The sequence below is a fragment of the Rissa tridactyla genome, unplaced genomic scaffold (genome assembly GCF_028500815.1).
Source record: "Rissa tridactyla isolate bRisTri1 unplaced genomic scaffold, bRisTri1.patW.cur.20221130 scaffold_29, whole genome shotgun sequence".
NCBI classification, from domain to species: Eukaryota; Metazoa; Chordata; class Aves; order Charadriiformes; family Laridae; genus Rissa; species Rissa tridactyla.
The window spans coordinates 4,148,326-4,218,714 of NW_026529507.1; the positions used below are offsets into that span (position 1 = coordinate 4,148,326).

The following is a 70,389-nucleotide window of genomic DNA, read 5'->3' on the forward strand; positions in this document are numbered from 1 at the left end:
TTTATACTTTCCAAGCCCCACTTTTAGGTCCAATGACTCATATGAAAGGCCGAGAGCACCATTTTTAAGGCTCAAAGTCTGATTTTGGAGGGCCAAAGCCTCATTTTCAGAATCCAAATTTCATTTCCAGGACCAAATCCTCATTTTTAGCTTCCAATACCTCATTTTCAGGGAGGAAAGCTCCCTTTTTAGGATTCAGTCCACAATTTGGAAGGCCGAAAACCTCATTTTGAGCCTCCCAAGCCCCATTTTTACGGTGTAAAGCCTCAGGTTTTGGCAGAAAAACGTCATTTGAGGGCACAAAACCTGATTTCGGGGTTCAAAGCTTCCATTTCATTTCCAACGCCCCATTTTTAAGGCTGAAATCCTCAGTTTTGGGACTCAAAACCATCTTTTCCGACACAGAACATTTCTTCAGGGCCCACAGTTCCAACCTGAGGGTCTGAACCCAAAGGCGCAGCTTGTCGCCTGGCAACGTCCGCCCTCCCCTCTCTGTCCCGCCTATCTGCCCAAAAGAGCCAATCGCCTTTGAGGAGGCGGGAGCAAGGCACACGATTGATGTGTAAACAACCAATCAATCTTCAAGGCCTGCAGGGAAGGTGGCAGGAGTCAAAAACAACCCTTGGCACCATGTGGGGGCAGGGCATGTGGGCTCCACCAATCACAGCTGGAGTTCGAGCAGCACACAGATGATTGATAAGCGTCTGACCCATCAGTTGATGGGAGGAGCAAGACAGAAGTAGAGCCAATGAAAGAAAAGATCCTGGGCAGAGTGACAGCCCAGGCAGCCAATCAGAGAGTGCATCACCTCAGGTGACCTGCGCCTGGGCAGCCTGACCACCTGGGAGCCAATCAGGAGCCGCCTCCAGGCAGGGCAGGCCCCAACCCAGGGCAGAGTGACAGCCGAGGGGACCAATCGGAGGCAGCATCACCTCAGGGGAAGGGCGGGTGCTGCTGCTGTGCAGCCTGAGCACCCAGGAGGAGGAGGGTGATGCTGGCTGTGGGGCCGCCCGCCATCACCTCACCCACTCCCCTCCCGCCAGCCCAAGTGACGCCTCAGTAGCCTGAAGGCTTGTGAGGAGGGGGGGACACGTCCCCGAGACGGTGCGTTGAGCAGGGGGAGATGGCGGTGCTGGGCCCTCCCCCTCAAAGCCGGGGGTGCCCAGGGTTGATGCTCTCCGCCCCCCTCTCCCCACAGCTGCTGCTCATCATCTCCTTCCTGACGCTGCCCGACCTGCTGAGCCTGGACCCGACGTGCCGCTGCCTCCCCTCCGCACCCCTCTCCCCCGCCAGTGCCTGGCCCTGCAAGAGGGCCGCCATCCTCAACTGGGAGTCGGCCGTTGCCACGGGGGCGTGGGGGTGGTGGCCCTTTGTCCCACAGCCAGTAACAACGTGCCGGCGTCCCCCCCCTCCAGACACCAAGGGGCCGTACCTGCAGAGCCTGGGCCGCGGCTGGCAGCGAGCACTGATGGCCTCCATCCTGTCTCCCCCCTCTCATGGCTACCACAAGCTGGCGCTTGCCCAGCAGCACCTCTTCCTCCTGGGTTACAGCAGGACCCACCTCTTGCTCCGTGACTCTGGCCGTCACGCCTGCTCCTGCCAGGCCCTCTCCCACGGCGTCAGGGATGTATGCCGACCCCTCACTCTCCCTTCCCCCCCTGCCACCGCCATGCTGGCTGACCGTCCCCTCCTCCCCACAGTGACAGTGGATCCCCGTGGGGAGCCCCCCCACGCCTGCATGCTGACGGAGCAGAAGCAGAGCGACACCCTGGAGGTGTTCGACCCAGCCGACGTCCAGCACATCTTCTGCATCAGCTTCCCCTCCTCCATCCGCGTCAGACAGGCGGTCGTCACCAGCACGGAGGTGACGTGGACCCTTCTGCTGCTCACAGGTTTGGGGAGGACACTGAGGAGATGGGGAGAGCACCTTGGGGTGTGGGGACACTGCGGGGAGGGGGACACACGTGCCAGATTCAGCCCCCTGACTTCCCCGTGTGGGAGCGCAGAGGAGGGGCAGGTGTACAACCTGCAGCTGACCCTATCCCTGACCCCAGTGTCATCCCTGTAGGTGCCATGTCCCCATCGCTGTCCCCACAGGTGTCCTGGCCACACCACTGTCCCCAGCCCTCTCTCTGTCCCTCCAGGTCTCTTGTCACCCTCCCTGTCCCCACAGGTGCCCTATGCCCAGGGGTGTGGGGACAGCGGCCGCCTGCTGGGCTGGTTCCATGGCAGCATCAGTTTTCTCCACCTCCGTGTCACAGTGAGACCAGGGGACACTGTCGACCCCACTGGGGGCTGGAGAGGGGCCCCCAGGCTCAGCTGTGTTTTGTAAAGTCTCCTTTCAAGAGCACAAAAACGCATTTTTTGTTTCCAAAGCTTCTTTTTCAGGCTCCAAAGAGGCATTTTTAAGATTAAGCCAGTCAGTTTTAGGGTCCAAGATGCATCTTGGATGTCAAAACCTTAATTTTTATGGTCCAAACTCCTCTTTTAGGGACCAAATTATCATGCATTTGAACCCAAAGCCTCATTTTTAGGTACAAACCCTCATTTACAAGTTCCAACGCCCATTTTAAGATTCAAAGACCCATTGCCAAGTTCTAAACAAGCATTTTTAGGATCCAGCCAGTCATTTTTAGAGTCCAAGCCACATCTTGAGTGTTCCAAGGGAGAGCAAGTGGCCAATTCCATGATTTGTCCAAAAGCTTGTTGCTGCTCAGGGCCCCCTTTAGGCAGATTTGTGTATTCAAAAGACCATTTGATTTACTTTGTCTCTTTGCTTCTCTCTGCGAATCGAGGGAGCTCGTGACGTGAGTGTAAGCCTCACTGCGTGCAAAGAACAATTATGGACAAAGAAAGAAAGTCCAGGACAGGGAATCTTTTGGGAAGTCTTGGGATCTGTGATTTAACAAAAATTATGTTTTCTGTTGGTCTAAGGTTAGCCGCTGTAGGAAGCAGATTTCGGTGGGGGTAATGTGGACTTTACACATAGCTGAGGAATGTCTCATTTTTTTACTGAACTATGCATTCCTTTGTTTCCATTTGTTGGCAAGTGACAAACACCCTTCTGTGTCCGTGTGCTGCTCGTTCTCCAAGTAACCCAGGTGGGAACCGGTGCCAATGGGCTGAACCGCGCAGCTTCAGTGGAGGAAGCTCAGATTGGAACAGGGCTGCTGTAAGTCCCAGGGGGCTGATGAGAGAAATGCTGGGTTGGGGGCAGGATGAAGACTGGCCATAGGTTGTGGAACACAAAGGGTCTTGATTTTCATATCTGTTCAGACTGCATTAGCAGACGCTCAGGATCAGTATCATGTAGAGACTGCTGATTTCCATTCATGTATAAGCAGAAAAATAAAGTAGGAAAAAGAAAAAAGAAACCCTTTCTTCTTGTTGTTTAGTAATCATATTATTTCACTTTGAGTACATTCCTGCAACTTCTCTAATTAAGCACATGAGAATTGAAGACTTTAAGGAAAAATATGCCCAGAGAGACTTGACTTGTTAGGGCGTTTTGCATGTTAATGAGCCCTCTGGTGCCAAGTGCCTGAACTGCAGATCCTGAAAGACTGAACAAGCCTCAAGACAAGTAAAAGTCAGCAGCAAACCTCCAAGAGTTTCCGAGAGTCCTTGGAGGCTGGTGAAGCAGGAAGTCAGAGGTGCTGCTTCGAGGTGGAAAATCAAACGTGGAACGTGGTTGTGAAAGCCCTTGATGTGTGTCACCAAGCAGGACAGCCAAGCCCTGACCCCATCTGCTGGGAAAGGGGATCCGTCAACTCACGGGATGCTCACACCTCAAGCCCTGCTCCCCCGGACACTGCTTCAAGGCTTCTAACAGAGATGCAGACTGCTGCATTGGACATATGTATGTTTATATTTTTTTTAATAGGTACTGATACTCCTTGGGAGATCAAACAAACTCCTGAAGGAGTACTGAAGGATTCTTGATATGGTCAGGGCTGTATAAGGGCACGTGTAAAGCATCCCTGCACCTGATGCGAATTAATTCGGTGGCCATGGAAGCTCTGAAGCACACACAAGATGCCGGTGTGACCAGGAAGGGGAAGACTGGATCTAAACAGCACGTTTCCAAAGCTGAGAGCATGAGCGTCATGGTTTCACTGCAGGAGAGCTCCAGCCTTGGGGCAAAATCACAAAAGTGGTCTAGTACATCAGGGCCAGCAAATGTGTCTGGGACAAGAAGGAAATGATTACTGCAGATGACAGAAATCCCCCCAGCCAAGGTGCAGCTGTCTTCTAGCGACAACCCTTCCAGTTCAGGAGTCTTGCAGAGAGCAGGGGGTGGCACAGAGCCAAGTACTGTTCATAGCATGTGGCCACCAGCAGGAGCCACTCTGTACCTGCCAAAGGTGCAGGAAATAGCCCTAAGAGCGCTGTGAGCAGAGGTGGTGCTGTGCCCAGTGGGAGGACAGTCAGGGTGGCGGAGCTGTAGCAGGTTTCCATGTTTTCCAGCAGCAGCCCCATGCTGAGGCTGTTCCCAACTGCAATTATGGGGCAGGTCATGGGAGGGAGGAGGAAGAGATTTTTCTGAAGGTTGGGGACGTTGCCCATTCCCATTAGGGGAAACTCCACTGATGATGACAAATTGTCCTAATCCCCTTTTTCCATGGAAAATTTTAGGAGAGAGGAAATTCCCCTCTCTCCTTGTGGGTACGCCTTCGAGTGACCACATTTGTTTCTCTGTTAGGTGCCTAAGGACATTGGGAAGGAAGTTCAGAGAGGTGAAACACGGAGGTGCCTGTGCTTCTGAGTGCATCATAGTCCCTAGACGTGCTCTGTTCTGTGTGAAGGGTGAGAAAAGCCATCTTCTGGAGGGCAGTGACACTCCTGCTTGCAGAACGCTTTCGGACTGCGCGGGCGAAATGCTCTGTGGACGTGCTGCTTTCAGACTGTGTGAAACAAGGGATGGGCCATAAGGACAGGGGAGGGTGAGGCAGCACACAGAGGCACTTGCGATGAACCAGAAAAGGCCGGTGAGAGAAATCTCATTGGGCCGGTGGGGTTGTTCCTGAAGTCACACGCAGAATTGTCAGGGCTCTGACAGGGCTGTTCAAAGCCGCGAGCCCTTCCCTTCCACGTGCAGAGGCGTAGGGACTCTCTGGCCTCCTGCTGCCACTCCCAGATGCTGGGAGGCACCTCAGCCCTGTGGTGTGGTGCCCATCTGAGATGCCTCATGGCATGAGGTATGGACATAGGGACCCTGGTTCACGGAAGCACATCCCAGTGCGGCATCCAGGTGGTTTCCCAGAGGACGTTCCTCTCAAAGTCAAGTTACCCGAAGACAGAGTGTGTCCCACAGGCCTTCGTGGACGCTCTGGGAATAGCTGGTGGCACTTGTGCTCAACTCGGGTTCCTCTCCCCACATGCACATGATGTGCATGCTTGAGTCTCCTCCATGCAATGCAAACAAGGACTTCTGACCTAATCAGGTGGCACTTTCTCGGCTCGCTGTGGCTCCATCATAGATGTCCCTGAGGCTCCAGGGGAACCTGCTGTGAAACAAGCTGAAGTCATGACTGATGTTTCCTCCCTCAGCTGTTGGGGGGGGACATTCCTTTCTGGCAGTATCATTTCCCCTATCAGAGGCAGAGTTAGGTCCCAGAATGACCTCTTCTTTTCCACCTATGAGACGGGACACCCAGACAATGAAAGGGAGGAATCTCCTGTACCCCTGCAAACCACAGTGCACATTTGAAGTGCCAGAGGTGGCCCGAGACATGTGCAGGTATCTCTAAACTTTGATGGAGCAGTTCAGAGGGACAGGGCAGCGTCTGGGGCCATCATTTTGGAGGCTCTTGGGGCATTGCTTTGGGCAGCTGAAGTGACAGCAGATGGCCACCTTTAGGACAATGAAGCCTGTTCCTGCTCACTATGTACAGGGCAGCCTATAGAGCTATTCCTCTGAGCAAATGGAGTCATTGCCATCTGAAGAGCTACGTCTCTCTCTCTTCTCCACCAGCCGTCGTTACCAGATCTCCATTGGCAGTTAGGGCTGGGTTCTCACTGGCACCCCTACAATGCCCAACCTAATTCAGGGCAGCTGCCCAATTTCAAGGTTAACTCCATCCTGTGGAGCTGCCTGAGGTGCCAGGGCTCTCCAGCACAACTGCGTGCAGCCGGCAGGGACAGCACAGGACTTGCGCGAACATCATCCCCATTCAGAGCAGCCGTGTAAGAGACCCCAAGAGACCTTCTGAGGCGTTCAGTGCTTTCCTTCAAGCAACTGCAGTGAGGCAAGTGCTGTCCCATCTCAATCCAGTAGATGCAGGGAGTGCTTCTCCCACATCCCTCAGTCATCCCTTTGATGATGCGGTCAAGGAACAGAGCAATGATTTTCACAGTGTTCCTGGATCTCAGGATACCCATAGCCAAGGACACTTGCTAAGCCCCTTGTCCTGCCTGGAGATCAGCTTCACCTGCACCACAGGCCCTCTGGGGCTGCAGAGACCCCGCAGACAGCAAAGCCCTCTCGTGCCGGGGCTGCAGAGTCCAGCCCTGCTTCTCTCTCGTCCTGAGGAGAGCAGGGATTGATCTCCTCCTTTCCCCTTTACATTGCCATCTGCCATCCCCCCCAGCATGCTCTGACGCAAACCTTTTGCCTGCACGGTACTTGGGCACTTGGTAACAGCTGGCTTTGTTGCACGCCTGAGCTTGGTCCTGGTGCCACGACTGAGGTCCAGCACATCTCTGCTCTGACACAAAGAACCTATAATGAAGGAGAGGAAGGGGACCAACTCTTATTTAACCAACCTGAGGAAGTCTTGGGCTCACCAACGACTTAACGTCTTACCGGGGACATCAGTGACCCTGTGTATTGCGTTGACATGGCTAGGTTTTGGTAGGGGTGAGGGGGGCTGCAGAGGTGGCTTAGGAGAAAAGGGATCAAGAGGTGACTCCATGTGAGAGAGAGCCACTTTCAGCTGGCTCCAAAAGGGACATGCCACTGCCCAAACTGAGCCAGTAAGCAATTCTCGTGGCACCTCTGTGATAGCATATTGAAGCAAGGCTAAACAGCAGTGTGCAGTCACTGTAAGAGAGAGGAGTGAGACACATGGAGAGAAACAGCCCTGCAGACAGCAAGGCGAGTGGAGAAGGAGGGGGAGCGGGAGTGAAGCTGGGTGGGCACCTGGCAGCCAAAAGTCCGCCCAGCACCCCCTGACATTCCCAGGAGAGCACGGTGCAAATGCTCCTTTAGGTGTCTGGAGGCTCTTTGCCTCAGCTTTTTAGCACAGCTGCCAGATGGGCCAACCAAGGCGATGCTCACCTGGATCAGAAAACCTGTGTCATCCTTGTCAGCCTTGGCTCTAGTAGCAAAGAAGGACTGGAGTCTCAGCTCCCGAGGGAGTGAGGACGAAGAGCAGAGTGCAGATTCCAGGTCTCAGGGTGGCAGACATTGGCCTGTTCTGGGAACTTTCCGTTCAGGCTGGAAGTGACCTTGCAAGATTTCTATAGACCAACATTCTACGCAAAGCAGGGTCACAGCAGAAAGTGCCTGCAGCATTTGGGTGCTGCCAGTTGTTAGGGAATTCACGCAAACTCCAGATCCTTTCAATGATGATGGAGAGTGGCTTTACTGTGGCATCGTCCTGCCCTCTCAGCTCCCTCGGATGCCACCCCTCCAGTCCCATAGACTGGTAAGGATTGTGTTTGCTCAAGTAACTCCTGACTCTATCCAAATTCACCACGGTTTTTTTTCCCTCCAGAGTCCTGCCTCAAGGCACAAAGGCCTGGGAGAGCTTGCTGGAGGAGACCAAGGCAAGAAGGACACAGAGAATCTCAGATTCATCTACACCTGCTGTTACTAAATTCCAGCAGTGGCCACTCATTCTCTTTGTTTCTTCTTTAACTGTTCCTGAAGCAGCGGCCTCTCCTCTTGGTGCCCTCGAACCCTTGCCTTGCAAGGGTCTACACTTGGGAAGCTCTAGCTTACCTAAAGCCATCCCCATTTCTCCTCTAGAGACCCAGCATCTGTAGTCTGGCTTCCGTCTTTTCTCACTCCCCTTGGGAGCTGAGACCCCACTATTTCATGGTCGCTACAGCCCAGGCTGACATTTTCACACCCCTGATCAGAATTCCCTCTGAATTGACTGGACTCAGCAACACCTTTGTTGGCCTACCTTGCGCCTGTGCAAAGATGTTGTCCCAAGAGACCCAGAAACCTGCTGGACAGTATGCATGCTGCTGTGTTCCCCTTCCAGTGGTGTCAGGGTCATTAATGTCTCCAATAAGACCTGGGGTCATTATTCTGGAGACTTCCTTGTGTTGCTTAAATAGGCAAATGAGTGGAGATCCCAGTGTGATGTGCTTCCTGTTCCTGAACTGCTCTGCATCGACTGGATGGAGGTGGGTCAGACCCTGCCTCATTGCTGTCGTGGGATTCAGTTGCCGGCCAACAGAAACTGAATCTATCAGTCATGGCATCTGGAGTGTGTGTCTCGCACCCACTCTGAAGGCGATGCCTTTCCCGTAGGTCCTGTGCAGTCCCTGCCGGCCACCTGCAGTTGTGCTGGAGAGCCCCGGCACCTCCTGTAGCACAACAGGCCTGTCCATGGCCATTGAGTAGCTGCCCTGAATTAGGTTAGGTGTGATGTGGGGATGTCCATGAGACATCTGCCGTTACAGTATACACGGCTGATGGAGAAGATGGATGATGTCAATGGCAATGAGTACATCTGGTCCCCTGACGACCTCAGAAGGCTGCCCTGGGTTGAAAGAGTAGGGAAAAGTTCAGTTGTCCGAAATGTGGGCACGTGCTGGTGGCCAAAGGAATTCCTCGTGAATCTCAAAAATGGTGGCAGCAGATACTGCCCTGTCTCTATGAACTGCTCCGTTAGATCTTGCAGTTACCGGCATGTATCTTGGACCACGTCTGAGACCTGAAATGTCAGTAGGTGTTTGAGTCTGAAGAGCTCACTGCTGGCCTCCATCTCCAGGAATGACGCTGGGAGCTGAGACCAGCAGCTCCCATGCAGCAGGTGCCTATTTTGTGCCCACCTGAAGAGAGGCAAGAGGAATCCCCCCTCCTGTGGGATTGTGGCAGCCCTAAGTGAGAGCTGAGTCCACTTCACACCCAGGACTACAAACCAAGGAGGAGATGCCTCAATTGACGAAGCCGACTGCCTTCGCTCAGCAGGGGCAAAGGAGATCTGGCACTGTCCAGGTTTCCTGTCTCATACCAGAAGGAACAAGACCTTTCTCGTGCGCAGCTCTCTGACAGGAGAAATTACCCAGCTGGAAAGAAGCGTCTCTCCAGAGGTGCAAGAGAGACCACACAGTATTACTTCAGTCTCTTTCCCAGCAGGTTCCCCTGGAGGCACAGGGACACCTCCAGGGAGCCCCGAGGAGGCAGAGAAAGTGACGTCTCGGGCTGGTCCTCTGCGTCTGAGCTGGGCTGGGCTCCTGGCATGGAGGGAGCTCGTGGCAAGCGGGCAGCGCTGCAGAGAGGCAGCTCTGCCCAGGAGCAGCTCCTCTGCAAAGGGCAGCAGCGCTGAGGGCACTGCCTGCAGGTAACGAGGGGAGACGTGTGAGGCCAGCGGATCTTAAAGGCAGCCTGGGGTGGGAGAGTGCTGAGAGCTCACTGGGAGAAATCCTCACAGCCTTTGCACAGTCTCTGGCTGCAGGGCATTGAATCTGCAGCTGCTGGAGGCATCTCCAGAAGCTGGACCAACCCCCAGCCTACGGGATCTGCAAGTACAACTCTCACAGTTTCTCTAGTTTCGAGGAGAAGGACAACGTGTGGAGCAGGGCTTCCCTGCTGCACCGTCAGAGGGACAGGGCATGCTGTGTCTCTGCTGCAGTATAATGCAGAGAGGCTCCCTGGAGCAGTCTCCTAAAGCTGGCATAGCCCATGGCTAATGTGATCTGTCAGGAAGGCTCTCAAGGCTCCGTCGGTGTTGAGAAGGATGTGCTCGAGAGCAGGGCACCCCTACCACATCACCAAAGGCACAGGGCATGTCGGCTGCCTTCTCCCAGGGACGGCTGCCGGGCTGTGAAGGTGGGTGTGCGTGCAGGGGTGCTCAGGGCTGTCCTTCAGAGCAGGGTCCCCGTGTCCCAGGGAACTGTGTGCTGGGCCAGGGACTCTGCTGCCTGCCAGGGTCAGCTCTCAGCCTGCCCGGGGAGCTCCCCATGGCGCTGCGGGGAGAAGCTGTGGGTGGAAGGAGTGACCCCAGTCGTGTCATGGCAGGGTCCTTGTGCAGTCGTGAGGGTGCTGCATGGGTCGTGTTTCCTCCCAGCTCCAGATCACCCCCAGGACATTTGCAGAGGATCCTTTTGGAGAAGGACTTCAAGGCAGCATTCACCTGAAAGAAATGGAGCCCATGTTTTGAATTTTCCACCTTTAGTGGGATGCATGGGGAGTGGGAGAAAGGAATTTCCTTTTCCATTTAGGATGGCACCTCCCCACCACCACACATACATTCCCTGGAGACACTCCCTCGTCTCCTCTCCCACATCCTGGAGGAGAAATGTTCAAGTGTCTCCCTGTCCTGACCCTTTTTGAAGAATTTTCACCTGTTCCCCTCTCAGCCCTGCTGTCCTTGTTCCTTCCCTTCTTCCACTGTGGTGGGGGCTGAGGATTCAGGTGCAGCTCAGACACTGACGCTGCACGTCCTGTCATGCAGGTGTATCCAGGGAGGAAAAGCATCCAAATGCCTTTAATATTTTGGGCTCTGGGGACTGCAGTGTGTGGGGCCAAGAGTAAGCCACCCCATCTTTAGGCTAGTTGGCTCTTTCCCAGGAGTGTCCTGCTTGGCTGCACGCTGCCCTCCAGAAGGGCTCAGCTCTCCCGTGGCATCCCTGTGTCGTCTAGCAGCCCCACGGAGTAGACATGTCAGTGCCAAGGCCACGTAAATCCAGCTGGAGGGCTGAATGTAGGCAGCTGCAGTGAGCCCCCTGTGTCCCTGGCTGGGAGGGGAGAGCTGAGATCCTCCTCGGGTCCAGTGAGCTCAGGTGAGGGGCTGGGAGAACTGCGCTTGTAAATGGGACTCCTCTGCTCTCAGCAGTGTCCAGGTTCTTCTCAGGGGAATGTCTGCTTGGGATCATCCTCCAGCTCAAAGAGGCAGCAGCACAGGGCAGCTGAGAGCAATTCCGATGGACAAACTCGCTGTCCTCGCTCTGCACTGAGGGACAGTCCCCTTGGCTCGCAGGACCCACAAGGTTTCACTTGCAGCACAGCAGAAATGCCAGGGATTTCTGCCTTAAAAACACTCCTCAGGTGTGGTGGGGAAACTACAACAGAACAACACCAACAACAAGGTGCCCTGAGCTCTGCCCTGCAGTCGGGTGACAATGCTGAAAAGCCCTTTGATGCCAGGAGTGGATTTAATCTGAGATCACCCCGTGTTCCTTTTTACCCATGGCTGTAGGGCAGGACTGAATCCTGCAGAGATCTCAGCTCTCTGGTGGACTATCAGCCAGCACCAACCAGAGTGTACAAAAAGGACCTGCAAAAGGTCTTTCTGAAAGGCGAGAGCCAGTTTGGTGGGTTTCTAAGACCAATTGAATACTTTAGTTTGAGAGAAATCTTCCCTAACTTCTCACTGCTTTTCTTTCCATTCACAGGTCTCCAAGCCCAGGGGAAGAAAATGTCGAATGACAGCTCCATCACCCAGTTCCTCCTCCTGGCATTCGCAGACACGCGGGAGCTGCAGCTCTTGCACTTCTGGACCTTCCTGGGCATCTACCTGGCTGCCCTCCTGGCCAATGGCCTCATCATCACCACCATCACCTGTGACCACCGTCTCCACACCCCCATGTACTTCTTCCTCCTCAACCTCTCCCTCCTTGACCTGGGCTCCATCTCCACCACTCTCCCCAAAGCCATGGCCAATTCCCTCTGGGACACCAGGGACATCTCCTATGCAGGATGTGCTGCACAGCTCTTGTTCTTCGTCTTCTTTCTTGCAGCAGAGTATTGTCTTCTCACCATTATGGCCTATGACCGCTACGTTGCCATCTGCAAACCCCTGCACTACGGGACCCTCCTGGGCAGCAGAGCTTGTGTCCACATGGCAGCAGCTGCCTGGGGCAGTGGGTTTCTCAATGCTCTCCTGCACACGGCCAATATATTTTCCCTGCCCCTCTGCCAGGGCAATGCCCTGGACCAGTTCTTCTGTGAAATCCCCCAGATCCTCAAGCTCTCCTGCTCACACTCCTACCTCAGGGAAGTTAGGCTTCTTGTGGTCAGTGCCTGTTTAACCTTCGGGTGCTTTGTTTTCATCGTGCTGTCCTACGTGCAGATCTTCAGGGCCGTTCTGAGGATCCCCTCTGAGCAGGGATGGCACAAAGCCTTTTCCACGTGCCTCCCTCACCTGGCCGTCGTCTCCCTGCTTGTCAGCACTGCCATGTTTGCCTACCTGAAGCCCCCCTCCATCTCCTCCCCAGTTCTCGACCTGGTGGTGGCTGTGCTGTACTCAGTGTTGCCTCCAGCACTGAACCCCCTCATCTACAGCATGAGGAACCAGGAGCTCAAGGAGGCCATTAGGTATCTGATTTCTTGGATTTTATTCAAGAGGGAGAAATGTTCCACCTCTCTCCACAAATGACTCCCGCACTATTTGATTCCATCTGCTTTTTTGTGTGTTTTGTTATTGGCTTTGTGTTTTTAATGATTACATTTCTCATCATTGCTGTTGATATTGTCATTTATGGTTTTTATGCTCCTACACAAAGGTTTCACTTGTGTCACTACACCTGAGACATTTACGTCTTAGTTTCACCTGGTTCCCTTCTAAAAATATATTTCACAGTGGCTCAGAGCTGGCCTCTTTCACAGAGTCTCTGTTAACAAAGCAAGATCTCCCTGGTGCAGTGCTTTAATGCTGGGGTCTTTCTCCAAACATGCCTGAGGAAATTCACCCCTGAAGGTCTTCTTCCTCCTCCATGTGTCCAGGAATAAAAAGCTGACTGTCCGTTTGTAACATTTTAGAGAGATTGGACTGGATTTAGGAGTCACCAGTCGGTGTCTGGTGAGAGGTAAGATCGTGGGTTTAACTGAGGGACGTACCCCAGCCCTTCACACAGATGACATAAAGGCCACCCATCCTGTGGGAGGGGAATCTGGAGCTGTCTGGAGAGGCTGGTGTTTCTCCAGGGACAGCATGTTCCTGGGGTTGTGCTGGGATGGCAGAGGTCAGAAGGATGGGGTCTGGGGCCTCAAGCAGAGGCCATGTGCAGACCTCCTCTGGGCACTCTCCCGTTCCTCCCCACCTGTCTACAGCAGGAATTCCCACAGAGGGACAGACACGTCCAGGTGTGGCCACACCACGGCTCACTGAAAGGGCATGAAAAGTCAAGCTGTCTGGGTAGCCCTCTCCTCCTAATCCATCCCTGTGTGCAGCTGGCCTCGTTCATGGTCAGCATGCGCCACTGCCTCATGTGGTGTCCCTCATAATGCGTGGGCCCTTCTCCTCAAGGTCACTGCTCATCCTGTCACGTCCCACCTGGCACTGTAATACGGTGTTTTTCTTCCCCCTGATGTAGGACTGGCCACTTCTCTTTGTAAAACTTAAGCAGTTTCTTCTGGCTGACTCCCAGAATTTCCCAAGGTCCCCCTGGACTGAAGATCCATTTTGTTCGTTCTTCATGTTTGCGTGCAGGCAGCTCACCATGGTTGTGGTGATGCATCAGCACAAGATAACAGCACGAGGAGTTGCAGGGCACTACAGGGAATTAAAGGCATTCCTAATTTTGTACTGTCCAGCAGAGGAATTGTCACAACAGCTATGTTAGAAACATCTTTGTGCCCCGTAGAGAGGGCACAAAGCAAGCAAATGTAGGGCCTGTGGGGAAAGAGAAGCTGGGCTGTTTGTAGAGGAATCTACGACAATGGTTAAAGAAAAGAACTTGGGAAGGGGAAAGAGGAAAAAGGAAAACCGAAAGTTCAACTCCAGCACAGAACCACGGAACCCTGGAGGCTGGAAGGCAGCCAGCTTCCACCTTCTCTGTGCTTCCTCTTCAGGCTTGATGTTACTCAGAGCTCTTTTCTCATGCATGCCAGCCTCCTGCCACCTTGGCATGACTTCCTGCATGTTGGCATGGACCATTCTGGATGACGAAGAGGTGATCCTTGACCACCAAAAAGCTCTCTGCAGGACCCACCTGGCCACAGACATCCTCTGATCCAAGGTTATCAAAATCTACCTCCCTAACTCTTATGCCCATCAGTCTTTATCGTATGAGAATGAATTAACTTTCTTAAGATATATAGCTAGCTAGCTCCCATTGTGTACTGATTTATCATGCTTGGGTAAGTGAGTTAAAGGAGGTCAGCTCATCACAAGGAGCAGAAGAACAGCCCTGCCCTCAAAATAAGGACTTCTCAGAATCATTCAGCTGTCCATGAAGGATAAAAGATACCCCTGGAGAACCGAGATAATGCCAGTACCCTCGTCCCTCTTACACACCTTTGAAACTCTCCCAGCGTCCAGCATCACAGACAAGTAATTAGCAATAGACCAACTCCGGGGACGTCTGGATCAATAGACAAGCCACGAGAAGGCTGATGGCTGATGGAGCTGCAGAGATATAGCTACTTTGTGCAGTTTTACTGTGATTAGGAATTGGTACTCCGTGTGTGTGTTAGTTAGTCATTAGTCAAATAATAAGGTACCTGAATGCTTGAATGGCATAAGAACCCTGTGTTTAACCGCATTTGAGGTACCCCAATTGAGCTCGGACGCCTCATGCACATGACTAAATATTTACGCGTGCACCTCTGTACTTTGTGTCCTAGCCTCTCTGCTCGGTCAGCACGGGCCACTTGCAAATTTTCATAACACAAGTGACTGATTGCCACTGCAGTGGGGCAAGGTCTCTCCCTTCTCCATGCAGTACATGTGAGGCAGTTTAGAACACAAGACACGTCGCACCAGGGTCTCCACTCATGTGTTGCACTCTCAAAGTGCTGTGTTTTCTCTTGCCCAACATTTACTCGCCCTCTTCATAATACAGTCAAGGAACAGGCAAAAAAATCTCGTGGGGGACCTGTCAGCAGCACCTTGTCATTCATGGAGATCACCTTCACCTTTGTCAAAGGCCCTTGAGGGCTGCAGAGACACCACTGACAAAAACCCTCTTTCTTGCCAGGGCCGCCCTTCCCAGCCCTGTTTCTCTCTGTTCTTGCAGACAGCAGGCTTTGCTCACCATCAACATCCAATTTCAGCTTTAAGCTTCCAGGTGCCGTCCACTTGACCATGTCTCTGCCGTGAAGCAAAGCCTTTGCACACAGAAGGTCTTCAATGCTTGGTACCAGGTTTCCTTTAAGAGACGTCCGAGCTTGGCCTGGAGCTACACCTGAGGTGCCACAGCCCAGATGTGCACCAAAACTCTCAGCCAGGGGAAGAGACAAGTTGAGAGAGAGCCTGTGCTTTTTGACTTTGACAGAGGAACTGCCAAGGCGTGGTGGGACAAGGCACACAGCTTGGGGTGCTGCAATGGATGGCTACAGGCTTTTCAGGAGAGACAGGCTGGAAGGATCAGGAGTGGGGTTTCCTGAAAGTGAAGCCGTTAACTGGATGTATGGCGCAACTCCTTGGGGCAGGTGAAGAGTTTGGTGAGCCTTTGTGGGGGAGGGTGAGAGGAGAGGCCAGTAGAAGTGTCCTGTCATGGTGGGAGATAAGGAACCCACAGTCAGGATGAGGAAGAGGGTATAGTCTTTCTGAAGGATCCCAGGGAAGCGTCTGGCTGTACGAGCCTGGGTCTCGCTGGGGACTGCCATGATACTGGCAGCTTCTGAAAGAGGAGCACAGCAGCACGTACAGTCCAGGTGGTTTCTGGAGTGTCTTAGGACAACGTCTTAGCACAGCTGCCAGATGGGCCAACAAAAATAATGCCAACCTTGATGTGATACCTGCAATGCAGGAAGAGCTGGTCAGAGACGTGAAGATTGGCTGTCGTGACCCTGAAGTAGTGGGGTCCCAGCACTCCAGGGCAGTGAGGAAGCAGAACAGAAGACTGCAGACGCTGGACCTCAGAGGTCCTTTTGCCTTTGGCCTACGCTGAGGAGTTTTCGTGGGGATCCAATGGTCAGGAGCATTGAAGGTGGCGCAAAGCTCTGTACAGCTGGTCTTCAAGGACAGCATCCTCCAAGAAGAACATTGGCCTGTATCAAAACTCAGTTTGAAACCTGAAAGTAAATTCAGGGGAATCATAACGAGATTTCCAACTTCAGGAATTCTTACAGAAGAAAACAAAGATATTAGTTGGACACTGCTGTATTGAGTTAGAGTAGGGAGAGAGAGTTCCGAGATACTCTATGCCTTTTTTGCCTCAGACTTCCCCAGCAAGGTCTCTCAGGGCTTTGTGCCTCGAGGCAAGACTCTGGACAAGAACAGCCAATGGCGGATAGGAATGAAATCAGGATCTACTGGAGCAAACTCAACCACTACCAGTACATGGGAATGGACGGGGCACATCCAGAGGTGCTGGAAAGTAAGGGAATGTCACAGTGAGGCCACTCTCCATCATCTTGGAAAGGTCCTGGAGGCTGGCGGGACTCCCTGACATCTGGCAAAAAGTAAATGCTGCATGCATCTTTCAAAAGGGTCCAGAGAAGGAGGTGGGGAGCTAAAGGCTGCTTAGCTTCCCTTTAGATGAGGAACATGTCCCAAAGCATGTTCTCTCGCACTGCATTTCTGGGTGCCTGAAGGAGACGGTGCCTGGATGAACTCAGGGAACATGTACACCGGTTACGGTTTGGCACTTGGAGGGCCATGGTGTTATGCCATTGTACGCCCCATAAAGATTTGGCCATCTCAAAAAAAGGGACGATAGGAGGGAAGTGCTAGCAGGTGGGACCATTGCTTGACTGCAAAGAGATAAAGGCAGGATCTATCCAACGTATCCAACCTTCATTGATCCCAGCCTCTTTTAGATAGGAGATATAGATGTGAAATATATTAAAATAAACTTGTCCTCGGAACACAGTCTGGGATCTGTGCTTGACAGGAAAATGTGTTTTCTATTGGTCTAAGGCCATCCAGAATGGAAACTGAACTTCAGGGCAGGGAATGGGGACGTGACATACAGCTGAGGCATGTCTTCTCTGTACTGAACTCTGCCTGCCTTTGATTTCCTTTGTTGGCAATTAGGAAACACCATTCTGTGTCAGCTCGTTTTCAAGGTAAAGCAGGTGGGAACCGGTGCCAAGGAGTGGAAACACGCAGCTACGGACTGGAGTGGAGAAAGCTCAGGTTTGAACAGGCTGCTGTAAGTCCTGGTTGCCAGGTGAGAGACATGGTGAGATTGAGACAAAGCCTGTCCATGGAGTGTTTGCAATAAAGGGTCTTGCCTTAAAGGGTCTTGAGGCTCCATTAGCAGAAATTCAGGACCAATATGAACTGGAGATTGCTGGCATCATTTCATGTGTAAGAAGAAAAAATAAAGAAAAAAATAAGAAGGAAGCAATCCTTTCTTATGGTTGTTTAGTATTGAAATGTATTCATCTGAGAACTCTCTAATTAAGCACAGAAGAACTGAGGAATCCAGGAAGACTATGCACAGAGACTTGGCTGGTTATGGCATTTTGTATGGAAATGAGTCCTCTCCGGCTAAGATCCTGTAGACCCTCAAACACTGGGCAAGCCTCTAGAGAAGTAAAACTCAGCAGCAAACCCCAGGATGGTGAGGGTGTTACCAGGGCCCACTGATGCCCATCACTGGAGACACCATGGAGGGAACGACCGGACAAGATTCCTGTCCCTGGGGACCGGTGAAGCAGAAAGTCAGAAGCACTGGTTATAGGTGGAAAATCAAATGTGGAGGTGGCTCTGAAAACCTTTGATGCACTTCATCAATGGAGATAGCTACGCCCTGTCCCCTGTCCCTTGGGGATTTGCCAGAGCCTGTGAGATTCCAACAGTTCACCCACCTTCTTCCAAAGCCCTGATAATGTTCCCCTCGCACAGAAGATGCCTTAGCCCCCCGACTTGCTTGAACCTTCTGGTGGAAGTTCCAATATGAACTGGTGCCAAAGGCAGCCAAGTGGTGTGCTACATCTGACATTGCCAATGCATTCTTCTTTTTCAATCCCTTTGGCAGCAGGGTGCAGGCCACAGTTTGCTTTCATGTGGTGTCCAATGCACCTGGAATGCCCCCAGTGACAGGACAAGAGGTACTTGAACATAAGAAGTTCCATCCAAACATGAGGAGGAACTTCTTGACTTTGAGGGTGGCAGAGCACTGGAACAGGCTGCTCAGAGACGTGGTGGACTCTCCTTCTCTGGAGACTTTCAAAACCCGCCTGGACGCATTCCTGTGCAACGTGCTCTAGATGAACCTGCTCCGGCAGGGGGGTTGAACTACGTGATCTCCAGAGGTCCCTTCCAACCCCTACCATTCTGTGATTCTGTAATCGACTATCCTACAGTTTGCCATGGGCTAATCCAAACTGCACTGGAACAGCGTGATACTCCTGAACATGTACAATACATCCATGATCTCATCATGTGGGGCAACAAAGCAGAAGTGTTTGAAAAGGGGAAAAGAGCAATTCAGATTCTTCTGAAAGCTGGTTTTGCCATAAAAGAAGCAAGGTCAAGGGACTTGCAGAGAAGATTCAGTTCTTGGGAATAAAATGGCAGGATGGATGCCGTCATGTCCCTACGGATGCGGTCAACAAGATTGCAACCATGTCTCCACCAGCTAAGAAGAAGGAAGCACAAGCTTTCTTAGGCCTTGTGGGATGCTGGAGAATGCATATTCCAGGTTGTAATCAGTTTGTGAGCCCTCTCTATGGAGTAACCTGAAAGAAGATCTATTCTGAGTGTGGCCTTGAGCAACAACAACCCTTTGAGCAGATCAAACAGGAGATAGCTCGTGTGGTAGCTCTTGGGTCTGTCCAGACAGGACCAGCCGTGCGTAATGGTCTCTACAGTGCAGCTGGGGCACGTGGTCTCACCTGGAGCCTCTGGCAGAAATCATCGGGAGAAACCTGAGGTCAACCTCTAGGCTTTGGAGATGAGGGTATTGAGGATCGGAAGCCCTCAGCACCCCAACCGAAAAAGAGATCCTGACAGTGTATGAGGGGGTTTGAGCCACTTCAGAAGTTGTTGATGGGCAAGCACGGCTCCTCCTGGCACAGCAGTTGCCTGTGCTACACTGGATATCCCCTCCACACATCACGCGACTGACGCTACATGGACTAAGCGGGTAGTGCTGATCACACAGTGAGCTCGACCAGGGAAACCAAACCTCCAGGAATCCTTGAAGAGATTACGGACTGTCCAGAGGGCATAGATTTTGGAGCATCTCATGAGGAGGTGGCTCCTGCCCAGGTGGCACCCTCATACAATGAGTTGTCATCTACTGATGAAAGGTGTTATGCTCCGTTCACTGAAGATCCTGTCGTGTTGTAGGAAACCATCGGAAGCTGTGGTGTGGAGTCCCACACAAAAAGTTGCTGAAGCCACGGAAGGAGAAAGGGTGTGAAGGCAGTTTGCAGAAGTGAAAGCCATCCAACTGGCCCTAGAGACTGCTGAACAAGAAGAGTGGCCAGTACTGTCTACTCTGGGGGTGACCAGAGCAAAATTAGGGGCAGAGGGGAGGGCATCAAGACTGCCTTGCAACCATCAGCTCCAGGTGAGCTTTGCCTTTCCTAAAAACATTCTTGTGCAACACAGACAATAAATGCCAAGTACTTTTCTGTAACCCATCCTTACTTTCACCTCCTGGACACCTGCTTTGTGGCCCATACCAGTGCCCTCTCCATACCCAGCCCCAGCCCCACGCTCGGTCCCACTGTGCAGGAGCCCCGTGGGATGCATCGGTTCAGGGGTGGGGAGAGATCACCAGGGCAAAATGCCCTGAGAGCCCTCAGTGCTCAGTCCATGTCTGCCCTCCTGCACTGACAGCACCCTCAGTGCCTGACCGTTTCCCAGCCCCAGCCGTGTCCCACACGGAGGGTCGCAGACAGTCCTGCTGTGGGGTCAACCAAGGTCTGGGCAAGTAGAGAGACTGGGCACGGTGGGGTGTTCCCCCGACAAAGGCGCTGAGACCAGCAAACCTCACCCATTACCTGGGGCGAGTGGCAGGTGCTGGCAATGGCCTATGGGACATGCTGGGGTGATGAATGTCCCGGACACCTTCCTGGTCTGTTCATGCCACCAAGGGCACACAGCAGCCTCCTTTCTCCTGCACCTATGTGTCTCCGCTCCCTTCATGGACACCTGGCTCTGCACTGCACACCCACGGGAGCGTGTCCTCACCCTGCATGGTCACACCGCCCAGCTAATGCTCTTTGGTTTTTTTCTCTCCTGGTCACTTTGCAGTCCAGGCCAGCTCTCCTCACCTCCCTCGCCCTCACCCAGCTGAACCCAGACCAGCAGAGCAGCCCATTCTGGGCTGTCCCCATGGCAGAGCCCACCACAGGGTGAAGCAACACTTGGGGAGCTCACCCCACAGCCCCTCTACAGGGCTCAGCAGCTGCTGGGGGGCAGAGAGGGGTCTCTGTTTCCCCATGAGCCCCTGGGCTGGAGGCTGAACACAGCAGGAGGAAAAGGAGGTTAGTGAAACTTCGTGATCCCTGGTCTCAAGTCCAGGAGATCCCCACCACAGACTGCCTGAGCTCCCCCAGTTCCAGCCCCTCTCCCCAGGCCAGATCAAGCACCCTGGCCCAGCGACAGAGCAGCCTGCCCCAGGCGTGTGCCTGCAGAAAGAGTTTCTCTTTCTCACGCATTCCTCCCTGCAGGCAAACAAATGCTCCCTTGCTCTTCTCCAGAGACACTCCTTCTCCCCAGAGAGCCTTTCCCCAGGTGAGTGTGTCTCTGCTGGCCTGGCTGGCCATTCATGGTTGCCTCCTCATGCGCCCTGCAGGGCCCCGAGCTGGCGGTGCTGCTCTGTAGAAGGAGGGGGCTGCGGTGCCCTGTGGCCATGGAAAGACCCTGCACTGGCCGGGCTGGTCATAGTGCCGAGCAGCCCCAGCCGTACGATGTTCACGCTTGCTGAGCCCTTTTGCATCTTCCTTCATGGCTCAATAGCCAAGGATGGGGCTGGGCAGGATTCAACCCAACCAACTCGAAATTTCTAACCCAAAAAATCCAACCCAAAAAACGCCAAATCCAACCCAAAATCTAACTGAAAAAAACCCCAAATCCACCCCAAAAAATCCAAGCCAAAAAAGGTAAAGCCCAAAAATTCCAAAATCCAAGCCAAAATCCAACCATTAAAAAAAACCCCACTCCAACTTCAAACCCAACCGACCCAAAATCCCAGGGCTCAAGGCCAGCTTGGACGGCGTTGGGGGAACCTGATCTGCTTGAAGATGTCCCTGCCGATGGCAGCCCCACCACTGCGGGCAGCACATCAGCGGTTGCCATGCCACCACCGCCAGACACTCAGTGCTGGCCCTGCCACCGTCACGTCACAATGGCTGCCTGACACGCCTGCACAGAGGTGAAAATCCAATGCAAAGAATCCAACCCTAAAAAATCGACCTGACCAACCCACAATCAAACCCAAAATCCAACTCATTAAACCCAAAATCCATCCCCAAAAAAACCCAACCCCAAAAACCCAACCCCCAAAAACCAACCACAAAAATACCGGTCCAAAAATCCAACCCCAAAAATCCAGTCCAAGAAACTCAAAATCCATCCAAAATCCAAATCAAAAAACCCCAAATCCAACCCAGAATCCAACCCAACCGACCCAGAAGAGGCTGTGTCCAGTTTTGCGCCCCTCACCACAAAAAAGACATTGAGGGGCTGGAGCAGGTCCAGAGAAGAGCAATGAAGCTGGTGAGGAGTCTGGAGAACAAGTCTGATGAGGAGCAGCTGAGGGAGCTGGGGCTGTTTAGCCTGGAGACAAGGAGGCTGAGGGGAGACCTTCTCGCTCTCTACAACTCCCTGAAAGGAGGGTGTAGAGAGGTGGGGGTCGGTCTCTTCTCCCAAGAAACAAGCAACAGGAGAAGAGGAAACGGCTGTGAGTTGCCCCAGCAGAGGTTTAGACTGGATATTAGGAACAATCTTTCCCCTGAAAGGTTTTTCAAGCATTGGAACAGGCTGCACAGGGAAGTGGCTGAGGCACCATCCCTGGAGGTAATTAAAAGACGGGTAGACAGAGTGCTGAGAGACCTTTGGTTTAATGATGGTTTTTCTTAGAGTTAGGCTGATGGTTGGACTAGATGATCTGAAAGGTCCCTTCCAAGCTAGGCAATTCTATGCTTCTATGATTCTCCCTCAAGTGTGCCCCGGGGCCCGGCTCAATGCTGCTGGATGAGCCAGAAGGGCACATTGCCCCAGCACCTGGACACACAGACGCCTGCTGCAGGCAGGGCCCCGGCCGCGCATTGGCACGGTGCCAGAAACCAACCCAGAAAACTGGCAAGTCCTCCTTTTTGTCTCTGTGCCAGGGAGCCAGGAGCTCCCCTCTCCTCCCCTGCGCTGCCACGTTGAAGGGCTGCAGCGCCCACTGTAGAGCAGCTGGCCACAAGGGGGAAGGACAGGGGGACTCTGTCAAAGAGGAGAGCTTTTCTACCCCTTTCCACTTCCTTTACCTTTTCCCCCAGCTTTGTCCTGCAGAAGACAGGCTTGGAGCCAGACAGCACGGGGACCTTGACCCCGAGCGGGAGGTCCAGCAACGCTGTAGGTCCTTCTGCCAGCGGCTGTCTCCTGCTCCCGAGCTAGAAAGAGACACACACTCAGGGGCGCTCAGGCACTATCTCCATAAGCCTCCTGCACGGCACTTGCTAGAAAGGCTCTCGCAAGACTCCCACCAGGGGCAGCGCCAAGAGCAAGCCCCGTCAAAAGCTGCTCTCTGCTTCCTCGCCCCCGGCCCCACAACTCCCATCCTCTCCTCAACCCACATCCGCCTCCTGTCACAGCAACCCCTGCCACCTGCTTAGCCGTGAGCCATGCTGGGCAGAGAGGCACGACTCCCCGCAACTCTGCCCAGCACCACCACCTTTCCATCCCTCCCAGCTCCCCACACACGCCCCGAGGCCCCAGAGCAGCCCCACGTGTCCCCGGCTCCCGGGCTGAGCCCTCTCCATCGGCCCGTTGCTCACCTCTCCCCTCCTCCCCACTGTGCTCAGCAGTGTGTCCACCTTTGGGACGCCAGCAGTGAGACGGTGCTCCATGGCTCCTTGCAAGAGCTCTCCTGGAGCTGTGACCCTGCGCTGCCACCTCTCGCTCCAGAGGCACCCAGCTGCGGCCACCACAGCCAGTCTCCCAGCAAGCGGCTCTAGAGAGCAGACGCACATTGTTGCATCGTCACGTTGCCACGACACCGCACTGCACATCGTCATGTTGCCACGCCGCTGCCCGGCTGCTGCCCAGCCACCCCGGGGCCCACCTGGAGGCCCATCTGGACACGCGTGTGGGCCACTCGCTCTCGCTTTGGACAGTCAAGATGTGGCTGTGAATCTAAAAACGACAGCCTGGATGCTAAAAATGCTGTTTGAGAGCTTGACAATGAGTCTTTGAATCTTAAAATGGGCTTTGGAACTTGTAAATGAGGGTTTGTACCTAAAAATAAAGCTTTGGGATCAAACCCATGATAATTTGGTGCCTAAAAGAGGGGTTTAGACCATAAAAATTAGGGTTTTGACATTCAAGATGCACCTTGGACCCTAAAACTGACTGGCTTAATCTTAAAAATGCCTTTTTGGAGCCTGAAAAAGGGCTTAGGAAACTAAAAGTGCGTTTTTGTACTCTTGAAAGGAGACATTACACACCACAACTGAGCCTTGGGGTCCTCCCCAGCCCCCAGTGGGGTCGACAGTGTCCCCTGGTCTCACTGTGACACGGAGGTGGAGAAAACTGATGCTGCCATGGAACCAGCCCAGCAGGCGGCCGCTGTCCCCACACCCCTGGGCATAGGGCACCTGTGGGGACAGGGAGGGGGACAAGAGACCTGTAGGGACAGAGACAGGGCTGGGGACAGTGGTGTGGCCAGGACACCTGTGGGGACAGCGATGGGGACAGGGCACCTACAGGGATGACACTGGGGTCAGGGATAGGGTCAGCTGCAGGTTGTACACCTGCCCCTCCTCTGCGCTCCCACACGGGGAAGTCAGGGGGCTGAATCTGGCACGTGTGTCCCCCTCCCCGCAGTGTCCCCACACCCCAAGGTGCTCTCCCCATCTCCTCAGTGTCCCCCCCAAACCTGTGAGCAGCAGAAGGGTCCACGTCACCTCCGTGCTGGTGACGACCGCCTGTCTGACGCGGAGGGAGGAGGGGAAGCTGATGCAGAAGATGTGCTGGACGTCGGCTGGATCGAACACCTCCAGGGTGTTGCTCTGCTTCTGCTCCGTCAGCATGCAGGCGTGGGGGGGCTCCCCACGGGGATCCACTGTCACTGTGGGGAGGAGGGGACGGTCAGCCAGCATGGCGGTGGCAGGGGGGGAAGGGGGAGTGAGGGGTCGGCATACATCCCTGACGCCGTGGGAGAGGGCCTGGCAGGAGCAGGCGTGACGGCCAGAGTCACGGAGCAAGAGGTGGGTCCTGCTGTAACCCAGGAGGATGAGGTGCTGCTGGGCAAGCGCCAGCTTGTGGTAGCCATGAGAGGGGGGAGACAGGATGGAGGCCATCAGTGCTCGCTGCCAGCCGCGGCCCAGGCTCTGCAGGTACGGCCCCTTGATGTCTGGAGGGGGGGGACGCCGGGACGTTGTTACTGGCTGTGGGACAAAGGGCCACCACCCCCACGCCCCCGTGGCAACGGCCGACTCCCAGTTGAGGATGGCGGCCCTCTTGCAGGGCCAGGCACTGGCTGGGGAGAGGGGTGCGGAGGGGAGGCAGCGGCACGTCGGGTCCAGGCTCAGCAGGTCGGGCAGCGTCAGGAAGGAGATGATGAGCAGCAGCTGTGGGGAGAGGGGGGCGGAGAGCATCAACCCTGGGCACCCCCGGCTTTGAGGGGGAGGCCCCAGCACCGCCATCTCCCCCTGCTCAACGCACCGTCTCGGGGACGTGTCCCCCCCTCCTCACAAGCCTTCAGGCTACTGAGGCGTCACTTGGGCTGGCGGGAGGGGAGTGGGTGAGGTGATGGCGGGCGGCCCCACAGCCAGCATCACCCTCCTCCTCCTGGGTGCTCAGGCTGCACAGCAGCAGCACCCGCCCTTCCCCTGAGGTGATGCTGCCTCCGATTGGTCCCCTCGGCTGTCACTCTGCCCTGGGTTGGGGCCTGCCCTGCCTGGAGGCGGCTGCTGATTGGCTCCCAGGTGGTCAGGCTGCCCAGGCGCAGGTCACCTGAGGTGATGCACTCTCTGATTGGCTGTCTGGGCTGTCACTCTGCCCAGGATCTTTTCTTTCATTGGCTCTACTTCTGCCTTGCTCCTCCCATCAACTGATGGGTCAGACGCTTATCAATCATCTGTGTGCTGCTCGAACTCCAGCTGTGATTGGTGGAGCCCACATGCCCCGCCCCCACATGGTGCCAAGGGTTGTTTTTGACTCCTGCCACCTTCCCTGCACGCCTTGAAGATTGATTGGTTGTTTACACATCAATCGTGTGCCTTGCTCCCGCCTCCTCAAAGGCGATTGGCTCTTTGGGGCAGATAGGCGGGACAGAGAGGGGAGGGCGGACGTTGCCAGGCGACAAGCTGCGCCTTTTGGTTCAGACCCTCAGGTTGGAACTGTGGGCCCTGAAGAAATGTTCTGTGTCGGAAAAGATGGTTTTGAGTCCCAAAACTGAGGATTTCAGCCTTAAACATGGGGCGTTGGAAATGAAATGGAAGCTTTGAACCCTGAAATCAGGTTTTGTGCCCTCAAATGACGTTTTTCTACCAAAACCTGAGGCTTTACACCCTAAAAATGGGGCTTGGGAGGCTCAAAATGAGGTTTTCGGCCTTCCAAATTGTGGACTGAATCCTAAAAAGGGAGCTTTCCTCCCTGAAAATGAGGTATTGGAAGCTAAAACTGAGGATTTGGTCCTGGAAATGAAATTTGGATTCTGAAAATGAGGCTTTGGCCCTCCAAAATCAGACTTTGAGCCTTAAAAATGGTGCTCTCGGCCCTTCATATGAGTCATTGGACCTAAAAGTGGGGCTTGGAACGTATAAATGAGGTCTTGGACCCTAAAAGGGAGGGTTTGGACCCAAAGAAGGAGCCTTTCAGGCCTAGAATGAAGGTGTTGGACTCTAAAAATGAGGCTTTTGAGCCTAAAAAATGTGGCTTTGATCTTTAAGGGAGGGTTGTGGCCCATAAAGATGAGGGTTTAGACACTTACAGTGCAACCTGGACCCTAAAAACGACTGGCTGGATCGTCAAGACCATGCTTTGGAGCCTGAAAATGAGGCTTTGGACACTTAAGATGCAGCTTTGGACTCTGAAAAGGAGCTTTTGCAAACTGAAACGGAGCCTTTGGACCATGAAAATGGTGCTTTAGAGCCTACCATGAGGCTTTGGAAGCCCAAACGAAGACTTTGGAAAACAAAAATGAGGCTTTGGACACTGTAAGTGTAGCTTTGGAGCCTAAACCCTCTCCCCTGCTCCTTTTGCTCTGGCAGGGCTCCAGCCAGGCTGGAGGGGACAAGAGGATAAAAGGAGTTCCCCGGGCATAGAGAAAGGCAGCGGGAGGGCTCTGGGTGGCACCCAAGGGCACACGGCCATGGTGGGTACCCAGAGGCACGCCAAGGGCTCGGGGTGGGCATCGAGAGGCAGCCAGAGGGCTCTGGGCTGCAGCAAAGGGCACATCTAGAGCCCAGGGCCGCACCAAGGGGCAAGCAGAGGGCCGTAGGAAGCACGCAAAGAGAAATGGAGGTCCTTGGGAGGCAGCCAAAGGCCATTTGGTGGCCCCTCAGCTGCCCCGAAAGGCCCACACACTGGTCCCGGGGGGACAGGGGAAGGAAACAGGCCTTGAGAAGACAAGAGGAGGGGTCCCGTGGCAAAGACAACAAGCTGAAGCCCATCCATTGGCAGGACACCAAAAGGCCCAGCGAGGGCCCTGGGTGGGAACCCAAAGGCCCATCAGGGCTCTTGAGGGGACCAGAGGATAAAGGCACAGAAGAAGGCGCAGCCTTCAGCAGCACCTGCAGATGGGACTCGCCTACGGCATGAGTAGAGCTTTGCAGGGCTGGACCAGCCCCTCAGAGAGCCCAGCCGCAAAGCTTCCTACACAGGGCTAAAACCTTGGCTGCTTTTCTCTTCCCTACTTCACATTCCCTGTAAAACTGGGTCTTAGCCTGACCAGGGCTGTAGGAGGGAGGAAGACGAGGGAAAACGTTGCAGGGAAAATGCCCAGACACGGTGTGGCCTGGCGTGACTCCTGTAGGTACAAGCAAGCCCTTGGGAGCGTCCTGGTTTGAGGTAAAGCAGAACCAATTTTGTGTTCAGTAATTTTACTCTGCAGCTAAGCCTCTTCTAACCAACTGAACTCTCTGACATTAACAGCGTATTGTCCAGACGCTGTTCGCTCCCAGAGTGATAAGACCTGGTTGTTTCTAATTTATGCCAAGGAACGGTGTGCAGAGAGGCTCCTGCTCATCCTTATTGCTGTCACAGCCAAGCTCAGCTCACTGTGTTATTTGCCCCGTTGGAGGGGGGGAAGCGGAGAAGCGTAGAGGGGCGGCTCCTGCGGGGAGGAGGGGACAGGACGGGGCATCCCAAACTGACCCACGGGGTATTCCATCCCACCTGCCCCACGCTCAGTATAAAAGCTGAGGGATCACATGGGGCAGTCTCTTCTTTCGACGGCCGACGTCCCAGGAGGACTCTGTCAGTTCACCTGACTTTAATCCTGAACCGTGCATTCCCAAACCCAGATCGGGAATCCAGCTCCCGTCCATCACTGAGTCCAGTCTGGGACTTTCCCAGTGCCTGCCGGTGACGTGATCGTCATCCTGGGAGTCTGATACAGTTTTGTGCATATCGTATAGATTTCAATAGTTTCTTTTTATTTTATTATTCATATTTTATTAAAGTAGTTAGTTGCTTCTGTGACTCCAGAGGTGTAATGCCGGGACTGCTGAAGGCCTTCTGTTGGCCGGGGAGCATCTCGCTCAGTGCCTCAGGGGAGGGCTGGGAGGAGAGTCCGTGAGCTCTCCTCTTTGATTTCTCCTGCTTCCTCTGCAGGTGGGACTGTTGGAGGGAGGCTGAGAGGTGGCAAGACCTTCCTTGGTTGAAGCTTCTCTCATTTCTGTTCTGACATCCTTTCTTCCTCTGACTTCTTCTTCAAGGTTTCCACAACTTCAGGGTCAATGGTTTTGGCATACGCGACCGATTCTGCACCCAGCTGCTGAATTCTGGAGATGGCTTTTTGCATGCTCTCCTTGGCAGTCTCACGACTCACTCGGGAGATATCAACAGCCTTTTGCAGTGGCTGCAAGATGAGCAGCTTTGCCCAAGAAGAAGAAGTGTCCAAAGGATCTGCCCCTCTGGCACTGGCAACCGAGCTTCCGCTGACCTCATCGGGAGCCCTCCTTAAGACGTGGACGGACTGGTCCAGCGCCTTCACCTGCTCCAGCACTTCCTCGACCATGGTCTCGGCCTTGTCTTTAACCTCCTGGTCTTCGTCCAGCATAGCCTGCAGCAGCGTAGGCTGGATGCTTTTAGGCGCTTCTTCTTTGGCACACTTTGGAGACTAGAATGAGGAGCAGATGATGAGGGAGTGTGTTCCTTCACCTCGGTTTGCCTTCCTCTTCCTCCTCACAAGACCCCTGCCCAGAGGAGTCCCTAGCAGTCCAGCTTGAAAACCTCTGGTTTCTCTGTAGGCTAGCGGGCACAGGGAGGTTTCTGGTTTCCTGTGGCCACGAGCCAAGTGTTGTGGGCACTTCTTGGCATCCAGCAGGTGCCATGTTGCTTAGAGCAAAGGGCACTGTACCTGCCCTGGACCTCAGCACGGTGAACCAGGTGCCACGGGCCGGCCCTCCACTGCAAGCTAGTGGCTGCCTGAGTACCGCAGATCGTGTCTGGAGGAGAGGCCCCAGGGCACAGCGAGCCCCCGCACGGGCTGGTACTTCCAGCGGGCTCATTGGCTCCAGCCGCGGGAGGCGCTGGGCAGCGTTGCAGAGCGGAGGGAAAGTGGTGGAAGGTACTGGACCAGGCTCCTTGCTCCAGTCTCTTCTGCCACAGGTCCCAGCCGCTCACGGGGCACTGCTGCCCTGTATCAGGGGACCGGTTTGCCCCTTTTCAAGGCCAAATGCCAAGAAGAGTTTTTTTGAGAGCAGAAAAGGAAACAATCCCTTTTCTTTTGGCACCTGGCTGTTGTCTGACAGCCCAAGGAAATGTCCTTGGGACAGGAGGCAGTCTGAAAGTCCAGCCTCGGGCAAAGTGGGGAAGAACTCGCAAGTCAAGAACAGAGACAGGCAGCAGCCTGAAACCGTCCTCTCCCGTCATTTGCTCTTTGGCAGCTTGACAGCCTGACTGCCATGGCCGAGGGAGCTTTACCCTTCACCCGGGCATAGATACCACCCCACACTATCCGGAAACACTTCCCGAGAGGTTGCTGCAGGGGATGGAAGGCCGGCAGCATTTAATGGGCCCCCTGCTAATGAGAACTGGGCTAATCAAAGACTGCCTTGAAGAGAAAACCAACCCACGAATGGCCAAGCTCTGGCACTGTCAGGTTCAGGGACGCTGCATCTTTGGATGCAGAAGTCTTTGGATGAAAACCAGAGGTTTTCAACCAGACACGAAACCAGCACCATGAACCATGCGGCCATTTAGTGCAGCTCACAGGTTCGTGCTAAATGTGCGAGTCCACGCGCAGAAGTGGCCACTGAGAGTGCCCAGGCACACTTTTGTGTCAGAAGGGGCTAGTGCCTCCTGTCCGAGATACACGGGAAGGAAAGCGCCCACTTCTTGGTCTCTGACAGCCACCTTCAGACGACAACAGGACACACAGCAGCCAGGCACCACTTCCTCAGGAACCAAGCACGGCTCACAAGCCCCGAGGAGCTGCATCTGTGTGTGTGGCAGCACCCTCTCCCAAGGCCCGGGTACCAAGGCACTAGCGCACAGCGGAGGCGGCCCCCAGACCGACCCCCACCTCTGTACACCCTCCTTTCAGGGAGTTGCAGAGAGCGAGAAGGTCTCCCCTCAGCCTCCTTTTCTCCAGGCTAAACAGCCCCAGCTCCCTCAGCTGCTCCTCATCAGACTTGTTCTCCAGACTCCTCACCAGCTTCATTGCTCTTCTCTGGACCTGCTCCAGCCCCTCAGTGTCTTTTTTGTGGTGAGGGGCGCAAAACTGGACACAGCACTCGAGGTGGGGCCTCACCAGTGCCCAGTACAGGGGGACGGTCACTTCTCTAGTCCTGCTGGCCACACTGTTCCTGATACAGGTCAGAACGCTGTTAGTCCAACCTGGCCTTGCGTCCCGGGATTCTGGGTTTGTTGGGTTGGAGTTTGGGGTGGATTTTGGGTTTTTTGATTTGGCTTTTGGATTGGATGTTGAGTTTCCTGGACTGGATTCTTTTTGTTGGATCTTTCCTGTTGGATTTTTGGGGTTGTTTTTTTCATTTATTTAAGTTGTTTTTTGGGGTTCACGTTTTGGGGTTGGATTTTGGGTTTAATTATGGGTTGGTTGGTTGGAATTTTGGGGTTTGATTTTTACCCCTGTGCAGGCGTGTCAGGCAGCCATTGTGACATGACAGTGACAGGGCCAGCGCTGAGTGTCTGGCGGTGGTGGCATGGCAACCGCTGATGTGCTGCCCGCAGTGGTGGGGCTGCCATCGGCAGGGACATGTTCAAGCAGGTCAGGTTCCTCCAACGCCATCCAAGCTGGCCTTGAGCCCTGGGATTTTGGGTGGGTTGGGTTGGATGTTGGGGTGGATTTTGTTTTGTTGGGTTGGATTTTGGATTGGATTTTGGATTTTTTTGGGTTGGATGTTTGGGGTTGGATTTTTTGGGTTGGATTTTGCGTTTTTGGGTTGGACTTTTGGGGTTGGACTTTTTGGATTGGATTTTTGCTGTTAGTTGGGTTGAATTTTGGTTTGGGTTTTTTGGGGATTGGGTTGTTTGGAGTTGGGTTTTGGACTTTTTTGGGTTTGATTTTTTGGGTTGGATTTTGGGGTTGGGTTTTTTGGGTTTGATTTTTACCCCTGCATGGGTGTGTCAGGCAGCCATTGTGACATGACAGTGACAGGGCCAGCGCTGAGTGTCTGGCGGTGGTGGCATGGCAACCGCTGATGTGCTGCCCGCAGTGGTGGGTCTGCCATCAGAAGGGACATGTTCAAGCAGGTCAGGTTCCTCCAATGCCATCCAAGCTGGCCTTGAGCCCTGGGATTTTGGGTCGGTTGGGTTTGAAGTTGGAGTGGGGTTTTTTTTAATGGTTGGATTTTGGCTTGGATTTTGGAATTTTTGGGCTTTACCTTTTTTGGCTTGGATTTTTTGGGCTTGGATTTTTTGGGGTGGATTTTATGTTTTTTGAGTGATATTTTGGGTTGGATTTTGGGTTTTTCAGGTTGGATTTTTGGGCTTTGATTTTTGGGGTTTGATTTTTCGGGTTGGATTTTTCGGGTTGTTTGGGTTGAATTTTGGGTTGAATTTTTTTTTTGTTTGGGTTTTTTGGGGTTGGGTTTTTGGGGGTTCGGTTTATGTTTTTTTGATTAGATTTTGGGTTTTGGGGACTCGATTTTTGGGGTTGGGCTTTTTGAACCCTGGGATTTTTAGTTGTTTGGAGTGGATTTTGGGGTGGTTTTGGTTGGGTTTTTTTGGGTTGGGGGTGTTTGGGTTGGGTTTTTCTTTTTGGGCTAGATTTGCTGGGGTTGGATTTTTGGACTGGGCTGTCCCCAGGGCCCTCCATCCCCCATGCGTTTAAACTTGGCTGTCTGATACCAACCAAATCCCTTTGATTTGGCTGAAAATAAAAGTATTCCAGTGCTTGACAAACCTTTCAGTGAAGAAATGTTTTTCCTACTATCCAATCTAAATCTTCCCTGGCACAACTCCTGGCCATTTCCTCTTGTCATGTAACTCATTACTTGGGAGAAGACACCAACAGCCACCTCGCCACTTCCAAGCCTGTAGTGCTGCATTGGGTTTTCGTGACCCAAGTGTAGGACCCGGCACTTGGCTGTGTTGAACCTCAGGCCACTGGCCTCTGCCCATCGATCCAGCCTGTCCAGATCCCTCTGCAAAGCCTTTCTACCCTCAAGCAGGTCGACACTGCCAACCAACTTGGTGTCGTCTGCAACCTTATTGAGGGTGCACTCGATCCCCTCATCCAGATCATTGATAAAGACATTAAAAGGAACTGGCCCCAGTTGTAGGCCCTGGGGAAAACCACTTGTGACCAGCTGCCACCTGCATTAAACTTTGTTCACCACCACTTTGGCCACTCTTTGGCTCAGCCATCCAGCCAGGTTTTCACCTGGCATAGAGTACTCCAGTCCAAGCCACGGGCAGCCAGTTTCTCAGGGAGAATGCTTTGGGAAATGCTGTCAAAGGCGTTTCTAAAGTCCAGGTAAAGAACATCCACAGCCTTTCCCTCATCCACTAAGTGGGTCACCTTCTCATAGAAGGAGATCAGGTTTGTCAAGCAGGACCTGACTTTCATGAACCCATGCTGACTGGGCCTGATCACCTGGTTGTCCTCATGTGCCACATGATGGCACTCAGGATGATCTGTTCCATGATCTTCCCCACACCGAGGTCAGACTGACAGGGCGGTAGTTCCCAGGATGCTCCTTCTGGCCGTTTATGTTGATAGGCGTCACCTTTACTAACCTCCACTTAACTGGCACCTCCCCGCTTTGCCAGGACTGCTGATAAATGATGGAAAGCGGCTTGGTGAGCATCTCCGACAGCTCCCTCAGTACCTGTGGGTGGAACCCATCTGGCCCCATAGATTTGTATATGTCTAAGTGCTGTAGCAGGTCCCTCACTATTCCCTTTGGATTATGGGGGCTTCATGCTGCTCCCCATCCCTGTCTTCCCGCTCAGGGGCTGAGTACCCAGAGAACTGCTGGTCTTACTACTAAAGACGGAGGCAAAGAAGGTATTAAGTACCTCAGCCTTTTCCTCATCCATTTTCACTATGTTTTCCGCCATATCCAATAAAGGATGGGGATTCTCCTTAGCTCTCTTTGTGTTTCTAATGTAATCATAGAAACATGTTTTAGTGTCTGTTATGACATTAGCCAGGTAAAGACCTAGTTGGGCATTGGCCTTTCTAATTTTTTCCCTGCATAACCTCACAACATCCTTGTAGTTCTCCTGAGTTGCCTCCCCCTTCTTCAAAATGTCATAATCTCCTTTTTTCCCCTGAGTTTGAGACAAAGCTCTCTGTTTGACCAGGCCAGTCTTCTTCCCCAGCTTGGTTTTAGGCACATGGGGATGGCCTGATCCTGCGCCTTTAAAAGTTCCTTCTTGAAAAACGTCCTGCCTTCCTGGACTTCTTTTGCCCTTCAGGACTGCCTCCCAGGGGACTCTGTCAACCAGGCCTCTCAAAAGGGCAAACTAAGATAACCAGGTCCGAAGCCCAGAGAGTTATTGCCATTAGGCACCTCCTGATGGTGGAGGGAGGGGAAGCCCAAAAGAAGGAACTCCGTGACACTGGTATGGTTCAATAGTTTGCATCCAAGCTGCAGTGTTCAAGGGCAGATGGTCAGTGGAGGAAACAATGCTTCAGGAGGTTAAAAGAAGATGAGACAGAGCGAAAGAGTGTAGAAGGACGAGAAAAGAGGTTCATGGGGACATTCGGGCACAGGCTGGAAGGAAAACAGAATGGAGAAGAGAATCATCTGAGAGCAAGAAGACATCCTTTGATGTACAAAGAACAAAGTTATTAAGGGAGTTAGAGTAGGACTTCACTAGAAACAGTAGGTAAGTTATTGCACATGCACTCTTTACCCAAGAGTCTCTTTACAGTAAATGGAGACCACAATTGGTGTTTCTCAATCTAGTCTTTTTCCTCTAGTTCTTCCTCTAGTCTTATTTAAATACATCATTTAGGATACGCTAAAAGGAATTCTATTGGAAGAGAAAACACCTCAGAAAGTGGAGAAAGTGGCATGGAGAGAGTGACAAATGAGGAGACGTGGGAAGTAAAGGTAAGCAAGACAGGGAGGAGGGAAAGGTCCTCAGTCACTGACCACTTTCTCGCTGAAAACCAGTTTTGGTAAATCATTCTGGCTGTGAGGGGGAAAAACGAAAGAAGATTTAAAAAGCAACACAAAAGAGGGGAAGGACCAAAAGGGAAAAGCTATGGGCTTGCTTCTTTCAGGAGCCTCACCTTTACCTTCCCGTCCCTGACGGTTACAGCCCTGACCAGCTCTTCCCTGTTTGTAAGGAGGAAGTCCCACAGGGCACTTCACCTCATGGCATCACAGTCACCCTTGTAAGGAAGACATCCCCAATGAGCTCCAAACCCCTCCTGGGTGGTTTGCACCTCACTCTCTTGCCCCTTCAGCAAATGCTGGGATAGTTTAGGTCGGCCATGAGGACCAGGGCCTGCAAACATGAGGTTTCTTCCAGGTGTCTGAAGAAGGCCTCATCTGCTTCCTCTTCCTGGTCAGGGGATCCATAGCAGACATCCACCCACCACAGCGGTGCCCATGTCCTGCCCTCTCGTGCTGGCCCTTCAGCTCTCAGTTGACTCATCACCTCCCCCCAGGCAGAGCCCCACGTGTTCCTGCTGCTCTCTCCCAGAAAGGGCAACTTCCCCTCTGGGTCCAGACCTATGGCTTGACCAGTACCAGACCCACAGTTTCTCTAGGAAGGAGTATTTGTAGTGCCCTGCAACTCCTCATGCTGTTCTCTTGTGAGAGACACCCCAGTCAAGATGAGCCAGCTGCGTGCAAACATTAAAAGCTGAGTAAATGGTGCTTCAGTCCACCGGGACCTTGAGAAACTCTGGGATTCGGACAGTGGAAGTCACTTGAAGTTTTACAGGGAGAAGTGGTCAGTCCTGCCTTGGTGGGTGCTGGGGGGGAAGGGGGAGAATAAGCCCATACATCAGCACAGGCTGGGACCTGACGGGCTGAGCAGAGACTCTGAGGAGAAGGGCCTGGGCACTACGAGGGATGCCCTACGAGCCCGTAGAGTAGGGACACTAAGAACAAGGCCAGCTGCATATGGGGCTGCATTAGGAGGAGCGTGGGCCACCCAGAGAACCTGAGTTCTCATCCCCCTCAACTCAGCACCGGTGTGGCCCCACACATGTGGCTGTGTCCCAGTGTGTCGCTCCCCATTTCTGAGAAGTAGTGATGAACTAGAGAGTGCTGAGTGGAGGTCTGCCAAGGTGGGGTTCGGGACCTCGTGCACGTGACCTGTGTGGGGTCTTAGTTCAAAGGCCCATTTAATGCACACATCCTGGAGTTCCCACCATCTAAAAAGACATAGGATTGCCCCTGGGATACTCTCCGTACAGTGCTAGACCACATGAACAGCGTTTCAAAACATACATTATGAAGTCGGAGTGCCTTTCTTACTGGGATCATAACAGACCAACACTTCCTAGTGAAAAATCACTCTCTCAGCACCCCTGGATGCAAACCTCTGGACCCGTGGACTGGTAAGGGTGTAGTTTGCTCCAGTAACCCTTGACTTGATCCCCACCCACTGCTGGTTGCTCTCCTCCAGAGTCCTGCCTCAAAGCACCAAGGCCTGGGAGACCTCGCTGCTGGTAACTGAGGCAAAGAGGACATTGAATATCTCAGGTCTAGTCCTACTCCTACTGAATTCGACAGCGGTCCTACATTATTCCCTTTTCTTCGTTTAACTGTTCCTGAATTACCTAAAGCTCATCTCGGTGCCCTGGAATTCCTATTTGAGTTTCAGTTGAGTTTTGATATGCACCACTGCTGGATCTGGAGGATGCTGCCATTTCACTTGGCCAAAGGGCTTTCCCACCAGGCTCATTCATGATCCCTGAGACGATGCCCTGTCTCTATGAACGGCTCCAGCAGAGCTTGCGGTTATCTAATAATAAGACCAAAAAAGGTGATATTTCGATGTAACTTTGAGAGGAGAATTAAAAGTTCTGGAAAGAAGTGTCTCTGCCCAGCTGAGGGAGGGAACATCAGTGGTGACTTCATCCTGTTTCCCAGCAGGTTCCCCTGGAGCCCCAGGGACACCTGGAGGGAGCCCCGAGGGGGCAGAGAAAGGGCTGCCTTGGGCTGGTCCTCTGCTGCTGAGCTGGGCTGGGCTCCTGGCATGGAGGGAGCTGATGGCAAGCGGGCAGCGCTGCAGAGAGACAGCTCTGCCCAGGAGCAGCTCCTCTGCCAAGCGCAGCAGGGCTGAGGGCACTGCCTGCAGGCAGCGAGGGCAGAGGAGGGAGGCAGAGAGTGTAAAGGCAGTCTGGGGTGGGAGGAGAGAGGAGAGCTCGCTTGGAGAAAGATCTTCACAGCCCTGAACAGGGTAAGTCTCTGGCTGCAGGGCAATGCAGCTGCGGTTCCTGGAATGATCTCCCAAAGCTGGCACATCCCACAGCCTCTGGGATCTATCAGGAGGTCTCTCACAGTTTCTCCAGCGTAGAGGAAAAGGACTTGCTTTGGAGCAGGGCTTCCCTGTGGCTCTGTCAAAGGGACAGGGCACATCAGCTGCCTTCACCCGGGGATGGCTGCAGTGTGAAGGTGGGTGTGCAGCCAGGGGTGCCCAGGGCTGTCCTTCAGAGCAGGGTCCCTTCACCCAAGGGTGCTTTGTGCCGTGGCAGGGACTTATCTCCTGTCAGGATCAGCTCTCCGTTTACCTGAGGAGCTCCCAACAGCAGTGTGGGGAGAAGCTGTGGGGGGAAGAGGCAACTCCTGGCAGGAGAGTGTCCTGCTGTCAAGGGGGTGCTGCGTGGGGCAGGGCTGCTCTCAGCTGCAGTTCACCCCCAGGACATTTCCCAGGGGATTGTTTGAGGGAAAGCTCAAGGCAGGAATTACGTTACAGATAAGGAGCTTTCCTGCGTTTGTGTTTTTATTTTCCTAGTGAGAGGGTGGGGAGGTAGAACAAGGGATACATGTATAGGGAGCTCTCAAGTGGGAAGAAGTCAGTGAGACTCCTGAGCTGTAGCTTTGAGTGATCAGTAGGTCTGCCAGGAACCTCCTGGAGTGCCTTCAGCCACTCCTCTGCCCATGGGCAGCACCAGCATCAGCTCTGCTGGACCCATCGGGGTTGTTCTGACCTGCCCTTTTCCACCTGCAAACAGGAACGTGAACCCGGCCAGTGCCCGGCAAACAGGCAGGTTTCTGTGGGGCCAAGGGGAGCGCACAGGGGTTGGGATGGGGTCTGTGAGAGCTGACAGGGAAAAGACATGGGACAGGGAAACACCTCCCAGGAGGAAAATCTCCCGGCAGCAGAGCTATGATCAGGGAATGAGAGGAAAGAGAAACCAGAAATGCTGTGGGAGGAAGGATTCAGAAAACTCTGTATGATCCCCTCCAATGCAGACCCCTTCCCCTGAGCAAGTGTCTCCATGGGAATGAAGTGTCCAAGCTCTCCTCTAACCCGTGGGGCTGTGGGCAAAGTAGTCTATGTGGCTGGGGAATGAGCTGACTCTCCCCTTCTGAGATACCATCACTAGGACACTTGGGTGTCTCCTTGGGGTGTCCTTCCAAGCACTGCGCTGCCCTCCAGGATGCCAGTCTGTCCTGGAGCATCCTGGTGTTACCTGAATGCCCAGTGGAGAAGCGCAGAGACGCTACGACCAAGGAAAGGCTGCTGGGTTTGTGAAACGAGCCATGTGTGTCCGTGGCGAGAAGTGGGGTGCTGAGACCTTGAGAAAAGGTGAGACGCTGAGCTCTCGGCAGTGGGTTTCTCTGCTCTCAGCAGCGCCTGGTGTCTTTTCAGGTCTACATGTGAGTGTGATTCCCCTCTGTCTCAGAAAGGCACAAGCAGAGGGCAGCTGGGAACAAGACAGAGGGACAGGCCAGCTCCCCTCGCTCTGCACTAACCCTCAGACAATCCCCTGGCCTGGCAGGACTCCCTTTGCTGTCCCTGAATGCAGCAGAAATGGTGAGGGTTTCTGAAATCCAAGAGAATCTCCTGCTGAGACAGGAGAGAGCTGTATAAGAACCTCTCTCCAACACTCTTGCAACTGTGGTTTCATGGCAATGGGAGTGCAGAGACTGACAAGCCCTTTTTTCACGAGGAGAGGTTTATCTGAGAAATTGGGACACCAGGACTGCCCACCCCATTCCCACGAATCTGCTGCTGCAGAGCAGGGCTGACTCCTGGGCATCCGGCGGGCAGAGGTCCCGCTCCTCCTGGCACACCTGGACAGAACCAACCAGAGCTCCAGCCACAGAGCTGAATGAAGATCTGACAGAAATGGAAAAGCAGAGCAGAGCGTGAGGTATGAGAACTGGTGTTGATTTTTCTCAGAAAAGTCTCCCCTAACTTGTCACTGTGCTTTCCTCCTTGTTCAGTGCTCCACACCAAAAGGCACCAAATGTCCAACAGCAGCTCCATCACCCAGTTCCTCCTCCTGGCGTTCGCAGACACACGGGAGCTGCAGCTCTTGCACTTCGGGCTCTTCCTGGGCATCTACCTGGCTGCCCTCCTGGCCAACGGCCTCATCATCACGGCCATCGCCTGTGACAGCCGCCTCCACACCCCCATGTACTTCTTCCTCCTCAACCTCTCTGTTCTCGACCTGGGCTCCATCTCTGCTACTCTTCCCAAATCCATGGCCAATTCCCTCTTGGGTACCAGGGCCATTTCCTACAAAGGATGTGTTACACAGGTCTTTTTTTTCTTTTTCTGTGCTGTAGCAGAGTTTTATCTTCTCACCATTATGGCCTATGACCGCTACGTTGCCATCTGCAAACCCCTGCACTACGGGACCCTCCTGGGCAGCAGAGCTTGTGTCCACATGGCAGCAGCTGCCTGGGGCAGTGGGTTTCTCTATGCTCTCCTGCACACGGCCAATACATTTTCCCTGCCCCTCTGCCAGGGCAATGCCCTGGACCAGTTCTTCTGTGAAATCCCCCAGATCCTCAAGCTCTCCTGCTCACACTCCTACCTCAGGGAAGTTTGGCTTCTTGTGGTCAGTGCCTGTTTAGGCTTCGGGTGCTTTGTGTTCATCGTGCTGTCCTATGTGCAGATCTTCAGGGCCGTGCTGAGGATCCCCTCTGAGCAGGGACGGCACAAAGCCTTTTCCACGTGCCTCCCTCACCTGGCCGTGGTCTCCCTGTTTGTCAGCACTGCAGTGTTTGCCTACCTGAAGCCCCCCTCCATCTCCTCACCATCCCTGGATGTGGTGGTGGCTGTGCTGTACTCGGTGGTGCCTCCAGCCGTGAACCCCCTCATCTACAGCATGAGGAACCAGGAGCTCAAGGATGCCCTCTGGAAATTAATGACCAGGTTATTTTCTGCAGCAATAAACTGTCTCCTGCAAATCACTCGTAATTCATTATACGCCAAGCCCATCTTCTATAGGTTTGGTTAGGGGTTAGGTAACTGTGTGTTAGGTTTGGTTGAGGGTTTTGGCTTTTTCTTACTTTTTTTTTTTTAAAAATTATATACTTTTGTCCACAAATAAATGTCATTATTTGAGATTTTTTTTTTTACTACCTATCTATCCAAATTTCTGAGACTCACAGAGTCATGCCCAAAATCCTTCTTCTCAGGCCTTTTCTGCACGGGTAGAGCTGCAGGGGTAGAGCCTGAGCGCCGAGGAGGAGGGGAAAGAATCCCAGTACTTGCAGAGCACCAGCACTTGCTCTTTCCGGGGCTGCTCTATTTTCACTTCTGCACTCGCCTTCTGAGCCCCTGTGTTGATCTAAGGCCTGAGTGCTCTGGCAGCTTGGTCATGGTGCTGCTGTGTAGCAGCTCTGTGATCACAGGCACGGAGAAGCAATGGGCACCTCTGAGAAAAAGCTCGTCTGCATAACAGAGTTTCCACCATGAAAGGGGATCTGCTCAGGGCAGTGCAGGAAGGATTAGGTCTTCTTCCACAGTTGCTGTCAAGAGCGTTCCTTCAAACGTGCCCTGGTGAGGGATGCCCAGTAAAGAGGTAAAGAGTGTGCGTGTGCAGGGTGAGGGCACACACAACAGTGTCCTTGCACAGCCACACCTCCAGGGACAGGACTGAAGGACCAGCAGAGCGGGGTCTGGTCTGTGCCTTTGTTTGCTGGACACCCCGGGGAAGCTGTCCCAGGGCAATCGTCACAGAACAGACACCTGAAACCACCATTTGCAGAACTGGACGCCTACGCAAACCCAGAGAGGATGTTTGTCTGCCTGTGGAGAGACACCGAATAACGAGGTCAGAAGTCCCTGTTTGCATGGTTCAGAGGAGATTTCGGCATGCACACCGTGTGCATGTGGGGACATGAACCCGAGAGAGCACAAACACCAGCAGCTGTTCTTAGAAATGCCCAAAAGTGCTGTGGGACAGGCCGTGTCCCTTCATTGGAGAGTAACGTCCCCTGGGAAACCCCCTGAATGCAGCACTGGGATGGGCTTCCTTGACCCCAGGTCCCTGTGTCCATTCCTCACGCCGTGGGGCATCTCAGAGAGGTGCCGAGCAGGGAGACACAGCGCGGGGCTGAGGTGCTGCCGGCCTCTGGGAGTGGCAACAGGAGGCCATGGAGTCTGCTGCAGGGCCTCTGCCCGTGCCAGGGAAGGACTCGTGTCTCTGAGCAGCCCTGCCAGAGCCCTGACAGTGCCGTGTGTGTCTCCAGGAACACCTGTGTGCTACCTCACCCTCCCCTCTCTTCATGGCCTGTCCCTTTGATTACACGGTGTGACAGAAGCACCTCTGTGGAGCATCTCCCCTGTGCAGTCCGAAAGGGTTCTGCAGGCGTGAACGGCATTGCCCTCTAGAAGATGGCATTTCTCACCTCTCACAGAGCACAGAGCACGTCTAGGGAGTAGGAATGCAGTGAGAGGCGCACACCCTCCATGTTTCACCTCTCTGAACGTCCTTCACAATATTTTTAAGCACCTGACAGAGAAGCAAATGCCTTTAGTACGAGATGTCCTCAACCTTCAGAAAAATTCTCGTCCTCCTCTCTCTCATGACCTGCCCCATGACTGTGGTTGGGAACACCCTCCTCATCATGGGGCTGCCTCTGGAAAACTTGTAAACCTGCTCCAGCTCCACCACTCTGACTGTCCCCTGGCTGGGGACAGCACAATCTCTGCTCACAGCAATGGTAGTGCTCTTTCCTGCACCTTTGGCATGTACAGAGTGTTTCCTGCTGGTGGCCCCATCCTACGATGACGACTGGGCTGTATGCCACCCCCTGCTCTCTGCAAGGCTCAGGAACTGGAAGGGTTGTCTCCAGAAGGCGGCTGCACCTTGGCTAGGGGGATTTCTGTCATCTACAGCAATCATATCCTTCTTGTCCCAGTTGTCCTGGACAGATGTCTGGACCAGATCTGGTCCAGATGTCCTGGAACACTTCTTTGTGGGGGTGAAATACTGGAACAGGTCACCCAGAGAGGTTGTATGTACCCAGTCTCTGGAGACATTCAAAGTCAGGTTGGACAGGGCCCTGAGCAACCTATCTAATTGAAGATGTCCCTGCTCCCAGCAGGGGGTTGGACTAGGTGGTCTTTAAAGGTCCCTTAAAACCCAACCCTGTTTATGATTCTGTGATTCTGTGGGTTTACACCAATGCTGAAACTCTCCTGATGTGAAACCATTACATTCATCATGGACTTTGTTTTCATAACCTGCTTTTTAGACCCATTCTTCCCCTGCCTGCACTTGGGGGCAGCTCTCCTGCCCAGCATGGGCAGGCAGAAGGCCTTCTCCACCGGCTCCTCTGCCCTCCCTGGAGCCACTCCTTTCTGCGGCACCCCCACCACTCTCAGTGGGATGCCCAGAACAGCCCTCCTGAGAGAGTTTAACAAAGCCCTGTTTCAACACGCACCTCACCCCTGCTCGATCCTCTCATCTACAGCCTGAGGAGAAGGAAGGATGGGGGTTGGGAGGAACTGACAGAAACAGCTTAGGAAAGCTGTCGGCTGCCGAGAGATCCCGTTGGAGTCGTGGGCTTGTAGGAAGAAATCACTTCTGGTTTTCTTCTGAAGCGGCCCCCAAGGATCTGGACAGCGAGTATTGTGTCCTGGGCACTCCTCTGGCAGCGTGTCATAGTAAGAAGGCTTTTGGTGTCATGGAGATGGAGAAGGCTGGCCAGTGCCATTGTGAGACCTCTCTCCAACACCTTGGAAAGGCCAGAGCCATCTGAGCGCCTTGGAAAAAGCAGAAATGAAACCAGTTTTCAAAAAAGCAGGAAGGAGGATTGGGACAATGACAGACTGGCCAGCCTCATCAGGGAAGGGATATGACAAGTCCTCCTGCAGCCATCTGCAGGCGTTTGAAGGACAAGAAAGGGATGGCAGAAGACATGTGGGAGCGAATAGAAGGGGTTGTTGTGTACCCGGACTTTAGCAAGGCTTTGACATGGTTTTCTGTAGTCTCCTTATAGCCAGGTTGTTGACAGCCGGCCTGAAGAAGTGGACGATGTGGTTTGTGGAAAGCTGTCTGAGTAATGACAGAGGGACATCATCTGTGGTACAAAGTCCTTCTGGAACCCACTTACTAGTGGCATCCATCAAAGACCAGCCCTTGACAACTACTATGGAACATTATTATCTCTCCGTATGATGGCAGACAATGCACTTTCACCTCCTTTGTAGATGATGCCAAGCTGGGGGAGCCCTTGAGGAATGTCACCCTGTTAGCACTGTTGGTAGCAGGAGAGTTGGGAAGGATGACTGTGGTGGGTTAAACATGGCAGGGCACGGAGGGTCGGAAGGGAGAAGCGTAGAGGGATGGCACCTTTGGGAATGAGCGCACAGGAGAGGTGACCCAAAGCTGACTAACAGAGTACTCCATCCCACCTGCATCTTGCTCAGTATAAAAGCTGAGGGATCACAGGGCTCAGGCTCTTTTTTCAGTGTCAGATGCCAGCTGGAGGAGCGGTGCTAGAGGAGGCTGGGAAGCAAAAGCGTGGTTGTGATGTGACAATTCAGGGCAGCACTTGGCCAACGGCTGATCCCAGGGAAATGGTGCTGGAGCCACGGTGGTCTCGCTGTGGCCAGGACAATAATGGCCCCTCCGAGTGGGGTGGGGGCCTGGGCTGGGGCACAACGAGATGCCCTGAGCAGGACAGGGACAAAACGGAATGCCCCAAGTGGGGCAGGAGGCAAACTCCCTGTCCTGAGCTGAGCAGGAGGAACTCAGTGCCCCGAGCAAGAGTGGGGAAAACTAGAGGACGCAGGCGGTGCAGGGGCCCAACTGGCGAGCTCAAGGAGGGCAGGAATAGCAACCAGCTGCCTCGTTGGGGCAGAAGCAACACTTATTGCCCTCCAGGCAGGTCGTGGGGTAAAATGAGATGCTAAAAAGCCACCCACAAATGGCTATTGGAGCAGCAGGGTGGGAGAGCAGATGGGTGGGGGCCTGGCAGCCACCCAAGGTCCACCCAGTGCAGTTGCTCAAGGGGGTTCTTTGGTAGCACTAGTTCAGAGTCAGTCTGTGGCTGGATCCTGTGGGGTAGATAAAATCACAGAATCGGGGAATTATAGGGGTTGTAAGGGACCTCTGGAAATCATCTAGTCCACCTCCCCTGCCAGAGCAGGCTGAGCTAGAGCAGGTTGCACAGGAATGCGTCCAGGTGGGGTTTGAATATCTCCAGATACAGAGGCTACAGCACCTCTCTGGGCAGCCTGTCCCCATGCTCTGCCACCCTTGAAGTCAAGAAGTTCTGAACCTGTCAGACACCAGGTGCTTTGCTACAGGATTCTCACAGACGCAGTCCTGTACCTGGGAAGAGTGGAAAAGAAGTCCTCAGCCCCCCGACTGTGCCGGCCAAAGCTGTGAAGGGGCTCGCTGACAGCCCTGGGCAGGTTTTTATGCCTGGGGCTGGTGCGGCTCCAGGCAGAGGCGGGAGCTCTGTGGGCAGATGAGCAGCCCTTGGCCAGCAGTGCCTGGGGCAGCCCAACAGCTGCCGGCTGGTGGCTGCAGGAGGTGCCCCAGCTGTGGTGGCTGAGGGGCCACAGTGTGTCCCCGTGCATGTGGGGGTGGCCCCTGTCACAAAGGGGCAGTGATGCCGCACCCACCCACTGCTTGTGAGCTCACCTGGCCAGGGCTTGGCATCCTCAAGAGCGGGCCAGCCAAAGCTCCTTGGGCTGAGCTGGCCTTGGGACAACTCGGCTGCTTCCTTTGCCACTTGCTTGGCTGCTTTTTCCCAACCATTCATCGTTTACTGCCCACTTCTCCTCACCTTCCATCCTCTTCTGAAGGTAATGATGATTTGACCTTCAGGACAGATCATACAGGAGGCAGATATGGGATCGAAGTATCGTCTGGTCTATACCTTCGGAGCTTTAGGATGAGCTGTTACAGCTTTATAGGCTGGCCAGATACGCACTGTGGGTAGAGTTCCTATTTGCTAATTGTTATTTCTTTACCATATCCTAGGGTGGGTAAGTAGGGGGTGGCAGTCTAGTGTGAGCCTTTCGAATCCATAGAGAATGAGAAGCCCATCCTGACGGATGTAGTAGGAAGGGAGACAGCAAACGAGTACAGCAAAGGCAGCTGTTAAGGCAATGGCTGAAAGCCGGTCCCTCCTGTGTCCAAGGGGACAAAGTGTGGGGTGGAGAACCAGAGGGCTCTGCTGCTAATGGCAGCCAGAGGGAAGCAGCAGGTCCTCTTCAGAGAAGGTGACACCCAGTGCAGTCTTCCCAAAGGGCCTTGGTAACTGCTGTCAGTTGGAGTCCTGCGACAGGGACAGCAGGGCCGTCAGCTGCAGCTCTGCAGCGGCTGGAACTACCACTGAAACGGTGCTGGTGGCGGATGCTGTTCTCTGGGTTTAGTTTGGGATTTTTTGTAATTTATTTTGTTGAAGTGCAACTATTTCTTTGCACTCAGGTGTCAGGATTAGCACTGATCTTCTCTTTCTGGAGTATGTCCTGGCATCCTTCATCATCCAGAGATTTCCCTGCTGTTCCTGAAGAGGAGCGATGGCCTCAATGGGGCCACCCATCACTCCTGTGAGTGCCGACTTCACCATCAGGCTTGGACTTTGTGAATCCCCAAAGGCAAGGGACGTGGCTGGTGCTCCGTCCCTGAATGGTGATGTACCGGCAATCGAGAGGGAATTCTGGGGTGAGTCAGTCATGACTTATGAGCCAGTTTTGACATCTCATGTCATGACTTCTCATCATGATGAGACATGAGGGGTGCCCCCATCCATCCCCCACGTCCATTCAGCACCCAAGCACATCATCAAGGCCTTTCAGCCTTCAGTTCCCTGAGTGTGTTCTGCACTCCAGTTTGGGAAGAAAAGGCCTATTTTCGCCCATGACAATCAGGAAACTCCCTTTTATTGCAGAGATACCACAAAGGAGGCCAGCATTACCATGGTTCCATCCCATCTCCTGAGTGTTCCATCCCATCTCCCATGCTCAGTATAAAAGCTGAGGGATCAAAAGGTCGGCTCTTTTCTTCAATGGCTGTCTTTGTTCAGTGACTGATCCCTGAGGAGGACCCTGTTTCTCTGACTTTGATCCTGACCTGTGTGTTCCTGAATCTATATCCGATATCCAGTTCCTATCTGGTGCTGAGTCCAGTCCTTGACTTCCCCAGTGCCTGCCATTGACATCTCCCTGGGAGCCTGAAACGGTTTTGTGTGCATTGTATCTATTTCATTATTTCCTTTATATTTTATTATTAATATTTCATTAATGTAACTACTTCAATGAACTATTACTTTTTTATTACAGTAACCATTTTTTTCTAAACTCATAAATCTTTTATCTCTTTTCTGTGTCTCCTTGGAATGAGAGGTGGGGGAGAGCATCTGTCATCTCACCATTGGCCAATCTGCCCCAAACCACGACAGCCCTCCTGTCCAGCTGGTTTTTACCCATCTATTTATCCATCCATGCAGACCATAGTGTGCTGACATTGAACATTGTGGGGGATGATGCTGAAAGCCTTGCTGACTTCCAGGTAGAAGACAATCATTGCTCTTCCTTGCCCAGAAATCCTCTCCTTTCTTCAGAAAACGTAAAAAGGATGGCCAGGAAGAAGCTACCTTGGGTAAATCCAGGGTAAATCACCTTCTCTTTCAGACACCCAGAAAGGGGTGTCACAGTGGGGCACAGCCTTCTGTTACCCTGCTCATCCTTTGGGCCTTTTTGCAAGGTGCATGCAATGTTTGGGTTCTTACAGTAATCAGGGAGTTCCCTCAGACTCCGTGACCTTTCAAAGATGATGGAGAAGGGCCTCACGGTGACACTGTCCTGCTCGCTCAGGTCCTTGGGAGCCTGCCCCTCCAGCCCCATAGGCTGGTAAGGACTATGTTTGCCCAAGTGACACCTGAATTGATCCGCATTCACTGCTGGTTATTTTCTTCCAGACTCCTGCCTTGAGGAGCAAAGGGCTGAGAGACCTTGCTGGGGAAGACTAAGGCAAGGGGGATACAGTATCTCATATTTCTCTACACCTGTTCTTACTAAATTCTCCAGTGGCCACACGTAATCTTTGGGTTTTTTCTTGCATTGGTCTGGAAGTACTAAGAGATCCTCTTGATGTCCTCGAAGCTCTTGCAAGGGTCAACACTAAGGAAGATTTGGCTCCTCTAAAGCCATCCCTATTTCTAAATTCCTGCATCAGTCCTTGCATCCACGTTCCTTCCTTAGCCAAGCTGCTCTCCTGAAATGTCTGGTTGTTTTCCGGCTTATGAATGTCGACAGTTCTTATGCTTGGAAGATGCTTCTCTGAAAGACCAACTGTACTGAGCTCTGCTGCCTTTGAATACTGCTGCCCATGGGCCTACCACTGAAAGTCCCCTGAAGAGGCTAAAATCTTCTCCCAGTATTTCATGGTCCCTACAGCCAAAGCTGACACTGGTTTTCGCATCCCTGATCAGCACTTCCTCTTTTGCAAGGACTGGATTGGAGTGAGCATCACCTTTGTTGGTCTGCGCCTGTGCAAAGAAGTTGTCCAAAGAGACCCCAACACCAGCTGGACAGTATGCATCCTGCCATGCTCACCTGCCAGTGAGTGTCATTAAAGTCTCCAATAGCACTTGGAGTCATGGATCTGAGGACTTCCATGGCTTGCTTAAGCAAACCTTTCTCCACTTCCTTACCCTGATTGCAGGTGCTTTGTCTCTCACGAGGGTGTCACACTAACAGGCCTCTCCTTTGACCCTCACTCACAAGGGCTCACGCAACCTGCTGCGCATCCCATAGAGGAGCTCCACACATAGAACAAGCTCCTGCACATGGAGGGCATCTCCCTCCTCATCTTCCTGGCCTGTCTCTCCTGAAAAGCCCCTATGCACCATGGCAGCACCACTGTGAGCTGTCCCACCACCCCTTGCCACTTATTCCACCAACGTACAAACTCTAGGATGGCACATGGGACTCCAGCTCCTCCGGTCTGTGCCCCAGGCTGAGGGCACTGGTGCACATTTGGTCTGCAGCACCTGAGCTGGAGCACTGGGGCCAAGCTTGGACTTGTCCCAGGCAAACCCAGTACCAAGTGCCCAAGACCCCACACCTGCTAATGCTGTGCTCGAGACCAGAGACATACTGGATGCGACGGCAGGCGGCAATGTGAAGGCACTAAACGAGGAAACGCTGCTCCCTACAACACCAGAAAAGCCAGGCTGGGCTCTGTAGCCCTGGAAGAAGCAGGCTTTGTTGTCTGTAGTGTTGCTGAAGACCTGTGCTGGAGGTGAAGCTGATCTCCAGGATGACAAGGTGCTGCTCAAAATGTCCTTGCGTGTGGATAAGCTGTGATCCAGGAACACTGTGAAAATCATTCACCTGTGTCGACTGTCTCATCAAGGGCCTCAGGAAAGGATTGTTGAAAGAAGAACTGGGAGAGTTTGGGAGCAGCCAAATCATTTGAGGCCCCAGTGTGATAGGCTTCCTGTCCATGACCTTCTCTGCATCAGCTGAATGGAGATGGGTGAGACCGTGCCTCACTGCAGTGGTGGGTTTCAGTCGCTGATCCACGGAAACTGAACGTGCCTGAGATGCCACATAGGCTTGCACAAAGGAACCAAATCGGCCTGCAGTGCCCTCTGAGGTGTCCCTCACGCATCTGCTCTGAACACCAATGGCTTTCCCACAGGTCCTGTGCGGTCCCTGCCAGCCTGTGCTGGAGAGCGCTGGCATCTCACTTAGCACCACAGGCCTGTGTTTGGCCATTGAGAAGCTTCCTGAATTGGGTTAAGCAATGTAGGGATGTCCCTGAAACAACTGCCATTACAGTCAGTGGAGAGCTAGGAACTACAGCTGATGGAGAAGAGAAAGAGAGGGACTTAGGTCCATTTGCTCAGCTGATGACCTCTGTAGGCTGCTGTAGATATAAGGAAAAGGAAAGTTTTTAGTTGTCTTAAATGTAAACACCTGCTGTCATTTCCATCTGCCAAAGGAATTCCTCACAAGGCTCCAGGATGGTGCCCCCCGATGCTGCCTTGTCTCTCAGCATTGCCACATTAGAGCTTGCAGTCACCTGCAAATGTCTTGGACAAGCTCTGGTGTCACCTCCAATGTCACCAGGTGTTTCCACCTGAACAACACCCTCAATCTCCATTAAGTAGCCTGAGAGCTGAGACAAGGAGCTCCCATACAGCTGCCTGTGTTTGTGCACACCTGAACTGAGGCAAGAAGAATCCCACCTCCTGTGGGTTTGTGGAAGGAACAAGAGGGAGTCCTCTCCTAGCCCAGGACTTCAAACCCAGGATGAGATGCCTCAAATGATTCAGCTGCATCACTGCACTCACCAGGGGTAAAGAGCTGTGTGGGTGTCCTGTCTAATGGTGAGACAAGGAAAGGCTATTGTCATGCCTAACTCTGTCTCTGGTAATAGAAATGACACAGCTGGAAAGAAGTGTCTCTGCCCAGCTGAGGAAGGGAACCTCAGTGCTGACTTCAGCCTGTTTCCCAGCAGGTTCTCCCGAAGCCCCAGGGACACCTGAAGGGAGGCCAAAGTGGGCAGAGAAAGGGCTGCCTTGGGCTGGTCCTCTGCTGCTGAGCTGGGCTGGGCTCCTGGGACAGAGGGAGCTCATGGCAAGCGGGCAGCACTCCTTCCACAGCACTGCAGAGAGACAGCTCTGCCCAAAGCGCAGCAGGGCTGAGGGCACTGCCTGCAGGTGCCGAGGGGAGAGGAGCAAGGCAGAGATGTTAAAGGCACTCTAGGAGCGGGGGGATAGCTGAGCTCTCACTGCGGGAGGAATCTTCACAGCCCTCTATATGGTAAGTCTCTGGCTGCAGGGTACTGAGTTTGGTGTTCTTTGGAGGACATCCTAGACCTGGTTCATCCCGCAGCCTGCAGGACCTGGCAGGAGGATTCTCAGAGATTCCCAAGTAGAGGAGGAGGACGTGCTCTGGAGCAGGGCTTCCCTGCTGCACTTCAGTAGGTCGGGGCACGGTGGTTTCCTTGTCTTTGGGATGACTGCAGGGGTACCAAACTGGGTGTGCAGCCAGAGGAGCCCAGGGCTGTCCTTCCGCAGACGGTCCCTGCACCCCGGGGGATCACTGCCAGGGTATTTCCAAGGAAGCTTTTCAAGAGGCTGGTCAAAGTGGGGATTACCTGAAAGGGAAGGAGTCTGTGCTTTGAGATGAGTCACCTTGTTTGGCTGGGTGGACAGTGGGAGATGGGACTTTATTTTCCCACTCTTGCGAAGGCACGGGGTCGCCCACTCCCTTTGAGTTCTCTGAGCCGCCCCTTTGCCCCTGTGCAGGCAGAGATGCCCTGGAGCAGTTCCCTGCTGCCAGGAGGTGTTTGCAGGGCAGAGCTGAGCACATCGCAGGTGGGATGGAGTTCTCTTTGTGTGAGCACTGCAAAGGAGGAGACCTGGGCACAGAGAAGCGGTTCCCAGCAGAGACAGCTCCAGGCAGCAGAAACATTGTCAGAGAGGGAGAGGGAGGAGATCCCAGAAACGTGAGGGGAGGGGGGATTCGGGCACCCCCCTGCCATCCGCTGCAGTGCAAGCACCTTTCCTGCAGCCGCTCCCAGGTCTCCTCTCCCACACAGTGCAGCCCCCCACTCTCAGCGTCACAAACACTCGGCCATCACTTTCTTTCCCAACAGCTCAACCAACAAAGAGGGAGATGGGGATTCAGCTTCAGCTGAGACACAAGCACTTGGGTCCTGCCATGCAGATGTTTGCATGGAGGAAAAGCAGCCAAATCCCCTCGCGGACTTTGGAGCCAGGCACCAGAGTGTGCCTGACTGGAAAAGACCTTTTAGGACACCCCATCTTAAAGACATTTGGCTCTTTCCCTGAGGGGGCCCTGCTGAGCTGCAGGCTGCCCTCCAGAAGGTCACAACTCTGCCATGGCATCTCTGTGTTTTCTAAGTACCCGACAGAGAAGACACCACAGCACTAAGGCCAAGGAGATGCCACGGGACGGCTGTAGGTCGGCAGCTGCAATGAGGCCTCTGTGTCCCTGGCTGGGAGGGGAGAGATGAGATTCCTCTGCTCTCAGCAGTGTCCTGGTCTTCTGGGGGGAACACCTGGGTGTTACTGTCCTCAAGTTCAAAAAGGTGCCTGCCCAGGGCAGCTGGGAGCAGGGCTGAGGGACAGGTCAGCTCTCCACACTCTTCACTGAGGGACAGTCCCTTTGCCTGCCAGCACCCACAGGATTTCACTTGGAGTGCAGCAGGAATGCTCCAAAACTCCTCAGCTCTTGTGTGACAACCGGAACAAAATCCACAGAACAAATTCCCCTCAACTTTGCTCTGCCGTCGGGTGAATTAGGAGTGACAATGCTGAAAAGCTCTTCGATATCAAAAGTGGATGTAGGCTAAGATCACCCCGTCTTCCTATCGACCAATTGCTGTAGGCAGGACTGAATCCTGCAGAGCCCCCTGCTCCCAGCGGCACCCTCAGCCAGCACCAACCACAGCTCATGAAAGGGAGCTGCCAAAGGTCTGCTTGAAAGGGGAGAGGAACTTTCAGAAGTCTTTCTGAGAAACTGAATAGACTTTGGTCTCTTCTTTGAACAGGTCCCCATGTCCAGAGGACAAATATCCAATGGCAGCTCCACCACCCAGTTCCTCCTCCTGGCATTCGCAGACACACGGGAGCTGCAGCTCTTGCACTTCGGGCTCTTCCTGGGCATCTACCTGGCTGCCCTCCTGGCCAACGGCCTCATCATCACCACCATCGCCTGTGACCACCGCCTCCACACCCCCATGTACTTCTTCCTCCTCAACCTCTCTGTTCTTGACCTGGGCTCCATCTTAACCACTGTCCCCAAATCTATGGCCAATTCCCTGTGGGGCACCAGGGACATCTCCTATGCAGGATGTGTTGCCCAGGTCTTTCTGTTTGTCTTTTTCATTTCAGCAGAGTTTTATCTTCTCACCATCATGGCCTATGACCGCTACGTTGCCATCTGCAAACCCCTGCACTACGGGACCCTCCTGGGCAGCAGAGCTTGTGTCCACATGGCAGCAGCTGCCTGGGGCAGTGGGTTTCTCCATGCTCTCCTGCACACGGCCAATACATTTTCCCTACCCCTCTGCCAGGGCAATGCCCTGGACCAGTTCTTCTGTGAAATCCCCCAGATCCTCAAGCTCTCCTGCACAGACTACTACTTCAGGAAAGCTGGGCTTCTTGTGGTTAGTGTCTGTTTAGGCTTTGGTTGTTTTGTGTTCATCGTGCTGTCCTACGTGCAGATCTTCAGGGCCGTGCTGAGGATCCCCTCTGAGCAGGGACAGCACAAAGCCTTTTCCACGTGCCTCCCTCACCTGGCCGTGGTCTCCCTGTTTCTCAGCACTGTGTTCTCCCTGTGTTTCTTCTCCCTGTGTTCTCCCTGTGTTTGGGGTTAAGCTCACTGTACTATTGGGTTCCGTGGACCAAATGTTCTGGTTTGAAAGGCTCTCTTCTTGTCTCCAGTGGTACTGGAGATGGTGCATGAGCTCCCGATTACCTCCTCAGGCTGCTTCACATGTGTCAGGACTTATGGCATACAGCAGGCTCTATGGAAATGAATTTGGACGTGTGAGGAGAGGATGGGGACTCACCACGTGCCCTGAGCTGGGAGTGAATGAAGACACAGGAGATGAAACATCCACAGAGGTGAAGTCCCCCACAAGCAAAACACTAAACTGAGGTATGCACAAACAAGGACTCTGCAATGCCCAGAAAGTCAGTGTGGATCCGGTAGGCGTGGGAAAGGGAGGCTGGAGAGGTGTGGGAGCTGCCGGAGGACCCTCAGGGCCAAGGAATGTCGTGCTGTCCTGGGGAGCGGGGCTGATGTGAGCAGAGGAGGGGGCAAATTCACTCAGGGTTGGGGGTCACCTCAAAAGGCTATCAGGAGAGGCAGTGACTAGCCTGTTTTCCTCATTGCCTTGAGGCCAGCACTAGCCTGGGGCTGATGGGGAGGCTGAGCTCCTTGTCTGCCCCCCAGGGGCTGTGTGCCCTTCAGAGGAGCTGGGGCTGTGGAGTGAGTGCCGAGAGCTCTGCAGCAACTGTGGTGGGCACTGCTGTGGGACCAGCCCAGACTGGGCAGCTGTGCTTGGCTGGGCAGAGGAGAGGGCAAGGGCTCTGCAGAGAGATGAGGAACAGCTGGGATGGGCTGGTAAAAGCCTGGGAGAGGAAAATGTCAGTGTAGAGCTAAGTTGTGTGAGTGTGCAGGGTGTGGGCACTCCAGGTGTGGCCTCACCAGTGCCAAGGAGAGGGGAAGGTCACCTCCCTCCATCTGCCAGCAATGCTTTTCCTGATGCAGCCCAGGAGGCTGTTGGCCTTTGTCATGGTGGTGCATTGCTGGCTCATGCTCAGCTGTTTGTCCTCCAGGACCCCAAGGTCCTTCTCTGCAGAGCCACTATCTAGCCAGTCAGCCCCCAGCATGATGCCCACAGTGTGCCTAGATCACAAGCTGTCCTCCCCCAGGGACTTTCTCAGCAGCAGCTTGTCCTTCTTGCAGATCAGCTCCACCTCTGCCATAGGTCCCACAGTGCTTCAGAGTAACCTGGGACAGCAAACCCCTCTCCTGCCAGGGCTGCGCAGCCAAGGCCTGTTTCTCTCTGGCCTTGGGGACTGCAGCTTTTACTCTCGTTGTGGGAATCTCATCCATCGTTTTGTGTCCACCTGCCATCCACTCCAGCATGCCTCTGCAGGGTTTCTGGCAGGAAGTGTGGCCTGTGGGGGACCCACACCGGAGCAGGCTGCGAGTGCACATTCCTGGCTCACGTTGAGCTTCTCATCCACCAGCACACCCAAGTCCCTCTCCTCAGGGCTGCTCTCAAGCCATTCTCCACCCAGCCTGTATTTGTGCCTGGGATTGCCCCGACCCACGTGCAAGACCTTGCACCTGGCCTGGTTGAACTTCATGAGGTCCACACAGGCCCATCTCTCAAGCCTGTCCAGGTCCTTCTGGATCGCATCCCATCCCTCCAGCTTGTCAACTGCTTCACACAGCTTGGTGTTGAAACAAAGAACTCTACACAACAGCACTTGGATACTGTGAAGTCCGTGTTCTTTATTCGGCTTTCTTGTTGCCCTTGATGCCTCTGGCCAGATTTGACTCTCTCTGGGCTTTAGCTCTCCTGACATGATCCATGGCTGCTTGGACAATTTCTCTGTATTCCTCCCAGGCTACCTGTCCTTGCTTCCACCTTCTGTAGGCTTCCTTTTTCTTTGATTTACCCATGGTAAGTCCATGCTGATGGTTCTTAGCACAGCTGCCAAATGGGCCACACTGATGCACAAGTGGAGCTGGTACTGCCAAGAGGCAGAGCTGGTCAGAGATGTGAAGACCAGTCTCAGCCTTGGCTGTAGTGACCATCAAATGGTGGTCTCCCAGATCTCCAGGGGAACAGGGAAGGAGAGGAGCAGAGCACAGGCCCTGGACAGTAGGGAAGGAGGCCTACTGAGGGCACTGGCAGGTGGGCTCCCATGGAAACCATGTCAGGGCCCTGAAAATATCCACAGGCCTTCATGGCCCTGAGCAGCTTCACCTGGGGCCTCCTCCCACCCCTCTGTCCCTCAGCTCAGGATCCCCTTTAAGCCCAGGCCTGAGGTTCAGCCCCAGCTTGATCTACGCTGTAGGTGTAAAGGTTCTCCAGACACAGCCTTGCCTGTCCATGGACCTTGTTGGTTTGCTCTTGCAGGCTGACTTCCCAGCTTGATTCTTTATCGGGTGGACCACGAAAGAACTGCCATTCACTGAGCGGCCCTCCAAGTGCCAGACCCCAGCTGATTCACAGGGGCCTAGGGCCTTTCTGCTTTCTTTCTTCATGTCACTTGGTCAGGTTTGGGGAGGAGAGGAAGAAAAGCATGTGAGGTTTCTGGGTGCCAATGACTGAAAGTGGGAAGCAGAACCATCCCATGTGAAGTGATTTAAAGGCTAGGCTAGTTCAACACTCTTATTTTCAACTCCTTTCTTGGAGGCCTTCAACCTTCCACAGGAATCTGGAAGCTCTGAGATCCCTCCATCTCACTCTCTTTTAGCAATTAAGTTGATAGTAACCAAGCCAGAGGCTTTGTTTCCATTCTCTTTACAGCCTAAATCACCACTTGGTCTGGAGATGTGGAGAAGTTTGTAGAAGAACAAGAAAGACAAGAAAGTGGCTGCTCCCAGGAATCTCAGGAGGCATGGCATACTGATAGCTTTGTTCAGGAAGCTGGTCAAATGCCTCAAGGCATGACCAATGCTGGTCAAATGTTGCTCAAGGCTTTATCCCGTAGGAGATGGAAAACATCCAAGGACAGAGATGGCACAATGTCACTGGGAAACCTCCTGCAATGCTTGGATGCCCCCACAGAGAAAAAGATTTTCATTTTCTTTGTCCTGAACCTTCCTTATTTCAACATCTGACCATTGTCTATTAACCTCCTGCCAAGCACCACTGTCACAAGCCTGGCTCCATGGCCCTGAAAATGTCCCCATAGGGACACACAGGCTGCTATGAGCTTCCCAAGACCTTCCCTTCTCCAGGCTAAAGAAGGCCCTTCCCCTTCAGCCCCTAAGCATCTTGGTGGCCAACCGCTGAACTCGCTCCCAGCTATCACAATCTTCCTTGCTGTGATGTGTTGACCATGGCCAATAGCCAATAGCCCAGCAGCCACACAGTCGCTCACACTTTCTTCCCCATTCACAAGTGGGACAAGGAAGAAATAAAGTGTGAAAAGTTTGGGGTCAACATAACAATTTAACTGGTGAAGAGAAGAGATTAAAAAAACCTCAACAAGTGAAACGGAGACCATCACTCAACACCTCCCACAAGCAGACTAATGCCCAGCCAGTCTCCAAGCAGCAGACTCCTTAAACAATAAAAAACCCCACCATCTTCCTCCTGTGCCTCAAGCTTTTATTCCTGAGCATGAGGTCATATGGTATGGAATATGCCTCTGGTCAGTTTGGATCAGCGGTCTTGGCTGGGTCCCCTCTCAACTTCTTTCTCACCTCCCACCTACTCACTGGAGGGAGCAGAACAAAGAAACAGAGAAGGCCTTGACACCATGCAAACTCTGTTCAGCAATGCCCAAAACACTGGAGTCTTCTGAGTTTTCTCAAGTCCCACGGGCATAGGAAACAGCCATCCTCCGGGACTTCTTGTGGTCTGGTCCAGAAGAGAAGCCGTGCTGGGCTGGCCTTTTTCCTTTAGGAGAGTTAGACCAGCAGCCCATGGAGGACCCCGGTGGAGCAGGCTCCTGGCAGGACCTGCTGCCCAAGGAGAGGAGCCCATGCTGGAGCAGGTTTTGCAGCAGGACCTGTGGCCTGTGGGGGACCCACACTGCAGCAGTCCACGCCTGAAGGACTGTACCCTGTGGAAAGGATCCACGCTGGAGCAGTTTGTGGAGAACTGCAGTCAGTGGGAAGGACCCACATTTGGGCAAGGTCAGAAACGAAGTGTTATGAACTGACGGCAACTCCCATTCCACAACCCCCCTGTGCTACTCTGGGCAAAGGTAGAAGAGTTCAAGTGACCATGAAATGATAGAGTTTTCAATTCTTGGTGAAGTGAGGCGGGGAGCCAGCAGAACTGCCACCTTGGATTTCCGAAGGGCAGACCTTAACCTGTTTAGGAGCATGGTTGAGAGTGTCCCTTGGGAGGCAGTTTTGAAGAGCAAAGGTGCCCAGGAAGGCTGGTCATACTTCAAGCAGGTGCTCTTAGAAGCACAGGAGAAGGCCATCCCCATGTCCCGAAAGACGAGCCGACGGGGAAGAAGGCCAGCCTGGCTAAATAGAGAGCTTTGGCTGGACCTCAGAAAAAAAAGGAAGGCTTACATTCTCTGGAAAAGGGGCTTAGCAACTTATGAGGATTATCAAGATATAAAAAAGCTATGCAGGGGGAAGATTAGAAGGGCCAAAGCTCAATCAGAACTCAGCTTGGCCACTGCAGTTAAAGACAACAAGAAGAGATTTTTCCAGTATATCAACAGAAAAAGGAAGACTAGGGAAAATATAGGCCCACTGATGAATGAGACGGGTGCCCTAGTGGTGGAAGACACAGAGAAGGCAGAGTTACTGAATGCCTTCTTTTCTTCGGTCTTCACTGATAAAGCCGTCCCTCACGCATCCCATACCCTGGAGGCAAGGGGGAAGGTCGGGAGAGAGGAAGACTTTCCCTTAGTTGAGGAGGACCGGGTCAGAGACCACTTGGCCAAGCCGGATGTTCATAAATCCATGGGCCCTGACGGGATGCACCCGTGAGCGCTGAGAGAGCTGGCAGATGTTATCGCTAGACCGCTCTCCATTGTCTTTGCAAGGTCATGGGGAACAGGAGAGGTGCCTGAGGACTGGAGGAAGGCTGACATCACTCCAATCTTCAAAAAAGGCAAGAAGGAGGACCCAGGGAACTACAGGCCGGTTAGTCTCACCTCTGTCCCTGGGAAGGTAATGGAGCGACTCATTCTGGATGTCATATCCAAGCACGTAGAGGAACAGGAAGTTATTGGAAGTGGTCAGCATGGATTTACCAAGGGCAAATCATGCCTGACCAATCTGATAGCTTTCTATGATGTTATAACGGGTTGGCTGGATGAGGGGAGAGCCGTAGATGTCATCTACCTTGACCTTAGCAAGGCTTTTGACACTGTCTCCCATAACATCCTCATTAGGAAGCTGAGGAAGTATGGGCTAGATGAGGTGACGGTGAGGTGGATCGAGAGCTGGCTGAGTGACAGAACCCAGAGGGTTGTGATCAGCGGCACAGAGTCCAGTTGGAGGCCTGTAACCAGTGGTGTCCCTCAGGGGTCAATACTTGGTCCAATTTTGTTCAATATATTCATCAATGACCTAGATGAGGGGACAGAGTGTATCCTCAGCAAGTTTGCTGATGATACCAAGCTGGGAGGGGTGGCCGACACTCCAGAGGGCCATGCTGCCATCCAGCGTGACCTGGACAGGCTGGAGAGCTGGGCAGAGAAGAACCTAATGAGGTTCAACAAAAGCAAGTGTAGGGTCCTGCACCTGGGAAGGAAGAATGCCAAACACCAGTATAGGTTAGGGGCAGACATGCTGGGAAGCAGCTCTGAGGAGAAGGACCTGGGGGTCCTAGTAGACAGCAAATTATCCATGAGCCAGCAGTGTGCCCTTGTCGCCAAGAAGGCCAATGGCATCCTGGGCTGCATAGGGAAGAGTGTGGCCAGTAGGTCGAGGGAGGTCATTCTCCCCCTCTACTCTGCACTGGTGAGGCCACAACTGGAGTACTGTGTCCAGTTTTGGGCTCCCCAGTTCAAGAGGGACAGGGAACTACTGGAGCAAGTCCAGCGTAGGGCAACCAAGATGATTATGGGACTGGAGCACCTCCCTTATGAGGAAAGGCTGAAAGAGCTGGGACTCTTTAGCCTGGAGAAGAGAAGGTTGAGGGGGGACCTGATTAATGTTTACAAGTATCTAAAGGGTGGGTTTAAGGAGGATGGAGCCAGGCTCTTTCCAATGGTTCCCAGCGACAGGACAAGGGGCAATGGGCACAAGCTAGAACATAGGAAGTTCCGTTCAAATACACGGAAAAACTTCTTTACGGTGAGGGTGACAGAGCACTGGAACAGGCTGCCCAGGGAGGTTGTGGAGTCCCCTACTCTGGAGATTTTCAAGACCCGCCTGGATGCAGCCCTGAGGGATGTGCTTTAGGTAATCCTGCTCTAGCAGGGGAGTTGGACTAGATGATCTCTAGAGGTCCCTTCCAACTCTGAAGATTCCGTGATTCCGTGAGTTAGGAATGAAGTTGAGCCTGGGAAGAAGGGAGGGAGAGAGGGGGGAAGGTGTTTTGAATTGTGTTTTATTTCTCACTGTCCTATTCTGTTACAATCAATTGGAAATACATTTAATGAATTTTCCCAAGTTGGGTCTGTTTTGCCCATGGCAGTAATTGGTAAATTAATTGGTAAACAAATGATCCTCCGAGTTTATTGCTATTGACAAACGTGGCAAGAGTGCCCTCATGCACAAATGCAGTTACTACATCGTGAAGGCAGTCAGGTTGGCGAGGCATGATTGACCCTTGGTAAGTCCATGCTGATGGGTTTTGGACACGTTCTGCTGTTGGTGCCCACAAATGTCACCCAAGAGGACTCCAACTGATGGCCCGCTCCTCACCGATGTGAGCCTGTGCAGCCTCTGGTTCCCTGGGGTGCAGTGTTGGATTCTTCCAAAGATGGGTGCACCACTTGCTTGTCCTCTCTCACAAGAGACCTCTGCCAATCCCATAACCTCTCAGAAAGGATATTCCAAAGAAATATTGATCTTCCCTGTGACGCCATTACAACTATTCTCCCTGTTACACAGTGCAGTTAGTTTCTCTAATTTTTTGTCTACTTGTCCTGATACAGTGACCATTTCTAAAGTCACCTTTTCAGATCCAGACTGTCTAGGCAAAGGCCCTTTCCGTAATTCTTCAGTTTTCTTCTCCATTTACTCTTTGTTCATCCAGGTACCTCTCGCCCACGCTGCTGCTTTCACCTTCAGGGACTGAACAGCCTGACTGTCTCTCAACAGTCTAATTGCCTCCTTAGCCAGCTCTTTAATTATGTTTATATCTATCATTTTTTATCTAACTACCTAAGTTTATCCCTTGTAGAAATCAACCTCATTAGTGGTAGCTTGTACTTAGCATATGATTACAGAATATCATTTATTGTTTATGAAAACTGATTGTGCTTTACTTTTCTTTTCTGAAGAATGGGGAAAATTCTCCTGTGCCTGGGTGCAGCCAGGTCTCTAAGGGGCTCAGGTGGGAGATGGAGCAATGGAGCTGTAACCTGCAGCTGCAGAGACCAGTGGAGAAGTCTGATGCAAGGAGCAGTGATGCAAGTCCCAGGTGGGCAATGTCAGAAATGGTGAGGTTGGGGAGGTGAGGAGCAAGGCTGTCCATCCAGCGATGGACATCAAGGGACTGCTTTACCTAGGTGTCCAGACTTCCTGAGGAAACACTCTGCACCAATATCAATCAGAGAATGCTTCTATCACCTCTTCTGTAAAGTGAAATGTAATAAAATATATCCTTTAACAGAAAAGATCATTTTTATCAGATGCATTTTGAAATCTTCCTACTTCATTACACTATGAAACCTCTCCAATTAGCTGTACAAGTCTTGAAGAAAATTACAAAAAGAGAAGCTTGTTAAGGCTTTCTGTCTTTTAATGAGCCCCATGGGGTATTTGCTGCTGAGTCCACAGACCTCAGATACTGAGAGAAGGTTGAACAGAGTGCTCAAGAAATCAGAAGTCAAACTCCAAGTACCTGGAAGCATTAATGAGCCCCACTGAGGGCCATTCCTGACAAAGCCTCCCCAGGGACTCGTTAGAGCAGATAATTGGAGGCTGTGATTGCAGGTGGGCAAAGGCAGAGTGCAGGTGGCTGTAATGCTGAAGAAACCCTTGGTTGGTTTGATGCAGCAGAAAGGCCAAGCCCTCAGCCCCAGGCCCTGGCAAGGCAGACCCTGTCCCTCACTTGTGGCCCAGGGCTCTTCCTGGGGCAGAGGGATGTGAGGGGGAGCAATGCCAAGTGCAGGAAAATTCTGTGACACCTCCTGGCCTCCCAGAGAAGGGGCGAGGAGGAAGCAGAGTCCTGAGGCTCAAAACAATCACAGACTCATGGAATCATCTATGTTGGAAAGGATCTTTAACATCATTGTGTCCAACTGTAAACCCAACCCTGCCAGGTCCACCACTAAACCACATCCCTGTGTGCCGCATCTTGTGGCGCTGCGCTCTCCCGCTTCTGCCCCTCCCCAGCTCCTGCTCAAGCCATAACCATCAGTGGGAGGTGTGATGAGTGTCACCTGGACTTTGGGGGATGGCTGGCAAGACAGCCAACACACTGTCTGGAGTGGGGGCCTAGATATTTTGTTCCCATGCGAATATGACTGTAGGTCAATTCTCTTACTCTATAAATAGTGGACAGCCCAAGAGTGCTTGGAGCTCTCCTGCACGGCAGTGGGCTGCACGCCAGGATCTCCCCTTGAGCAGGGATGCTCGCTTAAGGTTCTCCTCCTAGACGTCGAGAGATTCCTTGCCACAACAGGTTCTCGGTAGGTGATTAATAGAACGTTAAACTGTGAAATCTTAGCTAAGTGATAGAAAGGATTGATTGCACATATATAATCCTTTAGACATAAACCGTTAACCAAGGCTGGGACTAGCATTGGATCCAGCCTCAGGCAGACTCCTCTCCAAGAAGGAGTTTAGAAAGCAAGTTGAGCCTCATGACTCAACGGGAGGGTCTCCCTGACAGCTTGTCCGACCCTGTCCTCTATGCAATAAAGAATCAAGTGTACCTTGTCATCACATCCCATAAAACACTGTCGCGTTCACTACTAATTTTGTTAAATCACTGTTTGTATATTAATAAATATTTCACTCTTCACGCCCAGGCATCTTAGCTTTGTTGGACGCCCTACCAGTGAGCCCAGAAACCTCAACCCATGGAAGAGAAATCCCAAGACATTTCACTGCTCAGAAAGTAAAAGCTGGAAGAAGCCTTGGGACCATTAGTGTGGATGTCCCACCACCTATGTTAGAGTCCAGAAAGTTTCCAAGATGAAGAGACCACACAGGCTCCAAACACAGCCACAAGCCTCATTTTGGCCTACAAAGGTATTCAGAAGGAAATGACTTCACAAACACAGACCCCAGTCATGAGCCTGCTGCTGGATAATCATGTGCCCAAGCAGCAGTGATCCCACAAGCGACCTCTAGCTGCTGGTGTGTTCCATACATGCTGGCGTGTCCCATACTGTGTGTTGCATTCATACGCATGCTGCTGCCATGTCCCATACTTGGGGCCTCACAAGAACCAAGCCTGGTCTTCAACCTGCTGGCCTAAGGGGTGCTCTGGAACACAGGGCTTCAAACACCCACGAGCTTGCTCATGGTCTCTCAGGTCCTCAGGCAGCAGCAGCCTCACAACTGGCATTCAGGCCATTTGCCTGCTGCGGGGCTATCAAGGATTCAGGCAGAAGTGACCTCCAAATCAATATCTGCCTGCTTCTGGCCTATCAGAGATTGTGGCAGCACTGACCTCATAACCAACATCCACACCACGTGCCTGCTGCTGGCCTGTCAGGTACTCATGGAGAAATGACCTCGTAGGCACCGAACCCAGCCTTGAGCCGGGGGTTGGCCTGCCGCCAGGTTCCTGCCGTTATAGCAGCGGTGACCTCACAATCAACACGCCAGGCCTTGGCCTGCTGCTGGCCTGTTGGGTTCTCAGGCAGAAGGGACCTCACAAGCATCTACCCTAGATGTTGCTGGACTGCCATGTCCTCACAGAATCATGTAGATTGAAAGGGATCTTTGGAGATCGTCTAGTTCATTCCTGCTGCCCTAGAGGGAGTCAGCCAGAGCAGGTCACTTAAGAAGATGTCCAGGTTGGTTTTTAGTATCTCCACGACAGGACACTCCACAGCCTCTCAGGGCAGCCCGTGCCAGGGTTCTTGATGCCAAAACCTGTTTTCTTGAGTTCAGTTGGAATTTCTTAGTTTTGAGGATTGGGGCTTAGCGCATAAGCCCTGTCTGGGGACGATGAGGGACATGGGCTTCTTCAACCTGGTGAACCTCCTCCAGCGAGGGTCACCAACCAAAAGGAATAACCTCACTCCAAGTATGGGAGAGAGATGGATGGGATATGACAGATATAAACACATGGAAGGATTAGGCTGAAGAGATTATCAGCCTGCCGAAAGACCAGGGCATTCTTCCAACTGCCTGAAGCTCAAAGCAGCACCTGGGGAGTTTAGAGGGATGTGACTGAGCGAGGAGTAAGGGGATGGGAAACTGGAGAGCAATGGGAAGGCGGGCCCTGATGCCCCATTAACGGTCCAATGGCCCCACCGTGCTGGAACCGCATGGGACAGGTGTGCTCAAGGGTGGGGAGACATCTCCCTGGCAAAGTACCCCGGCAGCCCTCAGGGCTCTGTCCCCCTCAGCCCTCCTGTTTTGGTGGCCTCCCCCAGTGCCTGGGCCACAGATGGTCTGTGTCCCCTCAGTGCCAGCCCCTCTCCCCAGGCCAGCACAAGAGTCCTGCTCCAGGCACAGAGCAGCCTGCCCAGAGTGGGGGCCTGCAGAAAGAGGTTTGTCCTTCCCATGGATTCCTCCCTGCAGGCACAGAAATGCTCCCTTGCTCTTCTCCCTGGTCACCCTTTCTCCCCAGAAAGCCTTTCCCCAGGTGAGTGTGTCCAGGCTGGCCTGGCTGGACATTCCTGGTTCCCACCCCATGCTTCCTGCAGGGACCTGAGCTGGCGGTGCTGCTCTGCAGAGGGAGGGGGCTGTGGTGCCCTGGGGCCATGGGGTGACCCTGCACTCGCCATGCTGGTCAAGGTGGGGAGCAGCCCCAGCCAGAAAGGGATCACTGCTGCTGAGTCCCCTTCCATCTTCCCTGATTGCTCAGTAGACAAGGACAGGGCTTGGCAGGACAATGGGGTGTCTTTAGTGTCACAAAGGGCAGGGAAGGGCTGCCCTAGATCGGTCCCACAGGGTCTCCAGGACAGTGGGCTGAACCATTGTCTAGTCTTTTGTCCCTTTGGCCTGCTGGCTCCTGGCATTGCAGGGGCCTTGTTAGCCCATGGGCTCTTTAGGTTCACCTTTCCTTCAAGGACACTCCACCTTGGATGGTCACTCATTTGATGAGGTGCCACTCACTGCTCACCCAGACTCGCATACTTTTCCGGGAGATCCCCTGAGCTCTCCTGGCAACTCCAAGTTCCTCTCCAGGATAGCAGTGGCCATCACCCATACCACAAGCGGGACAGTACCAGGAAGAATAATCGAAGGCCATGTGCACTCTGCTTGGACATGTGCCACCAAGAAGGGAGCTCTCTTCGTCCAGCCCTTGGTCCCTAACAGATCCCCCTGCAACTCTGACCCTGTCCCCCTGAGTCTGTGGAGAACCCCAGAACACCATGAGGACTTTTCATGGAACAGTTCCTTGGGTGTGCTCCTGATACCAGCTTTGGGAGAGGCATCCAGCCTTCTGGCCCTGCCTTTCACACCTTTCATCAGTAGATGACAACTCATTGTATGAGGGTGCCACCGGGGCATGAGCCACCTCCTCATGAGATGCTCCAAAATCTATGCCCTCTGGAAAGTCCGTAATCTCTTCAAGGATTCCTGGAGGTTTGGTTTCCCTGGTCGAGCTCACTGTGTGATCAGCACTACCCGCTTAGTCCATGTAGCGTCAGTCGCGTGATGTGTGGAGGGGATATCCAGTGTAGCACAGGCAACTGCTGTGCCAGGAGGAGCCGTGCTTGCCCATCAACAACTTCTGAAGTGGCTCAAACCCCCTCATACGCTGTCAGGATCTCTTTTTCGGTTGGGGTGTTGAGGGCTTCCGATCCTCAATACCCTCATCTCCAAAGCCTAGAGGTTGACCTCAGGTTTCTCCCGATGATTTCTGCCAGAGGCTCCAGGTGAGACCACGTGCCACAGCTGCACTGTAGAGACCATTACGCACGGCTGGTCCTGTCTGGACAGACCCAAGAGCTACCACACGAGCTATCTCCTGTTTGATCTGCTCAAAGGGTTGCTGTTGCTCAAGGCCGCACTCAGAATAGATCTTCTTTCAGGTTACTCCATAGAGAGGGCTCACAAGCTGATTACAACCTGGAATATGCATTCTCCAGCATCCCACAAGGCCTAAGAAAGCTTGTGCTTCCTTCTTCTTAGCTGGTGGAGACATAGTTGCAATCTTGTTGACCGCATCCATAGGGACATGATGGCATCCATCCTGCCATTTTATTCCCAAGAACTGAATCTTCTCTGCAAGTCCCTTGACCTTGCTTCTTTTATGGCAAAACCAGCTTTCAGAAGAATCTGAATTGCTCTTTTCCCCTTTTCAAACACTTCTGCTTTGTTGCCCCACATGATGAGATCATGGATGTATTGTACATGTTCAGGGGTATCACGCTGTTCCAGTGCAGTTTGGATTAGTCCATGGCAAACCGTAGGATAGTCGATTACAGAATCACAGAATGGTAGGGGTTGGAAGGGACCTCTGGAGATCACATAGTTCAACCCCCCTGCCAGAGCAGGTTCATCTAGAGCACGTTGCACAGGAATGCGTCCAGGCAGGTTTTGAAAGTCTCCAGAGAAGGAGAGTCCACCACGTCTCTGGGCAGCCTGTTCCAGTGCTCTGCCACCCTCAAAGTCAAGAAGTTCCTCCTCATGTTTGGATGGAACTTCTTATGTTCAAGTACCTCTTGTCCTGTCACTGGGGGCATTCCAGGTGCATTGGACACCACGTGAAAGCAAACTGTGGCCTGCACCCTGCTGCCAAAGGGATTGAAAAAGAAGAATGCATTGGCAATGTCAGATGTAGCACACCACTTGGCTGCCTTTGGCACCAGTTCATATTGGAACTTCCACCAGAAGGTTCAAGCAAGTCGGGGGGCTAAGGCATCTTCTGTGCGAGGGGAACATTATCAGGGCTTTGGAAGAAGGTGGGTGAACTGTTGGAATCTCACAGGCTCTGGCAAATCCCCAAGGGACAGGGGACACGGCATGGCTGTCCCCATTGATGAAATGCATCAAAGGTTTTCAGAGCCACCTCCACATTTGATTTTCCACCTATAACCAGTGCTTCTGACTTTCTGCTTCACCGGTCCCCAGGGACAGGAATCTTGTCCGGTCATTCCCTCCATGGTGTCTCCAGTGATGGGCATCAGTGGGGCCTGGTAACACCCTCACCATCTTGGGGTTTTGCTGCTGAGTTTTACTTCTCTAGAGCCTTGCCCAGTGTTTGAGGGTCTACAGGATCTTAGCCGGAGAGGACTCATTTCCATACAAAATGCCATAACCAGCCAAGTCTCTGTGCATAGACTTCCTGGATTCCTCAGTTCTTCTGTGCTTAATTAGAGAGTTCTCAGATGAATACATTTCAATACTAAACAACCATAAGAAAGGATTGCTTCCTTCTTATTTTGTTCTTTATTTTTTCTTCTTACACAATAAATGATGCCAGCAGTCTCCAGTTCATATTGGTCCTGAATTTCTGCTAATGGAGCCTCAAGACCCTTTAAGGCAAGACCCTTTATTGCAAACACTCCATGGACAGGCTTTGTCTCAATCTCACCATGTCTCTCACCTGGCAACCAGGACTGACAGCAGCCTGTTCAAACCTGAGCTTTCTCCACTCCAGTCCGTAGCTGCGTGTTTCCACTCCTTGGCACCGGTTCCCACCTGCTTTACCTTGAAAACAAGCTGACACAGAATGGTGTTTCCTAATGGCCAACAAAGGAAATCAAAGGCAGGCAGAGTTCAGTACAGAGAAGACATGCCTCAGCTGTATGTCACGTCCCCATTCCCTGCCCTGAAGTTCACTTTCCATTCTGGATGGCCTCAGACCAATAGAAAACACATTTTCCTGTCAGGCACAGATCCCAGACTGTGTTCCGAGGACATGTTTATTTTAATACATTTCACATCTATATCTCCTATCTAAAAGAGGCTGGGCGCAATGAAGGTTGGATACGTTGGATAGATCCTGCCTTTATCTCTTTGCAGTCAAGCAATGGTCCCACCTGCTAGCACTTCCCTCCTATCGTCCCTTTTTTTGAGATGGCCAAATCTTTATGGGGCGTACAATGGCATAACACCATGGCCCTCCAAGTGCCAAACCGTAACCGGTGTACATGTTCCCTGAGTTCATCCAGGCACCGTCTCCTTCAGGCACCCAGAAATGCAGTGCGAGAGAACATGCTTTGGGACATGTTCCTCATCTAAAGGGAAGCTAAGCAGCCTTTAGCTCCCCACCTCCTTCTCTGGACCCTTTTGAAAGATGCATGCAGCATTTACTTTTTGCCAGATGTCAGGGAGTCCCGCCAGCCTCCAGGACCTTTCCAAGATGATGGAGAGTGGCCTCACTGTGACATTCCCTTACTTTCCAGCACCTCTGGATGTGCCCCGTCCATTCCCATGTACTGGTAGTGGTTGAGTTTGCTCCAGTAGATCCTGATTTCATTCCTATCCGCCATTGGCTGTTCTTGTCCAGAGTCTTGCCTCGAGGCACAAAGCCCTGAGAGACCTTGCTGGGGAAGTCTGAGGCAAAAAAGGCATAGAGTATCTCGGAACTCTCTCTCCCTACTCTAACTCAATACAGCAGTGTCCAACTAATATCTTTGTTTTCTTCTGTAAGAATTCCTGAAGTTGGAAATCTCGTTATGATTCCCCTGAATTTACTTTCAGGTTTCAAACTGAGTTTTGATACAGGCCAATGTTCTCCTTGGAGGATGCTGTCCTTGAAGACCAGCTGTACAGAGCTTTGCGCCACCTTCAGTGCTCCTGACCATTGGATCCCCACGAAAACTCCTCAGCGTAGGCCAAAGGCAAAAGGACCTCTGAGGTCCAGCGTCTGCAGTCTTCTGTTCTGCTTCCTCACTGCCCTGGAGTGCTGGGACCCCACTACTTCAGGGTCACGACAGCCAATCTTCACGTCTCTGACCAGCTCTTCCTGCATTGCAGGTATCACATCAAGGTTGGCATTATTTTTGTTGGCCCATCTGGCAGCTGTGCTAAGACGTTGTCCTAAGACACTCCAGAAACCACCTGGACTGTACGTGCTGCTGTGCTCCTCTTTCAGAAGCTGCCAGTATCATGGCAGTCCCCAGCGAGACCCAGGCTTGTACAGTCAGACGCTTCCCTGGGATCCTTCAGAAAGACTATACCCTCTTCCTCATCCTGACTGTGGGTTCCTTATCTCCCACCATGACAGGACACTTCTACTGGCCTCTCCTCTCACCCTCCCCCACAAAGGCTCACCAAACTCTTCACCTGCCCCAAGGAGTTGCGCCATACATCCAGTTAACGGCTTCACTTTCAGGAAACCCCACTCCTGATCCTTCCAGCCTGTCTCTCCTGAAAAGCCTGTAGCCATCCATTGCAGCACCCCAAGCTGTGTGCCTTGTCCCACCACGCCTTGGCAGTTCCTCTGTCAAAGTCAAAAAGCACAGGCTCTCTCTCAACTTGTCTCTTCCCCTGGCTGAGAGTTTTGGTGCACATCTGGGCTGTGGCACATCAGGTGTAGCTCCAGGCCAAGCTCGGACGTCTCTTAAAGGAAACCTGGTACCAAGCATTGAAGACCTTCTGTGTGCAAAGGCTTTGCTTCACGGCAGAGACACGGTCAAGTGGACGGCACCTGGAAGCTTAAAGCTGAAATTGGATGTTGATGGTGAGCAAAGCCTGCTGTCTGCAAGAACAGAGAGAAACAGGGCTGGGAAGGGCGGCCCTGGCAAGAAAGAGGGTTTTTGTCAGTGGTGTCTCTGCAGCCCTCAAGGGCCTTTGACAAAGGTGAAGGTGATCTCCATGAATGACAAGGTGCTGCTGACAGGTCCCCCATGAGATTTTTTGGCCTGTTCCTTGACTGTATTATGAAGAGGGCGAGTAAATGTTGGGCAAGAGAAAACACAGCACTTTGAGAGTGCAACACATGAGTGGAGACCCTGGTGTGACGTGTCTTGTGTTCTAAACTGCCTCACATGTACTGCATGGAGAAGGGAGAGACCTTGTCCCACTGCAGTGGCAATCAGTCACTTGTGTTATGAAAATTTGCAAGTGGCCCGTGCTGACCGAGCAGAGAGGCTAGGACACAAAGTACAGAGGTGCACGTGTAAATATTTAGTCATGTGCATGAGGTGTCCGAGCTCAATTGGGGTACCTCAAATGCGGTTAAACACAGGGTTCTTATGCCATTCAAGCATTCAGGTACCTTATTATTTGACTAATGACTAACTAACACACACACGGAGTACCAATTCCTAATCACAGTAAAACTGCACAAAGTAGCTATATCTCTGCAGCTCCATCAGCCATCAGCCTTCTCGCGGCTTGTCTATTGATCCAGACGTCCCCGGAGTTGGTCTATTGCTAATTACTTGTCTGTGATGCTGGACACTGGGAGAGTTTCAAAGGTGTGTAAGAGGGACGAGGATACTGGCATTATCTCGGTTCTCCAGGGGTATCTTTTATCCTTCATGGACAGCTGAATGATTCTGAGAAGTCCTTATTTTGAGGGCAGGGCTGTTCTTCTGCTCCTTGTGATGAGCTGACCTCCTTTAACTCACTTACCCAAGCATGATAAATCAGTACACAATGGGAGCTAGCTAGCTATATATCTTAAGAAAGTTAACTCATTTTCATACGATAAAGACTGATGGGCATAAGAGTTAGGGAGGTAAATTTTGATACCCTTGGATCAGAGGATGTCTGTGGCCAGGTGGGTCCTGCAGAGAGCTTTTTGGTGGTCAAGGATCACCTCTTCGTCATCCAGAATGGTCCATGCCAACATGCAGGAAGTCATGCCAAGGTGGCAGGAGGCTGGCATGCATGAGAAAAGAGCTCTGACTAACATCAAGCCTGAAGAGGAAGCACAGAGAAGGTGGAAGCTGGCTGCCTTCCAGCCTCCAGGGTTCCGTGGTTCTGTGCTGGAGAGGGCCATTTGTTTGTGTGTGTGTGTGCTTGTCTGTGCATGGGGGAACTGGAGGGATGAGGGAATCCCGAGGCCAGCTTCTAGAGAGATGGAGGGTCTGAGACCAGCTCCTGGAGGGATCCGTGCTGTCTTTGTATCTATAGAGGTACACATCAAACACTAACGCTAACTAGCATGCAAACAGCCCCATCCTCATTGCCCTTTCTCCACAGACTGTGGATTGTCTTGGTCTGGAGTCTTCCCAAGGTCCCTTCCAGGATGAGAGACTGTGCATTTCTTTCCACCACGGGTCTTCCCTTCATGATGAGGGGGAGAGCGCTCACGTTGCCCATGACCACAGAAGTAAGCAGACATAACGTTGGTCCACTCCGCTGTGGGTTTTTTGTCCCACTCAAGGCATTGACTCAATGCTGCTCATCGGGTATCTCCAAACTGCTTTCATCATATCCTGAGTTGAACTTTTGGTTTTCCTTTTTCCTCTTTCCCCTTCCCAAGTTCTTTTCTTTAACCATTGTCATAGATTCCTCTACAAACAGCCCAGCTTCTCTTTCCCCACAGGCCCTACATTTGCTTGCTTTGTGCCCTCTCTACGGGGCACAAAGATGTTTCTAACATAGCTGTTGTGACAATTCCTCTGCTGGACAGTACAAAATTAGGAATGTCTTTAATTCCCTGTAGTGCCCTGCAACTCCTCGTGCTGTTATCTTGTGCTGATGCATCACCACAACCATGGTGAGCTGCCTGCACGCAAACATGAAGAACGAACAAAATGGATCTTCAGTCCAGGGGGACCTTGGGAAATTCTGGGACTCAGCCAGAAGAAACTGCTGAAGTTTTACAAAGAGAAGTGGCCAGTCCTGCATCAGGGGGAAGAAAAACACCGTATTACAGTGCCAGGTGGGATGTGACAGGATGAGCAGTGACCTTGAGGAGAAGGGCCCACGCATTAAGAGGGACACCACGTGAGCCAGTGGCGCATGCTGACCATAAACGAGGCCAGCTGCACACAGGGATGGATTAGGAGGAGAGGGCTACCCAGACAGCTTGACTTTTCATGCCCTTTCAGTGAGCCGTGGTGTGGCCACACCTGGACGTGTCTGTCCCTCTGTGGGAATTCCTGCTGTAGACAGGTGGGGAGGAACGGGAGAGTGCCCAGAGGAGGTCTGCACATGGCCTCTGCTTGAGGCCCCAGACCCCATCCTTCTGACCTCTGCCATCCCAGCACAACCCCAGGAACATGCTGTCCCTGGAGAAACACCAGCCTCTCCAGACAGCTCCAGATTCCCCTCCCACAGGATGGGTGGCCTTTATGTCATCTGTGTGAAGGGCTGGGGTACGTCCCTCAGTTAAACCCACGATCTTACCTCTCACCAGACACCGACTGGTGACTCCTAAATCCAGTCCAATATCTCTAAAATGTTACAAACGGACAGTCAGCTTTTTATTCCTGGACACATGGAGGAAGAAGAACTTCAGGGGTGAATTTCCTCAGGCATGTTTGGAGAAAGATCCCAGCATTAAAGCACTGCACCACGGAGATCTTGCTTTGTTAACAGAGACTCTGTGAAAGAGGCCAGCTCTGAGCCACTGTGAAATACATTTTTAGAAGGGAACCAGGTGAAACTAAGACGTAAATGTCTCAGGTGTAGTGACACAAGTGAAACCTTTGTGTAGGAGCATAAAAACCATAAATGACAATATCAACAGCAATGATGAGAAATGTAATCA

The 70,389-nt window shown here is 52.8% G+C and overlaps 2 protein-coding genes across 2 annotated transcripts; both read left to right on the forward strand.

The window, feature by feature from the left end:
* Positions 1-11,978: 11,978 nt before the first annotated feature.
* On the forward strand, positions 11,979-29,347 carry LOC128903293 (olfactory receptor 14J1-like; the record flags this gene model as incomplete). The annotated part of the gene is made up of 2 exons (XM_054187309.1): positions 11,979-12,440; positions 29,294-29,347. Coding segments are annotated over 2 exons (516 nt in total), but the record flags the coding sequence as incomplete, so codon positions are not given.
* Positions 29,348-38,259: 8,912 nt separating this feature from the next.
* LOC128903295 (olfactory receptor 14J1-like) lies at positions 38,260-55,726 on the forward strand. Its single transcript, XM_054187310.1, has 2 exons — positions 38,260-39,102; positions 55,709-55,726. Exons 1-2 carry the CDS (start codon positions 38,260-38,262, stop codon positions 55,724-55,726), a joined length of 861 nt encoding a protein of 286 aa, XP_054043285.1.
* The last annotated feature ends 14,663 nt before the right edge of the window (positions 55,727-70,389 follow it).

Coding starts and splice junctions, on each gene's coding strand:
- LOC128903295 (XM_054187310.1), top strand. CDS start 38,260: ATGTCCAACAGCAGCTCCATCACCCAGTTCCTCCTCCTGGCGTTCGCA.